A 72,089-nucleotide genomic window follows, 5' to 3' on the forward strand; every position below is an offset into this window, starting at 1 on the left:
TGGAAAAGGAAGGGGACTCCAACTAGGATTGGGAATCCTAGTTGGACTCCCCCTATAGGCGCGCCCCTCCTAGGCCGGCCTCCTCCTCCTCCCTCCTTTATATTAGTGGGCAAGGGGCACCCTATAGGCCCTCCAAGATTTGTCTTAGCCGTGTGCGGTGCCCCCTCCACAGTTACACACCTCGGTCATATCGTCGTAGTGCTTAGGAGAAGCCCAGTGCCGGTAACTTCATCATCACCGTCGCCACGCCGTTGTGCTGATGGAACTCTCCTTTGGCCTCAACTGGATCAAGAGCCTGAGGGACGTCATCGAGCTGAACGTGTGCTGAACGTGGAGGTGCCGTATGTTCGGTACTTGGATCGGTTGGATCGCGAAGATGTTCGACTACATCAACCGCGTTACTAGACGCTTTCGCTTTCGGTCGACGAGGATACGTGGACACACTCTCCCCGCTCGTTGCTATGCTTCTCCTATATAGATCTTGCGTGATAGTAGGAATTTTTTTGAAATACTACGTTCCCCAACAGTAGCATCAGAGACAGGTCTATGCGTAGATGTTATATGCATGAGTAGAACACAAAGGAGTTGTGGGCGTCGGTATATACATATTGCTTGTTGTCACTAGTTGTTTCTTGATTCGGCGGTATTGTTGGATGAAGTGGTCCGGACCGACATTGTTGGGGAACGTAGTAATTTCAAAAAAATTCCTACGCACACGCATGATCATGGTGATGCATAGCAACGAGAGGGGAGAGTCGTCCATGTACCCTCATAGACCGTTAAGCGGAAGCGTTATGACAACGTGGTTGATGTAGTCGTACGTCTTCACGATCGACCGATCCTCAATACCGAACGTACGGCACCTCCGCGTTTAGCACACGTTCAGCTCGGTGACGTCCCGCGAACTCACGATCCAGTAGAGCTCGAGGGAGATTTTCGTCAGCACGACGGCGTGGTGACGATGTTGATGAAGCTACCGTCGCAGGGCTTCACCTAAGCACCGCTATAGTCTGACTGAGGTGGATTATGGCGGAGGGGGGCACTGCACACGGCTGGGAGAGATCAATGATCAACTTGTGTGTTCTAGGGTGCCCCCTGCCCCCGTATATAAAGGAGCAAGGGGGGAGGCCGGCCGGCCCTATAGGGCGCGCCAGGAGGAGGAGTCCTCCTCCTGGTAGGAGTAGGACTCCCCTCTTTCCTACTCCTACTAGGAGGAGGAAAGGAAAGGGGGAGAAGGAGAAGGAAAGGGGGGCGCCTCCCCCCCTTCCTAGTCCAATCCGGACAAGAGGGGAGGGGGCGTGCGGCCTGCCCTGGCCAGCCCCTCTCTCTCTCTCCACTAGGGCCCAACAAGGCCCATTAACCCCCGGGGGGTCCGGTAACCCCTCCGGCACTCCGGTAAAAACCCGATTTCACCCGGAACTCTTCCGATGTACAAACGTAGGCTTCCAATATATCAATCTTTATGTATCGACCATTTAGAGACTCCTCGTCATGTCCGTGATCATATCCGGGACTCCGAACCACCTTCGGTACATCAAAACATATAAATTCATAATACCGATCGTCAAAGAACTTTAAGCGTGCGGACCCTACGGGTTCGAGAACTATGTAGACATCACCGAGACACGTCTCCGGTCAATAACCAATAGCGGAACCTGGATGCTCATATTGGTTCCTACATATTCTACGAAGATCTTTATCGGTCAAACCGCAAAACAACATACGTTGTTCCCTTTGTCATCGGTATGTTACTTGCCCGAGATTCGGTCATCGGTATCTCAATACCTAGTTCAATATCGTTACCGGCAAGTATCTTTACTCGTTTTGTAATGCATCATCCCGCAACTAGCTCATTAGTTGCATTGCTAGCAAGGCTTATAGGGATGTGCATTACCGAGAGGGCCCAGAGATACCTCTCCGACAATTGGAGTGACAAATCCTATTCTTGATCTATGCCAACTCCACGAATACCATCGGAGACACATGTAGAGCACCTTTATAATCACCCAGTTACGTTGTGACATTTGGTAGCACACAAAGTGTTCCTCCGGCAATCGGGAGTTGCATAATCTCATAGTCATAGGAACATGTATAAGTCATGAAGAAAGCAATAGCAGTAAACTAAAACGATCAAATGCTAAGCTAATGAAATGGGTTATGTCAATCACATCATTCTCTTAATGATGTGATCCCGTTTATAAAATGACAACTCATGTATATGGTTAGGAAACTTAACCATCTTTGATTAACGAGCTAGTCAAGTAGAGGCATACTAGTGACACTATGTTTGTCTATGTATTCACACATGTATTATGTTTCCGGTTAATACAATTCTAGCATGAATAATAAACATTTATCATGATATGAGGAAATAAATAATAAGTTTATTATTGCCTCTAGGGCATATTTCCTTTAGTCTCCCACTTGCACTAGAGTCAATAATCTAGATTACACAGTAATGATTCTAACACCCATGGAGTCTTGGTGTTGATCATGTTTTGCTCGTGGAAGAGGCTTAGTCAGCGGGTCTGCAACATTCAGATCCGTATGTATTTTGCATATCTCTATGTCTCCCACCTGGACTTGATCCCGGATGGAATTGGAGTGTATCTTGATGTGCTTGGTTCTCTTGTGAAATCTGGATTCCTTTGCCAAGGCAATTGCACCAGTATTGTCACAAAAGATTTTCATTGGACCCGATGCACTAGGTATGACACCTAGATCGGATATGAACTCCTTCATCCAGACTCCTTCATTTGCTACTTCCGAAGCAGCTTTGTACTCTGCTTCACACGTAGATCCCGCCATGACACTTTGTTTAGAACTGCTCCAACTTATAGCTCCACCATTCAATATAAACACGTATCCAGTTTGTGATTTAGAATCGCCCCAATCAGTGTAAAAGCTTGCATCGACGTAACCATTTACGACGAGCTCTTTGTCACCTCCATAAACGAGAAACATATCCTTAGTCCTTTTCAGGTATTTTAGGATGTTCTTGACCGCTGTCCAGTGATCCACTCCTGGATTACTTTGGTACCTCCCTGTTAAACTAATAGCAAGGCACACATCAGGTCTGGTACACAGCATTGCATACATGATAGAGCCTATGGCTGAAGCATAGGGAACACTTTTCATTTTTCTCTATCTTCTGCAGTGGTCGGGCATTGAGTCTTACTCAACTTCACACCTTGTAACACAGGAAAGAACCCTTTCTTTGCTTGATCCATTTTGAACCTTTTCAAAACTTTATCAAGGTATGTGCTTTGTGAAAGTCCAATTAAGCGTCTTGATCTATCTCTATAGATCTTGATGCCCAATATATAAGCAGCTTCTCCGAGGTCTTTCATTGAAAACCTCTTATTCAAGTATCCTTTTATGCTATCCAGAAATTCTATGTTATTTCCAATCAGCAATATGTCATCCCCATATAATATTAGAAATGCTACAAAGCTCCCACTCACTTTCTTGTAAATACAGGCTTCTCCAAAATTCTGTATAAAACCATATGCTTTGATCACACTATCAAAATGTTTATTCCAACTCCGAGAGGCTTGCACTAGTCCATAAAAGGATCGCTGGAGCTTGCACACTTTGTTAGCTCCCTTTGGATCGACAAAACCTTCTGGTTGCATCATATACAACTCTTCTTCCAGAATTCCATTCAGGAATGTAGTTTTGACATCCATTTTCCAAATTTCTTTATCATAAAATGCGGTAATTGCTAACATGATTCGAACAGACTTAAGCATCGCTACGGGTGAGAAAGTCTCATCATAGTCAACTCATTGAACTTGTCGTAAACCTTTCGTAACAAGTCGAGCTTTGTAGACAGTAACATTACTGTCAGCGCCAGTCTTCTTCTTGAAGATCCATTTATTCTCGATGGCTTGCCGATCATCGGGCAAGTCAACCAAAGTCCATACTTTGTTCTCATACATGGATCCCATCTCAGATTTCATGGCCTCAAGCCATTTTGCGAAATCTGGGATCACCATTGCTTCTTCATAGTTTGTAGGTTCATCATGGTCAAGTAACATGACTTCTAGAACAGGACTATTGTACCACTCAGGTGCGGATCTTACTCTTGTTGACGTACAAGGTTCGGTAGTAACTTGATTTGAAGTTTCATGATCATTATCATTAGCTTCCTCACTAATTGGTGTAGGTGTCACAGGAACCGGTTTCTGTGATGAACTACTTTCCAATAAGGGAGCAGGTACATTTACCTCATCAAGTTCTACTTTCCTCGCACTCACTTCTTTCGAGAGAAACTCCTTCTCTAGAAAGGATCCATTCTTAGCAACGAATGTCTTGCCTTCGGATATGTGATTTAAGGTGTACCTAACAGTCTCCTTTGGGTATCCTATGAAGACACATTTCTCCGATTTGGGTTCGAGCTTATCAGGTTGAAGCTTTTTCACATAAGCATCGCAGCCCCAAACTTCAAGAAATGACAACTTTGGTTTCTTGCCAAACCACAGTTCATAAGGCATTATCTCAACGGATTTCGATGGTGCCCTATTTAACGTGAATGCGGCTGTCTCTAAAGCATAACCCCAAAATGATAGCGGTAAATCAGTAAGAGACATCATAGATCGCACCATATCTAGTAAAGTACGATTACGACGTTCGGATACACCATTACGTTGTGGTGTTCCGGGTGGCGTGAGTTGTGAAACTATTCCGCATTGTTTCAAATGTAGACCAAACTCGTAACTCAAATATTCTCCTCCACGATCAGATCGTAGAAACTTCATTTACTTGTTACGATGATTTTCCACTTCACTTTGAAATTCTTTGAACTTTTCAAATGTTTTAGATTTATGCATCATTAAGTAGATATACCCATATTTGCTTAAATCATCTGTGAAGGTGAGAAAATAACGATACCCGCCACGAGCCTCAATATTCATCGGACCACATACATCAGTATGTATGATTTCCAATAATCTGTTGCTCGCTCCATTGTTCCGGAGAATGGTGTTTTAGTCATCTTGCCCATGAGGCATGGTTCGCAAGTACCAAGTGATTCATAATCAAGTGATTCCAGAATTCCATCAGTATGGAGTTTCTTCATGTGCTTTACACCAATATGACCTAAACGGCAGTGCCACAAATAAGTTGCACTATCATTATCAACTCTACATCTTTTGGCTTCAACATTATGAATATGTGTATCATTACTATTGATATTCAACACAAATAGACCACTCTTCAAGGGTGCATGACCATGAAAGATATTACTCATATAAATAGAACAACCATTATTCTTAGATTTAAATGAATAACCGTCTCGCATCAAACAAGATCCAGATATAATGTTCATGCTCAACGCTGGCACCAAATAACAATTATTCAGGTCTAAAATTAATCCCAAAGGTAGATGTAGAGGTAGCATGACGACGGCGATCACATCGACTTTGGAACCATTTCCCACGCGCATCGTCACCTCATCCTTAGCCAGTCTTCGCTTAATCCGTAGTCCCTGTTTTGAGTTGCAAATATTAGCAACAGAACCAGTATCAAATACCCAGGTGCTACTGCAAGCTCTAGTAAGGTACACATCAATAACATGTATATCACATATGCCTTTGTTCACCTTGCCATCCTTCTTATCCGCCAAATACTTGGGGCAGTTCCGCTTCTAGTGACCAGTCTGTTTGCAGTAGAAGCACTCAGTCTCAGGCTTAGGTCCAGACTTGGGTTTCTTCTCTTGAGCAGCAACTTGTTTGCCGTTCTTCTTGAAGTTCCCTTTCTTCTTCCCTTTACCCTTTTTTCTTGAAACTGGTGGTCTTGTTGACCATCAACACTTGATGCTCCTTCTTGATTTCTACCTCCGCAGCTTTTAGCATTGCGAAGAGCTCGGGAATTGTCTTATCCATCCCTTGCATATTATAGTTCATCACGAAGCTCTTGTAGCTTGGTGGCAGTGATTGAAGAACTCTGTCAATGACACTATCAATAGGAAGATTAACTCCCAGTTGAGTCAAGTGGTTATGGTACCCAGACATTCTGAGTATATGTTCACTGATAGAACTATTCTCCTCCATCTTGCAGCTATAGAACTTATTGGAGACTTCATATCTCTCAATCAGGGCATTTGCTTGAAATATTAACTTCAACTCCTGGAACATCTCATATGCTCCATGACGTATAAAACGTCGTTGAAGTCCCGGTTCTAAGCCGTAAAGCATGGCACACTGAACTATCGAGTAGTCATCAGCTTTACTCTGCCAGGCGTTCTTAACGTCATCAGCAGCATCTGCAGCAGGCCTGGCACCTAGCGGTGCTTCCAGGACGTAATTCTTCTATGCAGCAATGAGGATAATCCTCAAGTTACGGACCCAGTCTATGTAATTGCTACCATCATCTTTCAACTTTGCTTTCTCAAGGAACGCATTAAAATTCAACGGAACAATAGCACGGGCCATCTATCTACAATAACATAGTCAAGCAAAATACTATCAGGTACTAAGTTCATGATAAATTTAAGTTCAATTAATCATATTACTTAAGAACTCCCACTTAGATAGATATACCTCTAATCATCTAAGTGATCATGTGATCCACATCAACTAAACCATAACCGATCATCACATGAAATGGAGTAGTTTTCAATGGTGAACATCATTATGTTGATCATATCTACTATATGATGCACGCTCGACCTTTCGGTCTCAGTGTTCCGAGGCCATATCTGCATATGCTAGGCTCGTCAAGTTTAAGCCGAGTATTCTGCGTGTGCAAAACTGTCTTACACCCATTGTAGATGAACGTTGAGCTTATCACACCCGATCATCACATGGTGTCTCGGCACGACGAACTTTGGCATCGGTGCATACTCAGGGAGAACACTTTTACCTTGAAATTTAGTGAGAGATCATCTTATAATGCTACCGTCAAACAAAGCAAAATAAGATGCATAAAGGATAAACATCACATGCAATCAATATAAGTGATATGGTATGGCCATCATCATCTTGTGCCTTTGATCTCCATCTCCAAAGCACCGTCATGATCACCATCGTCACCGGCGCGACACCTTGATCTTTATCGTAGCATTATTGTTGTCTCACCATCTATTTCTTCTACAACTATCGCTACCGCTCAATGATAAAGTAAAGCAATTACAGGGCAATTGCATTGCATATAATAAAGCGACAACCATATGGCTCCTGCCAGTTGCCGATAACTCCGTTACAAAACATGATCATCTCATACAATAAATATAGCATCATGTCTTGACCATATCACATCACAACAAGCCCTACAAAAACAAGTTAGACGTCCTCTACTTTGTTGTTGCAAGTTTTACGTGGCTGCTACGGGCTGAGCAAGAACGTTCTTACCTACGCATCAAAAGCACAACGATAGTTTGTCAAGTTAGTGATGTTTTAACCTTCTCAAGGACCGGGCGTAGCCACACTCGGTTCAACTAAAGTTGGAGAAACTGACACCCGCCAACCACCTGTGTGCAAAGCACGTCGGTAGAACCAGTCTCGCATAAGCGTACGCGTAATGTCGGTCCGGGCCGCTTCATCCAACAATACCGCCGAACAAAAGTATGACATGCTGGTAAGCAGTATGACTTGTATCGCCCACAACTCACTTGTGTTCTACTCGTGCATATAACATCTACGCATAAACCTGGCTCGGATGCCATTGTTGGGGAACATAGTAATTTCAAAAAAATTCCTACGCACACGCAAGATCATGGTGATGCATAGCAATGAGAGGGGAGAGTCGTCCACGTACCCTCGTAGACCGTTAAGCGGAAGCGTTATGAAAACGCCGTTGATGTAGTCGTACGTCTTCATGATCGACTGATCCTCAGTACCGAACGTACGGCACCTCCGCGTTCAACACACGTTCAGCTTGGTGACGTCCCGCGAACTCACGATCCAGTAGAGCTCAAGGGAGAGTTTCGTCAACACGACGGTGTGGTGACGATGTTGATGAAGCTACCGTCGCAGGGCTTCACCTAAGCACTGCTACAGTATGACCGAGGTGGATTATGGTGGTGGGGGGCACCGCACACGGCTGGGAGAGATCAGTGATCAACTTGTGTGTTCTAGGGTGCCCCCTACCCCCGTATATAAAGGAGCAAGGGGGAGGCCGGCCGGCCTTGTAGGGCGCGCCAGGAGGAGGAGTCCTCCTCCTAGTAGGAGTAGGACCTACTAGGAGGAGGAAAGGAAGGGGGAGAAGGAGAAGGAAAGGGGGGGCGCCGCCCCCCCCCCTTTCTAGTCTAATTCGGACCAGAGGGGAGGGGCGCACGGCCTGCCCTGGACGGCCCCTCTCTCTCTCCACTAGGGCCCAACAAGGCCCATTAACCCCCGGGAGGTTCCGGTAACCCCTCCGGCACTCCGGTAAAATCCTGATTTCACCCGGAACTCTTCCGATGGCCAAATGTAGGCTTCCAATATATCAATCTTTATGTCTCAACCATTTTGAGACTCCTCGTCATGTCCGTGATCATATCCAGGACTCCAAACCACCTTCGGTACATCAAAACATATAAACTCGTAATACCGATCGTCACAGAACTTTAAGCGTGCGGACCCTACGGGTTCGAGAACTATGTAGACATGACCGAGACACATCTCCGGTCAATAACCAATAGCGGAACCTAGATGCTCATATTGGTTCCAACATATTATACGAAGATCTTTATCGGTCAAACCGCATAACAACATGCGTTGTTCCCTTTGTCATCGGTATGTTACTTGCCCGAGATTCGATCGTCGGTATCTCAATACCTAGTTCAATCTCGTTAGCGGCAAGTCTCTTTACTCGTTCTGTAATGCATCATCCCGCAACTAGCTCATTAGTTGCATTGCTTGCAAGGCTTATAGTGATGTGCATTACCGAGTGGGCCTAGAGATACCTCTCCGACAATTGGAGTGACACATCCCATTCTTGATCTATGCCAACTCCACGAACACCATAGGAGACACCTGTAGAGCACCTTTATAATCACCCAGTTATGTTGTGATGTTTGGTAGCACACAAAGTGTTCCTCCGGCAATCGGGAGTTGCATAATCTCACAATCACATGTATAAGTCAGGAAGAAAGCAATAGCAGTAAACTAAAACGATCAAGTGCTACGCTAACGAAATGGGTCAAGTCAATCACATCATTCTCCTAATGATGTGATCCCGTTTATCAAATGACAACTCATGTCTATGGTTAGGAAACTTAACCATCTTTGATTAACGAGCTAGTCAAGTAGAGGCATACTAGTGACACTATGTTTGTCTATGTATTCACACATGTATTATGTTACCAGTTAATACAATTCTAGCATGAAAAATAAACATTTATCATGATATGAGGAAATAAATAATAACTTTATTATTGCTTCTAGGGCATATTTCCTTCAGTCTCCCACTTGCACTAGAGTCGATAATCTAGATTACACAGTAATGATTCTAACACCCATGGAGTCTTGGTGCTGATCATGTTTTGCTCGTGGAAGAGGCTTAGTCAGCGGGTCTGCAACATTCAGATCCGTATGTATTTTGCATATCTCTATGTCTCCCACCTGGACTTGATCCCGGATGGAATTGAAGTGTATCTTGATGTGCTTGGTTCTCTTGTGAAATCTGGATTACTTTGCCAAGGCAATTGCACCAGTATTGTCACAAAAGATTTTCATTGGACACGATGCACTAGGTATGACACCTAGATCGGATATGAACTCCTTCATCCAGACTCCTTCGTTTGCTGCTTCCGAAGCAGCTATGTACTCTGCTTCACACGTAGATCCCGCCATGACACTTTGTTTAGAACCGCTCCAACTTATAGCTCCACTGTTCAATATAAACACGTATCCGGTTTGCGATTTAGAATCGCCCCAATCAGTGTAAAAGCTTGCATCGACGTAACCATTTACGACGAGCTCTTTGTCACCTCCATAAACGAGAAACATATCCTTAGTCCTTCTCAGGTATTTTAGGATGTTCTTGACCACTGTCCAGTGATCCACTCCTGGATTACTTTGGTACCTCCCTGTTAAACTAATAGCAAGGCACACATCAGGTCTAGTACACAACATTGCATACATGATAGAGCCTATGGCTGAAGCATAGGGAACACTTTTCATTTTTCTCTATCTTCTGCAGTGGTCGGGCATTGAGTCTTACTCAACTTCACACCTTGTAACACAGGAAAGAACCCTTTCTTTGCTTGATCCATTTTGAACCTTTTCAAAACTTTATCAAGGTATGTGCTTTGTGAAAGTCCAATTAAGCGTCTTGATCTATCTCTATAGATCTTGATGCCCAATATATAAGCAGCTTCTCCGAGGTCTTTCATTGAAAAACTCTTATTCAAGTATCCTTTTATGCTATCCAGAAATTATATGTTATTTCCAATCAGCAATATGTCATCCACATATAATATTAGAAATGCTACAGAGCTCCCACTCACTTTCTTGTAAATATAGGCTTCTCCAAAATTCTGTATAAAACCATATGCTTTGATCACACTATCAAAATGTTTATTCCAACTCCGAGAGGCTTGCACTAGTCCATAAATGGATCGCTGGAGCTTGCACACTTTGTTAGCTCCCTTTGGATCGACAAAACCTTCTGGTTGCATCATATACAACTCTTCTTCCAGAAATCCATTCAGGAATGTAGTTTTGACATCCATTTGCCAAATTTCTTTATCATAAAATGCGGCAATTTCTAACATGATTCGGACAGATTTAAGCATCGCTACGGGTGAGAAAGTCTCATCGTAGTCAACTTATTGAACTTGTCGAAAACCTTTCGCAATAAGTCGAGCTTTGTAGACAGTAACATTACTGTCAGCGTCAGTCTTCTTCTTGAAAATCCATTTATTCTCGATGGCTTGCCGATCATCGGGCAAGTCAACCAAAGTCCATACTTCGTTCTCATACATGGATCCCATCCCAGATTTCATGGCCTCAAGCCATTTTGCGAAATCTGGGCTCACCATTGCTTCTTCATAGTTCATAGGTTCATCATGGTCAAGTAACATGACTTCCAGAATGGGATTATTATACCACTCAGGTGCGGATCTTACTCTTGTTGACGTACAAGGTTCGGTAGTAACTTGATCTGAAGTTTCATGATCATTATCATTAGCTTCCTCACTAATTGGTGTAGGTGTCACAGGAACCGGTTTCTGTGATGAACTACTTTCCAATAAGGGAGCAGGTACAGTTACCTCATCAAGTTCTACTTTCCTCCCACTCACTTCTTTCGAGAGAAACTTCTTCTCTAGAAAGGATCCATTCTTAGCAACGAATGTCTTGCCTTCGGATATGTGATTTAAGGTGTACCCAACAGTCTCCTTTGGGTATCCTATGAAGACACATTTCTCCGATTTGGGTTCGAGCTTATCAGGTTGAAGCTTTTTCACATAAGCATCGCAGCCCCAAACTTCAATGTAGCGACCAGACCTCAAACAGTCTGATCTCTGTGCTCCGGTGTCATCCCTGGATCAGTAATGCTGACACCACATAGTACTCAGAGGATTTATAGCAGAGTAGCAATCACACACTTATTACATCGAGTGTCTCAAAAGAGAACTTAAAACACTAAATATGGCTTAAGGCCATCTAATAACGATAACAGCGGAAGGCCTGGAAGATAAGTGAGTCCATCAACTCCAACGGCATCACTGAGTATAGAACCATGACCTAAAAGTCCTCAATCGTCGTCTGAAAAGTCTGCAACATTAACGTTGCAGCCCGAAAACGGGTCAGCACATGGAATATGCTGGCAAGATAACACATAGAGAGTAATGGAATGCAACAACTATACTATATGCATAACTGGCTGGTGGAAAGCTCTATGGTTATAGTTTTTGCATAAAGCCAATTTTTCCCTACTTCAAAGGAATAAATTTAATTACTATCATGGTGGTTGTGATACATTGAGAATGGTTGACAGCATCCTCAATCCCAATTAAGTAACATCATTAAAATCCCACAAAATTAATTTAGAGTAACATGTTGAGATTCACATGAAAATCCAGGTACTAGATACTCAAAACGTCCATAACCGGGGACACGACTAACCATGATTAGTTTGTTACACTCTGCAGAGGTTTGCGCACTTTTCCCCACAAGACTCGATCGCCTCCGTTTGGTTTCTCGCACTACAAGGTGTTTGAGAAACGGATGACCGAGACATAGTCTTTCAGAAGCGCTAGCACCTTACGACGTGATAGACCGTACCAACCTACATCCACATCTGCTAGTCCACCACTGTAAGAGTTCGCACAACTTAGTCAACTATGCCAGAGCCCATAATGGCTTGTGGCTGCACACGGAAGTTTCTAGTATGAAAAATCTCATGATCCCTTTGAGCCTGGGTGGTGGTCCAGAAAAAAAAACAGGCAAGTCCTGGTAACCCCAGGTGCCTCAATCCACCCAGATGTGTGTTAGGTTGCCACCTTAGATAAACCCTTAATTAACAATCTCACATCTGTCATGGATTCACTCACCCAATCCACGTCTACTAGCATAGCATGGCATAATAAGCAAACGTAGAAGTAACTCCCAAAGGTTTGATAATAAACAGGTAATAGGTACTACCTCATCTACTTCCCATCCCACAATTTAATTAGATCCTAATCATACAATGTGTGAAGATTGATCTAATGCAATAAAACTAGGTTGTAGAAAAGGTATGATCAAAGTGTTACTTGCCTTGCCGATGATCCGCGTAACCTAGAGATTCGAGGTAATAAGCGGCACACTCCGGGTATTCTATCGCAGACAAACAACAAGCATACAATAAGTACTCATCTAATGCACAGGTAAAACTCAAATAGAAGATCTAACCAGAAAGTTCAACTTAAGAACCCTGGTTGGCAAAAAGAATCAAATCGAACGAAGCGAAAGAAATCAAACGGCGAAAGAAAACAACTTCGTTCTAGTAATCTGGATCTAGGGAAAATTTTACATTAGCAAAAACTTGTTTAAGTTGATTATTTGGAAAGAGGGTTTCGAGACGAAACTCCAGGCGCTTGAATCGCCTGATTCCGATAAACGAGCAAAAAGTTATACTAAAATGAAAATCGGATCAGAAATCGCGATCTGAAAATAACCGCGGAAAATCCGACGAAAAAGAAAAACGACGAACATAATTTTTATTTCTAAAAAAACTGCACGGAAAATGAGGCGGCGGCGAACCTCGAAAGGCACGCGGCTCCGGCGGCGGCGGCTAAAGGCGGCGGGGCTAGGGCTAGGGTTAGGCGGCGGGGTGGGCTGGCTCTCTCGGCGGGCCTCGGGCGCTATTTAAAGGCGCCCCGGGCGGAGGTTTCCTGGCCGGGTACGGCCCGGAGTCGGTTCCGGTTTTTTTTAAAAAAATTCCGCTCGGAAGAAAAATAAAAAGAAATACTAAACGGACTCCAAAAATCACGAAATAAATTTTTGCCGGGTTCCTAAAATCAAGCCCGATAAAGTGAACATTTATCTGGGCCCAAACTACAACTTTGAAAAACGCGCATTTTTCCTTAATTCAAATAAAAATACCGAAAAACTCCGAAACAAAACTTATTTGATTTGTTTATTAAATCCTCAATATTTCTATATTTTGGGAAAGTCATTTTATTCCCTCTCTCATATTTTTGTAATAGAAATAATTGATGATAAAATAAATAAAATCAAATAATCCTGTTTACATAGTTTGAGAAAACTCAAATATGTAAATAACGAAATCCCCAACTCTCTCCATGGGTCCTTGAGTTGCTTAGGATTTTCTAGGATCAAAACCAAAAGAAAAATAAAATATGATATGCATGGTGACCTAATGTATAACATTCCAAATTGAAAATTTGGGATGTTACATTCAAGAAATGACAACTTTGGTTTCTTGCCAAACCACAGTTCATAAGGCGTCATCTCAACGGATTTCGATGGTGCCCTATTTAATGTGAATGCGGCTGTCTCTAAAGCATAACCCCAAAATGATAGCGGTAAATCAGTAAGAGACATCATAGATCGCACCATATCTAGTAAAGTACAATTACGACATTCGGATACACCATTACACTGTGGTGTTCCGGGTGGCGTGAGTTGTGAAACTATTCTGCATTGTTTCAAATGTAGACCAAACTCGTAACTCAAATATTCTCATCCACGATCAGATCGTAGAAACTTTATTTACTTATTACGATGATTTTCCAATTCACTCTGAAATTCTTTGAACTTTTCAAATGTTTCAGATTTATGCTTCATTAAGTAGATATACCCATATTTGCTTAAATCATCTGTGAAGGTGAGAAAATAACGATACCCGCCACGAGCCTCAATATTCATCGGACCACATACATCAGTATGTATGATTTCCAATAATCTGTTGCTCGCTCCATTGTTCCGGAGAACGTTGTTTTAGTCATCTTGCCCATGAGGCATGGTTCGCAAGTACCAAGTGATCCATAATCAAGTGATTCCAGAATTCCATCAGTATGGAGTTTCTTCATGCGCTTTACACCAATATGACCTAAACGGCTGTGCCACAAATAAGTTGCACTATCATTATCAACTCTACATATTTTGGCTTTAACATTATGAATATGTGTATCACTACTATCGATATTCAACACAAATAGACCACTCTTCAAGGGTGCATGACCATAAAAGATATTACTCATATAAATAGAAAAACCATTATTCTCAGATTTAAATGAATAACCATCTCGCATCAAACAAGATCCAGATATAATGTTCATGCTCAACGCTGGCACCAAATAACAATTATTCAGGTCTAAAATTAATCCCGAAGGTAGATGTAGAGGTAGAGTGCTGACGGCGATCACATCAACTTTGGAACAATTTCCCACGCGCATCGTCACCTCATTCTTGGCCAGTCTTCGCTTAATCCGTATACTCCCTGTTTTGAGTTGCAAATATTAGCAACAGAACCAGTATCAAATACCCAGGTGCTACTGCAAGCTCTAGTAAGGTACACATAAATAACATGTATATCACATGTACCTTTGTTCACCTTGCCATCCTTCTTATCCGCCAAATACTTGGGGCAGTTCCGCTTCCAATGACCAGTCTGTTTGCAGTAGAAGCGCTCAGTCTCAGGCTTAGGTCCAGACTTGGGTTTCTTCTCTTGAGCAGCAACTTTTTTGCCGTTCTTCTTGAAGTTCCCTTTCTTCTTCCCTTTACCCTTTTTCTTGAAACTGGTGGTCTTGTTGACCATCAACACTTGATGCTCCTTCTTGATTTCTACCTCCGCAGCTTTTAGCATTGCGAAGAGCTTGGGAATTGTCTTATCCATCCCTTGCATATTATAGTTCATCAAGAAGCTCTTGTAGCTTGGTGGTAGTGATTGAAGAACTCTGTCAATGACACTATCAACAGGAAGATTAACTCCTAGTTGAGTCAAGTGGTTATGGTACCCAGACATTCTGAGTATATGTTCACTGACAGAACTATTCTCCTCCATCTTGCAGCTATAGAACTTATTGGAGACTTCATATCTCTTAATCAGGGCATTTGCTTGAAATATTAACTTCAACTCCTGGAACATCTCAAGTTACGGACCAAGTCCGTGTAATTGCTACCATCATCTCATACAATAAATATAGCATCATGTCTTGACCATATCACATCACAACAAGCCCTACAAAAACAAGTTAGACGTCCTCTACTTTGTTGTTGCAAGTTTTACGTGGCTGCTACGGGCTGAGCAAGAATCGTTCTTACCTACGCATCAAAAGCACAACGATAGTTTGTCAAGTTAGTGATGTTTTAACCTTCTCAAGGACCGGGCGTAGCCACACTCGGTTCAACTAAAGTTGGAGAAACTGACACCCGCCAACCACCTGTGTGCAAAGCACGTCGGTAGAACCAGTCTCGCATAAGCGTACGCGTAATGTCGGTCCGGGCCGCTTCATCCAACAATACCGCCGAACAAAAGTATGACATGCTGGTAAGCAGTATGACTTGTATCGCCCACAACTCACTTGTGTTCTACTCGTGCATATAACATCTACGCATAAACCTGGCTCGGATGCCATTGTTGGGGAACGTAGTAATTTCAAAAAAATTCCTACGCACACGCAAGATCATGGTGATGCATAGCAATGAGAGGGGAGAGTCGTCCACGTACCCTCATAGACCGTTAAGCGAAAGCGTTATGAAAACGCCGTTGATGTAGTCGTACGTCTTCATGATCGACTGATCCTCAGTACCGAACGTACGGCACCTCCGCGTTCAACACACGTTCAGCTTGGTGACGTCCCGCGAACTCACGATCCAGTAGAGCTCAAGGGAGAGTTTCATCAACACGACGGTGTGGTGACGATGTTGATGAAGCTACCGTCGCAGGGCTTCACCTAAGCACTGCTACAGTATGACCGAGGTGGATTATGGTGGGGGGGGCACCGCACACGGCTGGGAGAGATCAGTGATCAACTTGTGTGTTCTAGGGTGCCCCCTACCCCCGTATATAAAGGAGCAAGGGGGAGGCCGGCCGGCCTTGTAGGGCGCGCCAGGAGGAGGAGTCCTCCTCCTAGTAGGAGTAGGACCTACTAGGAGGAGGAAAGGAAGGGGGAGAAGGAGAAGGAAAGGGGGGGCGCCGCCCCCCCCCCTTTCTAGTCCAATTCGGACCAGAGGGGAGGGGCGCACGGCCTGCCCTGGCCGGCCCCTCTCCCTCTCCACTAGGGCCCAACAAGGCCCATTAACCCCCGGGAGGTTCCGGTAACCCCTCCGGCACTCCGGTAAAATCCCGATTTCACCCGGAACTCTTCCGATGGCCAAATGTAGGCTTCCAATATATCAATCTTTATGTCTCAACCATTTTGAGACTCCTCGTCATGTCCGTGCTCATATCCGGGACTCCAAACCACCTTCGATACATTAAAACATATAAACTCATAATACCGATCGTCACAGAACTTTAAGCGTGCGGACCCTACGGGTTCAAGAACTATGTAGACATGACCGAGACACGTCTCCGGTCAATAACCAATAGCGGAACCTAGATACTCATATTGGTTCCAACATATTATACGAAGATCTTTATCGGTCAAACCGCATAACAACATGCATTGTTCCCTTTGTCATTGGTATGTTACTTGCCCGAGATTCGATCGTCGGTATCTCAATACCTAGTTCAATCTCGTTAGCGGCAAGTCTCTTTACTCGTTCTGTAATGCATCATCCTGCAACTAGCTCATTAGTTGCATTGCTTGCAAGGCTTATAGTGATGTGCATTACCGAGAGGACCTAGAGTTTCTATCGAAAGAGTGAGTGGGAGGAAAGTAGAACTTGATGAGGTAATTGTACCTGCTCCCTTGTTGGAAAGTGTTCATCACAGAAACCTGTTCCAGTGATTCTTACACCAATTAGTAAGGAAGCTAATGATGATGATCATGAAAACTTCTGATCAAGTTACTACCAAACCTTGTAGGTCAACCAGAGTAAGATCCGCACCAGAGTGGTACGGCAATCCTGTTCTGGAGGTCATGTTACTTGACCATGACGAACCTACGAACTATGAGGAAGCGATGATGAGCCCAGATTCCACAAAATGGCTTGAGGCCATGTATGATCGGCAAGCCATTAATAATAAATGGATCTTCAAGAGGAAGAGGGACGATGATAGTAGTGTTACTATCTACAAAGCTCGAATTGTCGAAAATAGTTTTTGACAAGTTCAAGGTGTTGACTATGATGAGATTTTCTCACTCGTAGCGATGCTTAAGTCTGTCTGAATCATGTTAACAATTGCCACATTTTATGAAATCTGGCAAATGGATGTCAAAACTGCATTCCTTAATGGATTTCTTAAAGAAGAGTTGTATATGATACAACAAGAAAGTTTTGTCAATCCTAAAGGTGCTAACAAAGTGTGCAAGCTCCAGCGATCCATCTATGGACTGGTGCAAACATCTCTGAGTTGGAATATACGCTTTGATGAGTTGATCAAAGCATATAGTTTTATATAGACTTGCGGTGAAGCCTATATTTACAAGAAAGTGAGTGGGAGCACTACAACATTTTTGATAAGTATATGTGAATGACATATTGTTGATCGGAAATAATGTAGAATTTTCTGGAAAGCATAAAGGAGTGTTTGAAAGGAGTTTTTCAAAGAAAGACCTTGGTGAAGCTGCTTACATATTGAGCATCAAGATCTATAGAGATAGAACAAGACGCTTGATAAATTTTTTCAATGAGTACATACCTTGACAAGTTTTTGAAGTAGTTCAAAATGGAACAGTAAAAGAAGGAGTTCTTGCCTGTGTTGCAAGGTGTGAAATTGAGTAAAGACTCAAAACCCGACCACAGTAGAAAATAGAAAGAGAATGAAAAGTCATTCCCTATGCCTCAGTCATAGGTTCTATAAAGTATGTTATGCTGTGTACCAGACCTATTGTGTACCTCACCATGAGTTGGGCAAGAGGGTACAATAGTGATCCAGGAGTGGATCACTAAACAGCGGTCAACATTATCCTTAGTGGAATAAGGAAATGTTTCTCGGTTATGGAGGTGACAAAGAGTTCGTCGTAAGGAGTTACGTTGATGCAAGCTTTGACACCGATCTGGATGACTCTAAGTCTCGATCTAGATACATATTGAAAGTGGGAGCGATTAGCTAGAGTAGCTGCGTGTAGAGCATTGTAGACATAGAAAATTTGCAAAATACATACGGCTCTGAATGTGGCAGACCGGTTGACTAAACTTCTCACACAAGCAAAACATGATCACTCTTTGGGTGTTAATCACATAGCGATGTGAACTAGATTATTGACTCTAGTAAACCCTTTGGGTATTAGTCACATGGAGATGTGAACTAATCACATAAAGATGTGAACTATTGGTGTTAAATCACATGGCGATGTGAACTAGATTATTGACTCTAGTGCAAGTGGGAGACTGAAGGAAATATGCCCTAGAGGCAATAATAAAGTTGTTGTTTATATTTCCTTATATCATGATAAATTTTTATTATTCATGCTAGAATTGTATTAACCGGAAACTTAGTACATGTGTGAATACATAGACAAAACAGAGTGTCCCTGGTATGCCTCTACTTGACTAGCTCATTAATCAAAGATGGTTAAGTTTCTTGACCATAGACATGTGTTGTCATTTGATGAACAGGATCACATCATTAGAAAATGATGTGATGGACAAGACCCATCCGTTAGCTTAGCATAAATGATCATTTAGTTTTATTGCAATTGCTTTCATCATGAATACATGTTCCTCTGACTATGAGATTATGCAACTCCCGAATACCGGAGGAACACCTTGTGTGCTATCAAACATCACAATGTAACTGGGTGATTATAAAGATGCTCTACAGGTGTCTCCGATGGTGTTTGTTGAGTTGGCATATGTCGAGACTAGGATTTGTCACTCCGACTGTCGGAGAGGTACCTCTGGGCCCTCTCGGTAATGCACATCACTATAAGCCTTGCAAGCAATGTGACTAATGAGTTAGTTGCAGGATGTTGCATTACAGAACGAGTAAAGGGACTTGCCAGTAACGAGATTGAACTAGGTATGATGATACTGACGATCGAATCTCGGGCAAGTAACATACTGATGACAAAGGGAACAACGTATGTTGTTATGCGGTTTGACCGATAAAGATCTTCGTAGAATATGTAGGAGCCAATATGAGCATCCAGGTTCCGTTATTGGTTATTGATCGGAGATGTGTCTCGGTCATGTCTACATAGTTCTCGAACCCGTAGGGTCCGCACGCTTAACGTTGGATGATGATTTGTATTATGAGTTATGTGATTTGATGTACCGAAGGTTGTTCGGAGTCCCGGATGAGATCACGGACATGACGAGGAGTCTCGAAATGGTCGAGACGTAGAGATCGATATATTGGAAGGCTATATTCGGACATCGGAAAGGTTCCGAGTGATTCGGGTATTTTTCGGAGTACCGGAGAGTTACGGGAATTCGCCGGGGGAAGTAGTGGGCCTTAATGGGCCATACGGGAAAGGAGATAAGGGCCTCAAGGGTTGGCCGCCGCCCTCCCATGGCAAGTCCAAATTGGACTAGGGAGGGGGCGGCCCCCCTCTCTTTCCTTCTCCCTCTCCTACTCCTTCCCTCTCTCCCCTCTTGGAAAAGGAAGGGGACTCCAACTAGGATTGGGAATCCTAGTTGGACTCCCCCTATAGGCGCGCCCCTCCTAGACCGGCCTCCTCCTCCTCCCTCCTTTATATAAGTGGGCAAGGGGCACCCCATAGGCACTCCAAGATTTGTCTTAGCCGTGTGCGGTGCCCCCCTCCACAGTTACACACCGCGGTCATATCGTCGTAGTGCTTAGGCCAAGCCCCGCCATGCCGTCGTGCTGACAGAACTCTCCTTCGGCCTCAACTAGATCAAGAGCCCGAGGGACATCATCGATCTGAACATGTGCTGAATGCGGAGGTGCCGTACGTTCGGTACTTGGATCGGTTGGATCGCAAAGACGTTCGACTACATCAACTGCGTTACTAAACGTTTGCACTTTTGGTCTACGAGGGTACGTGGACACACTCTCCCCGCTCATTGCTATGCTTCTCCTAGATAGATCTTGCGTGATTGTAGGATTTTTTTTGAAATACTATGTTCCCCAACATGATTTTGTAGGGATAACTTTCTTTGGCCATGATATTTTGAGAAGACATGATTGCTTTATTAGTATGCTTGAAGTATTTCTGTTTTTATGTCAATATTAAATTTTTGTTTTGAATCTTATGGATCTGAATATTCTTGCCAGAATAAATAAGATTACATTGATAAATATGCTAGGTAGCATTCACACTTCATAAATTCTTTCTTTTATCATTTACCTACTCGAGGACGAGTAGGAATTAAGCTTGGGGATGCTGATACGTCTCCAATGTATCTATAATTTATGAAGTATTCATGCCATGTTTACAACAATTTTATATGGTTTTGGTATGATTTTATTAGAACTAACCCGGACTGACGTTGTTTTTAGTAGAACTACCGTGGTGTTTTTTGTGCAGAAATAAATGTTCTCGGAATGGGCTGAAAATTTACAATGATGACCAAAAGAGACCCCTGAAGCACCGGAGCTGGACCAGAAGAGTCTCGAGGAGTCCACAAGCCAGGGGGCGCGCCCTACCCTCCCGGGCGCGCCTTGAGGGCTTGTGGGCCCCTCGGGTACCTCCTTGACTTGTTTGCAACGCCAAAAATTCTTATAAATATAGAGACCTCCGAAAAGAACCCTAGATCGTAAGTTCCGCCACCGAAAGCCTCTATAGCCACGAAAAACCAATCGAGAGCCTGTTCCGGCACCCTGCTAGAGGGGGAAACCATCACCGGAGGCCATCTTCATCATCCCGGCAGTGTCCATGATGAGGAGGGAGTAGTTCACCCTCAGGGCTGAGGGCATGTACCAGTAGCTATGTGTTTGATCTCTCTCTCTCTCTCATGTTCTTGATTTGGCACGATCTTGATGTACCGCAAGCTTTGTTATTATAGTTGTATCATATGGTGTTTCTCCCCCTCTATCTTCTTGTCATGAATTGAGTCTTGCCCTTTGAGGTTTCGTTATGTTGGATTGAGTATTGGATTTGAGAACACTTGATGTATGTCTTGTAATGGGATATCTGTGGTGACAATGGGATGTTCTATTGATTCACTTGATGTATGTTTTGGCACTCAACTCGTGGACTCCTGAGGTGACATTGGGGTAATCTATGCATAGGGGTCGATGCACGTTTTCCTCCTACGTTCTCCGTTAGAAACTTTGGAGTGATTCTTTGTTACATGTCGAGGGATTGTCATATGATTTAATTACGTTATCATTGTTGAGAGACTTTGCACTAGTGAAAGTATGAACCATAGGCCTTGTTTTCAAGCATTGCAATGCCGTTTTTACTCACTTTTATTACTAGTTACCTTGCTGTTTTTATATTTCCAGATTACAAAAACCTATATCTACCATCCATATTACAGTTGTATCCCCATCTCTTCGCCGAACTAGTGCACCTATACAATTTACCATTGTATTGGGTGTGTTTGGGACACAAGAGACTCTTTGTTATTTGGTTGCAGGGTTGTTTGAGAGAGACCATCTTCATCCTATGCCTCCCACGGATTGATAAACCTTAGGTCATCCACTTGAGGGAAATTTGCTACTGTCCTACAAAACTCTGCACTTGAAGGCCCAACAACGTCTACAAGGATAAAGTTGCGTAGTAGACATCAGGGGGCCATAGGTTTCACTAAAGGCTTCTCTCTTGAAAGAAAACATACGGTGGGTGAACAAATTACTGTCGAGCAATTGATAGAAAATTGCAAAGTTATGACGATATCCAAGGCAATCGATCTTCTTGGAGTTCTATCCGATGTAATCTTATTTTGCGATGTGTTTGTTGGGATCCGATGAATTGTGGTTTATGATCAAATTATTCACTGAAAGTAATTGAGTCTTTTCTAAACTTTATTATGCATGATTGTTATAGCTTTGTATTTCTCTTTGATCTATTCGTTTGGTTGGACCAACTAGATCGATTTATCTTCAGTGGGAGAGGTGCTTCATAATGGGTTCAATCTTGCGGTGTCCTCACCCAGTGACATAAGGTGTAGCGAGACACACATTGTATCGTTTCTATTAAGAGTCAAACGATGGGGTTTAATCATTTTGCTTGAGTTTACTTTGTCTACATCATGTCATCTTGCTTAAGGCGTTACTCTATTTGTCATTAACTTAATACCATATGTGCATGTTGGATAGCGGTCGATTGGTGGAGTAATAGTAGTAGATGCAGGGAGGAGTCGGTCTACTTGTCACGGAATTGATGCCTATATACATGATCATGGTCATGAATACGTCATAACTATGTGCTTTTTCTATCAATTGCTCAATAGTAATTTGTTTACCCACCGTATTGTTGGGGAACGTAGTAATTTCAAAAAAAATTCCTACGCACACGCAAGATCATGGTGATGCATAGCAACGAGAGGGGAGAGTGTGTCCACGTACCCTCGTAGACCGAAAGCGGGAGCATTAGCATAACGCGGTTGATGTAGTCGTACGTCTTCACGATCCGACCGATCCAAGTACCGAACGCACGGCACCTTCGAGTTCTGCACACGTTCAACTCGATGACGTCTTGCGAACTTCGATCCAGCAAAGCTTTACAGGAGAGTTTCGTCAGCACGACGGCGTGGTGACGGTGATGATGATGCTACCGACGTAGGGCTTTGCCTAAGCACCGCTACGATATGATCGAGGTGGATTATGGTGGAGGGGGGCACCGCACATGGCTAAGAGATCAATGATCAATTGTTGTGTATCCAAGGGGTGCCTCCCTCCCCGTATATAAACGAGTGGAGGAGGAGGAGAGGGTCGGCCCCTATGGCGCGCCCTGGAGGAGTCCTACTCCCACCGGGAGTAGGATTCCTCCCCTTTCCAAGTAGTAGGAGTAGGGGACAAGGAAAGGGAAAAGAGAAGAGAAGGAAGGAGGGGGCGCCGCCCCTCCCCCTAGTCCAATTCGGACTAGGCCTTGGGGGGCGCGCAACCTCTCCTCTCTCTTTCCCCTAAAGCCCAATAAGGACCATCTACTCCCCGGCGAATTCCCGTAACTCTCCGGTACTCCGAAAATACCCGAATCACTTGAAACCTTTCCGATGTCTGAATATAGTCGTCCAATATATCGATCTTTATGTCTCGACCATTTTGAGACTCCTCGTCATGTCCCCGACCTCATCCGGGACTCCGAACTACCTTCGGTACATCAAAACACACAAACTCATAATATAACCGTCATCGAACTTTAAGCGTGCGGTCCCTACGGGTTCGAGAACTATGTAGACATGACCAAGACACGTCTCTGGTCAATAACCAATAGCGGAACCTGTATGCTCATATTGGCTCCTACATATTCTATGAAGATCTTTATCGGTCAAACCGCATAACAACATACGTAGTTCCCTTTGTCATCGGTATGTTACTTGCCCGAGATTCGATCGTCGGTATCTCAATACCTAGTTCAATCTCGTTACCGGCAAGTCTCTTTACTCGTTCTGTAGTACATCATCCCGCAACTAACTCATTAGTTGCAATGCTTGCAAGGCTTAAGTGACGTGTATTACCGAGTGGGCCCAGAGATACCTCTCCGACAATCGGAGTGACAAATCCTAATCTCGAAATACGCCAACCCAACAAGTACCTTCGGAGACACCTGTAGAGCACCTTTATAATCACCCAGTTACGTTGTGACGTTTGGTAGCACACAAAGTGTTCCTTCGGTAAACGGGAGTTACATAATCTCATAGTCATAGGAACATGTATAATTCATGAAGAAAGCAATAGCAACAAACTAAACGATCAAGTGCTAAGCTAACGGAATGGGTCAAGTCAATCACATCATTCTCCTAATGATGTGACCCCGTTAATCAAATGACAACTCTTTGTCTCTGGCTAGGAAACATAACCATCTTGAACGAGCTAGTCAAGTAGAGGCATACTAGTGATACTTTGTTTGTCTATGTATTCACACATGTATCATGTTTCCGGTTAATACAATTCTAGCATGAATAATAAACATTTACCATGATATAGGGAAATAAATAATAACTTTATTATTGCCTCCAGGGCATATTTCCTTCAGTCTCCCACTTGCACTAGAGTCAATAATCTAGTTCACATCTTTATGTGATTAGTTCACATCTCCATGTGACTAATACCCAAAGGGTTTACTAGAGTCTGTAATCTAGTTCACATCGCTATGTGATTAACACCCAAAGAGTGATCATGTTTTCCTTGTGAGATAAGTTTAGTCTACGGGTCTGCAACATTCAGATCCGTATGTATTTCGCAAATTTCTATGTCTACAATGCTCTGCACGGAGCTACACTAGCTAATTGCTCCCTCTTTCAATATGTATCCAGATTGAGACTTAGAGTCATCTAGATCGATGTAAAAAGCTTGCATCGACGTAACTCTTTACGACGAACTCTTTTATCACCTCCATAACCGAGAAATATTTCCTTAGTCCTCTAAGGATAATTTTGACCGATGTCCAGTGATCTACTCCTATATCACTATTGTACTCCCTTGCCAGAAAGATGCTAAGGTATACAATAGGACTAGTAAACAGCATAGCATACTTTATAGAACCTATGACTCAGGCATAGGGAATGGCTTATCATTCTCTTTCTATTTTCTGCTGTGGTCGGGTTTTGAGTCTTTACTCAACTTCACACCTTGCAACACAGGCAAGAACTCCTTCTTTGACTGTTCCATTTTGAACTACTTCAAAATCTTGTCAAGGTATGTACTCATTGAAATAACTTATCAAGCGTCTTGATCTATCTCTATAGATCTTGATGCTCAATGTGTAAGCAGCTTCATTGAGGTCTTTGTTTGAAAAACTCCTTTCAAATACTCCTTTATGCTTTCCGGAAAATTCTACATTCTTTCCGATCAACAATATGTCATTCACATATACTTATCAGAAATGTTGTAGTGCTCCCGGTCACTTTCTTGTAAATACAGGCTTCACCACAAGTCTGTACAAAACCATATACTTTGATCACTTTATCAAAGCATATATTCCAACTCCGAGATGCTTGCACCAGTCCATAGATGGATCGCTGGAGCTTGCTCACTTTGTTAGCACCTTTAGGGTCGACAAAACCTTCTGGTTGCATCATATACAACTCTTCTTTTTAAGAAATCCATGAAGGAATACAGTTTTGACATCCATTTGCCAGATTTCATAAAATGCGGCAACTGCTAACATGATTCAGACAGACTCTTAAGCATCGATACGAGTGAGAAAATCTCATCGTAGTCAACACCTTGAACTTGTCGAAAACACTTTGCGACAATTCGAGCTTTGTAGATAGTAACACTACTATCAGCGTTCGTCTTCCTCTTTGAAGATCCATTTATTCTTAATGACTCAACGATCAACGGGCAAGTCAATCAAAGTCCATACCTTGTTCTCATACATGGATCCAATCTCAGATTTCATGGCATCAAGCCATTTCGCGGAATCTGGGCTCATCATCGCTTCCTCATAGTTTGTAGGTTCGTCATGGTCAATTAACATGACCTCTAGAACAGGATTACCGTAGCACTCTGGTGCGGATCTCACTCTGGTTGACCTACGAGGTTCGGTAGTAACTTGATCTGAAGTTACATGATCATCATCATTTTCTTCCTCACTAATTGGTGTAGGAGTCACAGAAACAGATTTCTGTGATGATCTACTTTCCAATAAGGGAACGGGTACAGTTACCTCATCAAGTTCTACTTTCCTCCCACTCACTTCTTTCGAGAGAAGCTCCTTCTCTAGAAAAGATCCATTCTAATGTCTTGCCTTCGGATCTGTGATAAAGGTGTACCCAACTGTCTCCTTTGGGTATCCTATGAAGACACATTTCTCCGATTTGGGTTTGAGCTTATCAGGATGAAACTTTTTCACATAAGCATCGCAACCCCAAATTTAAGAAACGACAACTTTGGTTTCTTGCCAAACCACGGTTCATACGGTGTCGTCTCAACGGATTTAGATGGTGCCCTTTTTTAACGTGAATGCAGCTGTCTCTAATGCATAACCCCAAAATGGTAGTGGTAAATCGGTAAGAGACATCATAGATCGCACCATATCTAATAAAGTATGGTTACGACGTTTGGACACACCATTACGTTGTGGTGTTCTAGGTGGCATGAGTTTTGTGAAACTATTCCACATTGTTTTAGTTGAAGGCCAAACTCGTAACTCAAATATTCGCCTCTGCGATCAGATCGTAGAAACTTTATTTTCTTGTTATGATGATTTTCCACTTCACTCTGAAATTCTTTGAACTTTTCAAATGTTTCAGACTTATGTTTCATCAAGTAGATATACCCATATCTGCTCAAATCATCTGTGAAGGTCAGAAAATAACGATACCCGCCGCGAGCCTCAACACTCATTGGACTGCATACATCAGTATGTATTATTTCCAACAAGTTTGTTGCTTGCTCCATTGTTCCGGAGAACGGAGTCTTAGTCATCTTGCCCATGAGGCATGGTTCGCAAGCATCAACTGATTCATAATCAAGTGATTCCAAAAGCCCATCAACATGGAGTTTTTTCATGCGCTTTATACCAATATGACCCAAACGACAGTGCCATAAATAAGTTGCACTATCATTATTAACTTTGCATCTTTTGGCTTCAATATCATGAATATGTGTATCACTATGATCGAGATCCAACAAACCAATTTCATTGGGTGTATAACGAAAGAAGGTTTTATCCATGTAAATAGAACAACAATTATTCTCTAATTTTAAATGAATAACCGTATTGCAATAAACATGATCAAATCATATTCATGCTCAACGCAAACGCCAAATAACATTTATTTAGGTTTAACACTAATCCCGAAAGTATAGGGAGTGTACGATGATGATCATATCAATCTTGGAACCACTTCCAACACACATCGTTACTTCACCCTTAACTAGTCTCTATTTATTCTGTAACTCCTGTTTCGAGTTACTAATTTTTAGCAACTGAACAAGTATCAAATACCCAGGGGCTACTATAAATACTAGTAAGGTACACATCAATAACCTGTATATCAAATATACCCTTGTTCACTTTGCCATCCTTTTTATCCACTAAATATTCAGGGCATTTCCACTTCCAATGACCAGTCCCTTTGCAGTAGAAGCACTTAGTCTAATGCTTAGGTCCAGACTTGGGCTTCTTCACTTGAGCAGCAACTTGCTTGTTGTTTCTTCTTCAAGTTCCCTTTCTTTCCTGTTGCCCTTTTCTTGAAACTAGTGGTCTTGTTAATCATCAACACTTGATGCTCTTTCTTGATTTCTACCTTCATCATTTCATCATAATGAAAAGTTCGGGAATCGTTTTCGTCATCCCTTGCATACTATAGTTCATCACGAAGTTCTACTAACTTGGTGATTGTGACTAGAGAATTCTGTCAATTACTATTTTATCTGGAAGATTAACTCCCACTTGATTCAAGCGATTGTAGTACCCAGACAATCTGAGCACATGCTCACTGCTTGAGCTATTCTCCTCCATCTTTTAGCTATAGAACCTGTTGGAGACTTCATATCTCTCAACTCGGGTATTTTCTTGAAATATTAACTTCAACTCTTGGAACATCTCATATGGTCCATGACATTCAAAATGTCTTTGAAGTCCCGATTCTAAGCCGTTTAAGAATGGTGCACTGAACTATCAAGTAGTCATCATATTGAGCTAGCCAAACGTTCATAACATATACATCTGCTCCTGTAATAGGTTTGTCACCTAGCGGTGCATCAAGGACATAATTCTTCTGTGTAGCAATGAGGATAAACCTCAGATCACGGATCCAATCCGCATCATTGCTACTAACATCTTTCAACTTAGTTTTCTCTAGGAACATATCAAAAATAAAACAGGGGAGCTAAACGCGAGCTATTGATCTACAACATAGATATGCTAATACTACTAGGACTAAGTCCATGATAAATTAAGGTTCAATTAATCATATTACTTAAGAACTCCCACTTAGATAGACATCCCTCTAATCATCTAAGTGATCACGTGATCCAAATCAACTAAACCATAACCGATCATCACGTGAAATGGAGTAGTTTTCAATGGTGAACATCACTATGTTGATCATATCTACTATATGATTCACGCTCGACCTTTCGGTCTCAGTGTTCCGAGGCCATATCTGCATATGCTAGGCTCGTCAAGTTTAACCCGAGTATTTCTGCGTGTGCAAAACTGGCTTGCACCCATTGTAGATGGACGTAGAGCTTATCACACCCGATCATCACGTGGTGTCTGGGCACGATGAACTTTGGCAACGGTGCATACTCAGGGAGAACACTTTTATCTTGAAATTTAGTGAGAGATCATCTTATAATGCTATCGTCATAACTAAGCAAAGTAAGATGTATAAAAGATAAACATCACATGCAATCAAAATATGTGACATGATATGGTCATCATCATCTTGTGCCTTTGATCTCTATCTCCAAAGCATCGTCATGATCTCCATCGTCACCGACATGACACCATGATCTCCATCATCTTGATCTATATAAATGTGTCGTAACATGGTCGTCTCGCCAACTATTGCTCTTTCAACTATTGCTATCGCATAGCGATAAAGTAAAGCAATTATTTGGCACTTGCATCTTATGCAATAAAGAGACAACCATAAGGCTTCTGCCAATTGCTGATAACTTCAACAAAACATGATCATCTCATACAATAACTTATATCTCATCACGTCTTGACCATATCACATCACAACATGCCCTGCAAAAACAAGTTAGACGCCCTCTACTTTGTTGTTGCAAGTTTTACGTGGCTGCTACGGGCTGAGCAAGAACCGTTCTTACCTACACATCAAAACCACAATGATAGTTCGTCAAGTTAGTGCTATTTTAACCTTCGCAAGGACCGGGCGTAGCCACACTTGGTTCAACTAAAGTTGGAGAAACTGACACCCGCCAGCCACCTGTGTGCAAAGCACGTCGGTAGAACCAGTCTCGCGTAAGCGTACGCGTAATGTCGGTCCGGGCCGCTTCATCCAACAATACCGCCGAACCAAAGTATGACATGCTGGTAAGCAGTATGACTTATATCGCCCACAACTCACTTGTGTTCTACTCGTGCATATAACATCTACGCATAAAACCTGGCTCTGATGCCACTGTTGGGGAACATAGTAATTTTAAAAAAATCCTACGCACACGCAAGATCATGGTGACGCATAGCAACGAGAGGGGAGAGTGTGTCCACATACCCTCGTAGACCGAAAGCGGAAGCGTTAGCACAACGCGGTTGATGTAGTCGTACGTCTTCACGATCCGACCGATCCAAGTACCGAACGCACGGCACCTCCGAGTTCTGCACATGTTCAACTCGATGACGTCCTGCGAGCTTCGATCCAGCAAAGCTTTACAGGAGAGTTTCGTCAGCACAACGGCGTGGGTGACGGTGATGATGATGCTACCGACGCAGGGCTTTGCCTAAGCACCGCTACGATATGATCGAGGTGGATTATGGTGGAGGGGGGCACCGCACATGGCTACGAGATCAATGATCAATTGTTGTGTCTCCAAGGGGTGCCTCCCTCCCCGTATATAAAGAAGTGGATAAGGAGGAGAGGGCCGGACCCTATGGCGCGCCCTGGAGGAGTCCTACTCCCACCGGGAGTAGGATTCCTCCCCTTTCCAAGTAGTAGGAGTAGGGGACAAGGAAAGGAAAAAGAGAAGAGAAGGAAGGAGGGGGCGCCGCCCCTCCCCCTAGTCCAATTCGTACTAGGCCTTGGGGGGCGCGCAGCCTCTCCTCTCTCTTTCCCCTAAAGCCCAATAGGGCCCATCTACTCCCAGGCGAATTCCCGTAACTCTCCGGTACTCCGAAAAATACCCGAATGACTTGGAACCTTTTCGATGTCCGAATATAGTCGTCCAATATATCGGTCTTTACGTCTCGACCATTTCGAGACTCCTCGTCATGTCCCTGATCTCATCCGGGACTCCGAACTACCTTTGGTACATCAAAACACATAAACTCATAATATAACCGTCATCGAACTTTAAGCGTGCGGACCCTACGGGTTCGAGAACTATGTAGACATGACTGAGACACGTCTCCGGTCAATAACCAATAGCGGAACCTGGATGCTCATATTGGCTCCTACATATTCTACGAAGATCTTTATCGGTCAAACCGCATAACAACATACGTAGTTCCCTTTGTCATCGGTATGTTACTTGCCCGAGATTCGATCGTCGGTATCTCAATACCTAGTTCAATCTCGTTACCGGCAAGTCTCTTTACTCGTTCCGTAGTACATCATCCCGCAACTAACTCATTAGTTGCAATGCTTGCAAGGCTTAAGTGATGTGTATTACCGAGTGGGCCCAGAGATACCTCTCCGACAACCGGAATGACAAATCCTAATCTCGAAATACGCCAACCCAACAAGTACCTTCGGAGACACCTGTAGAGCACCTTTATAATCACCCAGTTACGTTGTGATGTTTGGTAGCACACAAAGTGTTCCTCCGATAAACGGAAGTTGCATAATCTCATAGTCATAGGAACATGTATAAGTCATGAAGAAAGCAATAGCAACAAACTAAACGATCAAGTGCTAAGCTAACGGAATGGGTCAAGTCAATCACATCATTCTCCTAATGATGTGATCCCGTTAATCAAATGGCAACTCTTTGTCTATGGCTAGGAAACATAACCATCTTTGATCAACGAGCTAGTCACGTAGAGGCATACTAGTGACACTCTGTTTGTCTATGTATTCACACATGTATCATGTTTCCGGTTAATACAATTCTAGCATGAATAATAAACATTTATCATGATATAAGGAAATAAATAATAACTTTATTATTGCCTCTAGGGCATATTTCCTTCACGTATGCTATTGTTTCGAGAGAGAAGCCTCTAATGAAAACTATGGCCCATAGATCTACTTTAGTCATACGTAGACAACCGAAGACCAGATCCAAGCGGATGCACAAAAGACAAACGTCGAACGAATCCTACGAGATCCGTAGGAGATACACCTCTACACGCCCTTCGACGATTCTAGAAGAACCGTCGGGACGGGACTAGGCGGGGAGGACCTTATTCCACATTCACCCATCTCGTCAGCACGGGTCGGGATCCACCATGTCTCCATAGGAGACGAGGCGGACTGACGGCAAGAGGCAGGGAAAACCCTATCTAAGGGCCTTGAGTCCTACGAGCGAATGGGTATTGGGTTGGATAGGGTGTGAGTCTCTGATAGCTGGGAAATTAAATTTCCTATGACTACACTTACAGTTCTTACTAGAGTTGGATCTGACTAATGCCCTCGTGTGTTGGATAGTGGAGAAGGGATGCCAAATAAATCTAGAATGTTAAGATTTGAGAAAGCTGGGTTGAAGGTTATTGCTAAGTGGCTAAAACAAGCCTGACTTCGTAAAACACTACTCACTTTGTCCCATAATATAAGATGCTATTACAATAGATTTTTTTTTGAGGGGGTGCTATTACAATAGATGATGAGCAAGCTAGAGTTGGGTTGGTGAGGCAATTTCTAAGAGGTTGAGGTGCAAATAGACCAGTGCATAGAAGGCCCGGCCCGAAGGCTCGAGCCCAAAAGCCCGGCATCCGGGCTGGGCTTGGGCTCCACTTTCTCGCCCAAGGCCCGGCTCGAAGGCCCGAAATAAGTCCGAAATGATCACAAATAGATATTTTATTTGAAATATAGGTCTAATATATTGATTTAATACCTTGAATATGATTAATTTAAATTTTAGACAACATTGTTCATGTGCTTTGGGCCGGGGCTGGCCAGGCTCAGGCTTGGGATTTTGACTTCGGGCTTTGTCAAGCACGACCCGAACCCGTCCAAGCCCGATCAGGTTTAGGTGGAAATACCAATTGTGAAATCATGAAAACCTTTTTTTTATAACGTGAAATCAAGGCTGGTACTGCGTATGTACAATTTCAAGTTTGGTTATTGACAAAAGTTGTAAATCGCACGCAAAAAAAAAAAGAGAGACAGAAGTTGTAATTGTACACACGCAGTTTCCTCCATCGGCGGGCCCACAGCCAGCGTCGAATGGCGATAACAAACTGAGCGGCAGAGGCGGCCGTAGCCGCGAGCGAAAGCTTCTCTGTGTACAAATCGACTTCCATCGATGCCACTCGTCGGTAGCCCTCGCCACGGCCCGCCGCTGAAGCTCGCCGGCCGCGCCCAGCGCCGGCCTCCGCCCCGCGCCATTGCGCCCAAATGCGACATCTCCTCCCCTCCTCCGCGCCTAACCAGGAGAGCTGTTTCCGCCGCCTCCCTGCTCCTCACCGCCCTCCCTTTCCCCGCCTCGTCACCGCAACTCCCCGTGGCCTCCGCATCGGAAACGGAGGCAGAAGTCGGGGGAGGAGAAGGAGGCGCACCGGCGCTGGAGTTGGAGCGGTACACGGACCAGGACCAGGGGTTCACCCTCCTGAAGCCCGCCTCATGGCCCAAGGTACGAAGCTCTGTAGGATGCTTTGTGCGTTTCGACGCGTTTAGGTTTGTGGATTGGAGCTCTGAACTCTGTGGTGCCGTTGTGTAATTGGGGAAGGTGGAAAAGGCGGGCGCGACGGCGCTGTTTCAGCAAGAGGGGAAGGGGAGTAACAACATTGGGGTCGTCGTCAACCCTGTTCGCCTCTCCTCGCTGACGGATTTCGGCACACCGCAGTTCGTCGCGGACAGGCTTCTACAGGCAGAGAAGAAAAAGGTAAATGCCACAACACTCCCGTGGGCATTGCAATTTGCCAGCACCATGTTATATTTGCTACGTTTATTAATTTTACCATGTGTAGACATCCTACTTTACGCGGGCAACTTAGATGAACTCACATAGGATGTTCCTGGTTCATAACATTTCTCCACCTTATCTCTATGTGTTTATGGCAATTGCATCTAATGTGTCAACACAAATAGTTTATATTAAAGGTGAAAACTGAGCTCTTTCTGTTGTTGCTTATAATGAATGGTGATAAAGGTTAAGTGCCCACATTTTGGAAAAGTTCAGTGCTAGTATTGGCAGTTGGTTTGAAACCTTTCCATTGATTCAGGAAAGTACCAAATCCGCAGAGGTGATTTCTACCGGAGAGAGATCAGGTCGCGATGGCCTGACAGTATACGAAATCGAGTACTCATTGGATAGCACCAGGGGAGGGATGAAGCGGATCTTCTCGGCAGCGTTTGTTGCTTCTAGAAAGCTCTATCTGCTCAATGTAGCCTACTCTGATACTGAGGAGAAGCCCTTGGACAAGCAGACTAGACTTGTTTTGGAGGAAGTCCTTCATTCCTTTGATTCTGTATAGTTTCTTTCTCTTAACAAGAGATGTATCATGTGTGTCTCCCTGTCTTATTCCTACAAACTTCGACCCTAACATAAGCTTTTTTACATTGATTTGTAAAAAGAGTTATAAAAGGTTACAAATGTTCTTCTCCAACACAATTCGAAATGTTATTAGTTTCTTTCAGCATGCTGTACTATTATATGTTTTTAGTTTATCTAAGAATGCCACTTTACTTAGGAGCTGAAACTATGTTGTATAAAAGTCTACGGTTATTTGTTCCAGGGAACTTTATGCTTTCGCAGGTTGTGTCCACAGATCGTGTTTGGTTGGGTGCATATCCTTGCCCTCAGTTTCAGCATCCAGGTAATCCATCAATGAGTACCCTGCAACAATCAGTTACAGTAGAAACTTTAAGTTGTTAGAGATTGATAATACTTTAATAGTTTCTCACATGAAGCCTCATCTGCTAGAAATACATTATTTTCTGGTTAGCTCTTCACAACATGCTGGTCTTTTTTCGAACCATGCAGGGGAACTGCATGTGATTTCATTAGAAGAAGAAGAATTACAGATGACCAAGACAAGCCATCCGAAGTGACCCAATTACACGGCAACAGCGCCAACCAGCAACATAACCAAGTAACACCACAGCAACAGCTAAACCAGAAGCTAACCTCGGCCTTCAGCTGGTTGATAACCTGAAGGATCGGAGTGTGCTTTTTTTCCAGTCTTGCAGAACTTCAGTTACCTGCATGATGTGTTTTACAGGAGGTAGCATAGTTCTACTGGTGTCTAGTGCCAGGACTGGGTTTCCTTCTTTGGTGTGCTCTCAAACTGTTTTTAGTCCTGCAAGGATACCATAAGTAACGTACTAACATAGTGATTTTACTTCAGTTAGGAACATTTTAGTGTTTGAATCAACATTATTTCAAGGGGTACAGAGAACTGAACTACCGACCTGAATCCAGTATCACATGCCTATGACGTTTCACGTTCTAACAAAACGTCCGTCAGAATGGGAACTGCTACAGTTGCCATGTGTGTTAGATAAAGACTTCATAATAGTGGACTAATACTGAAGCCCCATATTATTCTAACTTGCACAAGTTGGAAGATTGCAGAAGTCAATGCAGAATCAGATGATCAAGTTTAAACCGGTAAGAAGATGATGCAAATCAATAATTGTGTGTCTGATTGTTTACCGATCTACTGTTGCTTATGCTTTTTCGCTGACATCCACGGATGGGACATAAAAGTTGCATCCATATGCTCCTTTCCTTAAATACAGGAAAGTTCCGTGTATACAGAAGTAATTTCTGGAAAAGGGAGACCTGGTAGCAGTAGCACTATTGGGTTGATGACAATGTTCTTCTGGCTTCCGTTTGTTGCTTGTAAAAATATTTGTGTACGCAGCATGCATGACCAGATAGTCCTCACGTGAAATGATCGGACAGTCAGACTTAAAGGACCGTTGGAACAAGTCTTCTGTCATCTGATTGTTCATTTCTGATCTCTTAGACATGAGAGGTATGCTCTTTCTTCTCAGCAGAGTTCCTATTAGTCATAAACTTCAATTGCACTGCTACTTGACTGGTTCTTTGCAAAAATAGTACTCTCTCTGTTCCTAAATATAAGCCCTTTTAGAGATTTCAATATGGACTACATACGGAGCAAAATGAGTGAATCTATACTCTAAAATATGTCTATACATCCGTATGTAGTCCATATTAAAATATCTAAAAAGCCTTATATTTAGAAATGGAGGGAGTAAAAGTAACGAGTCAAGTACTTCCTTTCCACCAATATTAATTATACAACTTCCTTCCTAATACACTATAAATTCTTTTAGTTCTGGATGCAACCAAAATATCTTGTAGTAAGTATATGATTGCAAGGAATTTTATTATCGGAAGGAGTAACTGGTTATATTTTCATTGCACATGCCCTGTTGAATGAGCAATAATTCAAATCAAGGTTTGTGACCAGAAACCTGCATGTCATAGCCTCATTGGTCATTATCCTTAATTGTGATAAATCTACTTCCCCCAAAAATGGATCTTTGGACTATCATATTCAGACCCTGACAAGCGGGTCAGACGCTGTAATATTCTTTATCAGAGGGAGATAATCACATGTGAATGTTTCCCAGCTGTGAAGTTGGGAAAAGGTCAAAAGAGGAAGACTTATCCTTTGCCTTCTCTTTTCAAAATGTTTACTTCCGTTGTCACTTTTGACGAAAAGATTGCATTAATAGGAGCTAACTTGTCCTGTAATCTTGCTGATATTATAACCTGGTTGGCACACTGCATGCCGACTGATTGGTGCACATGAATAGTGAGTTTTATAAGTTCTGCTTGCTCAAGTTGCAACTCAATTATGCATCCATGGTCACATAATTGTGTCAAGTGCAAGTTGGAACTGCATGAGGAATGGAAACCTGTACTATTTTAACTGATACGGGATTGCTTCTGATGTAGCAATTGCTTGCTGTTCTGATTCTCTGAACTGAAGTCAACGCATTATTTTCTTCCAGGGTGTGAATGGATTTGGAGACTTCCAGGCTGCAGAATGTGAACATGCCGGCATATTACCATTCATCAGCATTTCATGAAGTGAGGGCGACAACTGATCCTCTCTACAAATGGCTATTTATAATTTGTCTATTGCACGCTTCTGTCCGTTTGACTCGTTTACACCTGCGTATGCAATTACTGTTCAAGCTTCACTCTTCAGGTAATTTTCATTGTGAATCGCTCAGATAGTCATATGTGCACGCAGTTAAACACAGATCAGTTTGTCTAATTCACATCTAGATGTTTTTTAAGGATGTCACATCTAGCTCCCACAAATATATAATGCAGCAACAAGAAACAAAAAATAAACTAGGACAAAAAAATAGTCCACAAACAGAGTGGACATCAGCTTAGATGTGACATAGTTATGTCACATCCTATGTCACATCTAGATGTGTTCTAAACAGATTTACATCACTAGTTAGGAATATCTGACGAATCAGTGGTGTATATAGAATATAAATGGTTCAGTCATTTGCTTCTCGGTCATTAGGCTATGATAAGGAGAATGAAATTTGACCTAGTAGGCTAGTATGCAGTGCACCCCTGATCTGTATGTGGATCAGGTTACCTAACATACTGGATTTTACCGAGCTGGATGGCACAAGACATAAGAGGGCGGGCATCTTGGCTGCTGCCTGGAAACATTCCGGGAAACATGACTCGGTCATTGTTCTTGACCCCTCTTGAGAGAGTATGTGTGTGTAACACTACTTGTTTTTCTTATACTTCCTTTGTTGACTTCCAGAGTGCTTGGTTTGACTTGGTGTAGTCTCTAAATTTCTTTTGTATATTTTGTTCATGGTTACAAAATCAGTTCCCACGAAGCCAACATCATCAATTACAGGGAACGGGGAAGAGAGAACTTCAGTGAGTCTTCAAGGACGAACTCCGGCATGCAAACCGGAGAATCGAAACTCAGTGAACAATTTTATCACAACTACTCTTCACTCTGTTGAATCATGAAGTATGTTTGAGCCTTACATAGATCGATCACCAGCGAGTCAGTTAGATTGCGTGCTAATATTTCTTGAAGTTTATGCTGCGTTTGGACTTTGGAGGCCAAAGTGAGTAGACCCGCCAAGTTTAAGAACAAATGTTATTCTCCAAGTCCAAGGAGAAGGAGAATCCTTGGGCTGAAAGAGACATGCCCGATTTCCTTTGCTTGCGTATCGATCACCTGGACCTTTCAAAGGCAACTTCTGGACGTTTCTGCAGAGAACAGATGGCTAGGTCTAAATGCGAAGTTGCAGACGACCAGACGCTGCATGCCAAAACGAGGGAGAAAAGTAGTAGAGTATTTGCCGGAGAGGAGTATAAAGATACTCGAGAGCAATCCAAAGGATGCGGCCGGTCAACAGAACGGAACTGGCTCCCCAGCTGGCCCACCCTGTTTGAATCTCATGACAAAGCAAAAGTGTCGGCCTCATGCCCTCATGGCTAATATTAGTACCTAATCGTGTATCAACTGATTAGTCAATGAGCTTGCTCTACTAAGCAAGTTAGCATCATGCACCAACCCAAAACTCCCCTTGAAGGAGAGCATCATGCGTGCGTGCACCCAAGACCCAACAAAAATTCTAAAATACTCCATAGAGGAGTACGTATGATGTTACAGAAAAATAGCAGATGATCTTACTTCTATTTTTTGGCTACTAGTCATGAATGAAGAAACTTATTTGTTCACGTGGAGTACATGAGACAGAAAGACAACTTATAACGCACATAGAGGAGAAAACACGGTCCTTCACATATTCATTCATTATTTTTGATTGGGTGTGGCTAGGTCTCAGTTGACAACTTAATCAAGTTTCAGTCAAGTGACATAACATGTACTCTCCCCGTTTCTAAATATAAGTCTTTGTAGAGATTCTAGAAGGGACTACATACGAAGCAAAATGAATGAATATACACTCTAAAATATGTCTATATACATCCTATGTAATTCTTATTGGAATCTCTAGAAAGACTTATATTTAGGAACGGAGGGGGTAAGAAAAAAATAGAAAAATTCAAAGATTTTATTTTGCATGGATCTCAATGTAAAATCTCATGTATATAGCATCGACTGAGACAAAAGTCTCAGTCGACTGAGATTTAGCAAGATTGTTTTCGATTTTGGTTTAAAAAAAAGCACAACTAACAAAAAGAAAAAGAACCCTACTTTTTGTGGGGCAAGTGAAGATGTTGCCTGATCACATCCTTTTTCTAGGGAGATTGTTTGAACTGACAATAGCTTCCAAAGAGATGAATTGTGCACTGCAGCACCAAAACTAGGGATGGATGAAGGACATAGCTTGATGTTTGCCAATGATAGCAAATAACCCTAGCCACCACCCAAGATCTCCTCCATGTTAGAGCATCTCCAGCCATTGGCCCCCCCAGGAGGCATAAAAATCGCCGCCTGGGGGCGAGCCGGCGGTAGAATCGGCTCTGGGGGCGGTTGGGCATCTACCCGTCGCCCCCAGGCGCCGATATCGGCCCATTCCTGGCCGCTTTTCAGCCCACTATCGGCGAAATATGGCCCGATATCGATGAGAAACGGCCCATATCCGGCGTGGTTCGGCATTGAATTCTCAACATAAATAATTTTTTTATCACATAGTTCATCACAGAAAATCAAATAGTTCATCACAGAAAATCAAAGAGAGAAGTGCATATTTCAACCCTGAACTCTTGCCCTAGTCTATTTTACAACTCTGAACTTTAATACCGTCTAAATTATAACCCCCAAGTCTCAAAACCGGTCAGGATTCAACCCTCCCCTCCCTGATGACCGGTTTTGACCTGGGGTGACCAGTTTTGACTAGTCAACGGGTCCAATCAGCATGCCACGTCAGATTTTTTTCAAAATTTCAAGAAAAAGTAAATAAAAATCTATAAGATCAGGGAAAAAAATATAAAAAGGCAAAATTCTGAAAAAATTGTTCGCGAAAAAGCTAGGGAAAATAAAAATGATTTTTTTTTCTGGAATTTGAGTTTTTGGGTTTTTTCTGGATTTTTTTTGGAAATTCATTTTTTTATTTTCCGTGTTTTTCGGAAATTGGATTTCTTATTTCTTTTCCTGGATTTTCTTTGATTTTACAGGTTGTTTCCTTGGCAATTTTGCATTTTTTGCTGATGTGGCATGCTGACTGGACCTGTTGACTGGTCAAAACCGGTCAACCAGGTCAAAACCGGTCAACAGAGAGGGGAGGGTTGAATCCTGGCCGGTTTTGAGAGTTGGGGGTTGTAATTTAGATGGTATTGGAGTTCGGGGTTGTAAATTAGACTAGGACAAAAGTTGAGGGTTGAAATATGCACTTCTCTCAAAATCAAATAGTTCAACAAAATAGTGCAACAACAAATAGTTCAATACAAATTATATAGTTCAACAAATAAAAACTCATATTTCATCACACGTCGAGCTAGGCAGCGTCGCCCTTGATCCTCCATAGGTGCTCCACTAGATCCTGCTGAAGTTGATGATGCACCTGTGGGTCTCGAATCTCCTGACGCATACTAAGGTAGGCAGTCCAGGTTGCCGGTAGCTGGTGATCAACTTCGGCTAGAGGACCCTGCCTGTAGTATGGTTTAGTGTCAAACACTGGCTCTTCTTGCTTGCTCTCGATGATCATGTTGTGCAAGATGACACAGCAAGTCATGATCTATCACATTTGATCTTTCGACCAGGTTTGAGCAGGGTACCGGACAACAGCAAATCGAGATTGGAGCACACCAAATGCCCGCTCGACATCCTTCCTGCAAGCCTCCTGCACCTTGGCAAAGTGGGACTTCTTGCCTCCTGGCACAACGTTTGAGATAGTCTTCACAAATGTAGACCATCTCGGATATATGCCATCAGCTAGGTAGTACCCCTTGTTGTAGTGCCGCCCATTGACCTCGAAGTTCACCGGAGGAGAATGACCTTCAACAAGCTTGGCAAAGACAGGGGAGCACTGCAACACGTTGATGTCATTGTGAGTTCCTGGCATACCAAAGAAGGAGTGCCAAATCCAGAGGTCCTGTGTGGCCACAGCCTCAAGTACCACACTGCAATCGCCTTTGTATATCCCCTACTAAGCAAATGGGTAGTTCTTCCATTTCCAATGCATGCAATCGATACTTCCAAGCATCCCAGGAAATCCTCTTGCTGCATTCTATGCTAGGATCCGAGAAGTGTCTTCCGCATTGGGTGTTCGCAAGTATTGCGGTCCAAACACTGCCACCACTGGCCGACAGAACTTGTAGAAACACTCAATGGTGGTGGACCCAGCCATGCGCCCATAGTGGTCGAGTGAATCACCGGGAGCTCCGTATGCAAGCATCCTCATCGCTGTCGTGCACTTCTGGATTGAGGTGATTCCAAGTTTGCTGGTGCAATCCTTCTTGCACTTGAAGTAGCTGTCGAACTCCCGGATGGAATTCACAATCCTGAGGAAAAGCTTTCGGCTCATCCCATAACGGCGCCGAAATACTTTGTCGCCGTGCAGTGGAGCATCGGCGAAGTAGTCGGAGTAGAGCATACAATAGCCTTCGAGACGATGCTGGTTCTTCGCTTTCATCCGCCCCGGCGCTGAGCCACCTCGCCGCGGCTTTTCATTGCTCGCCAGCAGGGCGGCGAGAGCAGCGAGGACCATGAGATGTTCCTCTTCCTGGACGTCGGCCTCAGCTTCCTCCTCCAGCAGCGCCACGAGCGCTTCCTCGTCATCCGAGTCCATTGCCGAGGTAGGCAAATCATCAAACACCTTGCGGGCGCGGTGGGTGTGCACCCGCCGCTATACTGCCCCTCCGCGGCTGGAACGCCGGGAAAATAGCCCAACTGGTGCCGACGAGGCTGCCTCGGCGAAACATCTGCTCTTTTTCCAGCGGGGAATGGGCTATCTAGCGGTGGTCGGCACCGGGATCAGTCGGTTGCCGGCCGAGCGCGCGGGGTGTGGGAGGCGAATCTGGAAGATAGGCTTGACTTTTCGCCTGACGGTGTGGGCCAGACGTGCTTTTCCCTTGCGTCGGAGCCCCCGAGCGCCCCTAGTGCGCCGGGTTCGGCCTGTGATCGCCGGGCCGAGCCGGCGGATTTCGGCGTCCTGGGGGAGCGACTGGGCTGTTTTTTCGGCGCCAATGCGGAAAAAGTCGCCTGGGGGGCCTGTTGGGGGCGCGGCTGGAGATGCTCTTACTGCCTCAACTCCCATCCTTTGTCTCGTCCGACAACCTCATCGATGGCTAAAGGAGTGGGGTTCCGCCTATTTTGTTATCTTAGTTTTAGTAGCTTTTTTTTCTTTCCTTCCGATGGTATCGCCAAGGTGGTGACGATGATGACGCATTGGAATAAGGTCTGTCTGGCCTCACCCTACCTCGACGACGTCCTATCTCGTGCGGGCAAAGGCCCTACGAGGATGTGTTGTTAGATTTGTTGGCTCTCTTCTTATCTTGGTGGCTGGTGTGTCCACCAGGGGAAGCAATTGGCTGACTTTTTTATGGCGATTTCGACATCTTCTTCAGCAGTGTCCGGTTGCTCCAACCCGCTGGATTAAGGATTGCGAGCCCGCATTGCTGAAAGGACCACGATGTCGCGTAGAGGGGAGGGGTGGGGTGAATAGGTGTTTCAAAAACTTCTATAGATTTGGCTTAATCCTAATGCAAAAATAAGGTAAAAGGATACTTTTCAAGCACAAATCCTAAATATACTAGGCTCGACTAAGTGCACCAAGAATTTAATACGAACAAGATGACCACAACAACGATACTAACTAGCACAAGTAAGTTACACAAACTTACTTGAGCAATATCACAAGATATGGAAGTGTATGATACAAGTTAGTAATTCACACTAATCACAAGATATATCAATAGTGCCAAGTATGAATTGCGGAATATAAATTTAGGCCTAAATAATCCCTACAAGGAAATAACAAACACAATATAATGAGGATAACGAGATATAGTGAATGCAAGGTCAAAGGACCAAAGTAAACCACAAGTAAGGAGATAGGGTTAGGGATAACCGAAGTCACGGAGACGATGATGTATCCCGATGTTCACTTCCTTGGAGGGAAGCTAGTCACCGTTAGATAGGTGGACGTTAGCACGAAGGCACAACAGCGCCATGAAGGCTGACCCTATTCTCCTTGAGATATCACCACGAAGGTGATTCCCAACCACTAGTGGTAGACCTTGAGGTGTCCTCCAAACATGCACAAACTTTTTGGGGGACAAATCACAATTTGATTCCTCATCAGAGCACTCCTACTGCCTAGGAGTCTCCAACCTCCAAGAGTAACAAGATCAAGGGGGAAATGTTCAAGACTTGCTCAAATCACAAATTGCTTTGGTCAAAAGGGAGAGGAGTTGTGGATGTATGCTTGGGTGAAATCTCTCTCGAGAACTCTCACAAATCTCTCCAGGATCTAAGATTTGGTGTAGGAGAAAGGAGCGGGATTCACTTGGGTGTTCGTGGATTCCTTTGGATCAAGAGGTCAACATATGAACCCTAGATCTGTGGAATAGTTCCCCCCCCAAATGGATTGGAGTTTTGAGGATTGGGCAGGAGGAGAGAGCTCAAAAGAATGGGGAAATCTCGGATCCAAAAGATCTACCTCGATGGGGAAGAAGGGTACCGTATATAGTGCCCCCACCAAATCTGCCTGTTATGCACAGAAAAATGCAACCCGAAACTTCCAGGCACACCTTTGTCCAGATATGTGCAAACTTTTTGGTTAACCCAGAACTTGCCACGTAACCTGCCCAGAACTTCTGGCCCCTGGAACCTCCAGGAAGGCCTGGAACTTCCGGGCTCCCTTTGGGCCAGAATTTCGAAAACTTTCTATTTAGCCCAGAACTTCTGGGGGGTCAAGCACGGAACTTCTGGCCCTCCAAAGAACAACTAGCATACCAATAGTAAAACATGCTTAACTTTTACTCCCTCTATTTCTTTTTAATCCGCATATAAAATTTGGTCAAAGTCAAGCTTTGTAAAGTTTGACTAACTTTATATTAAAAAATATCAACCTTTGCAATATGAAGTCAATATTATCAGATGCACCATGAAATGTATTTCATACTATATAGTTTTAGTATTCTAAATGTTCGTATCTTTTGAAATAGTTTTGGTCAAACTTTGTGTTGTTTGACTTCAGCCAAATTTTATACGCAGAGTAAAAAGAAATGGAGGGAGTACATACGAACTCTGATTTTGATGATAAAAGCTCCATGTCCTCAGATAGAGAACAACCTGCTACCTCTTGAGCACTGCGTTGGATTTCCCCGAAGAGGAAGGGATGATGTAGCAAAGTAGCGTAAGTATTTCCCTCAGTTTTTGAGAACCAAGGTATCAATCTAGTAGGAGGCTACGCGCGAGTCCCTCGTACCTACACAAAAACAATAGCTCAACGCAACCAACGCGCTTAGGGGTTGTCAATCCCTTCACGGTCACTTACGAAAGTGAGATCTGATAGAGATGATAAATAATATTTTTGGTAATTTTGGTATAGAGATGCAAAGTAAAAAGTAAAAGCAAAGTAAAAGCAAAGCAATAATAAAGTGATGGAGATTGATATAATGAGAAAGAGACCCGGGGCCATAGGTTTCACTAGTGGCTTCTCTCAAGAGCATATGTATTCTACGCTGGGTGAACAAATTACTGTGGAGCAATTGACAGAATTAAGCATAGTTATGAGAATATCTAGGTATGATCATGTATATAGGCATCACGTCCGAGACAAGTAGACCGAAACGATTCTGCATCTACTACTATTACTCCACTCATCGACCGCTATCCAGCATGCATCTAGAGTATTAAGTTAAAAACAGAGTAACGCCTTAAGCAAGATGGCATGATGTAGAGGGATAGTTTCATGCAATATGATAAAAATCCCATCTTGTTATCCTCGATGGCAACGATACAATACGTGCCTTGCTGCCCCTTCTGTCACTGGGAAAGGACACCGCAAGATCAAACCCAAAGCTAAGCACTTCTCCCATGGCAAGAACAACCAATCTAGTAGGCCAAACCAAACTGATAATTCGAAGAGACTTGCAAAGATAACCAATCATACATAAAATAATTCAGAGAAGATTCAAATATTATTCATAGATAGACTTGACCATAAACCCATAATTCATCGGTCTCAACAAACACACCGCAAAAAGAAGATTACATCGAATAGATCTCCACGAGAGAGGGGGAGAACATTGTATTGAGATCCAAAAAGAGAGAAGAAGCCATCTATCTACTATCTATGGACCCGTAGGTTTGAAGTAAACTACTCACAATTCATCGGAGGGGCTTGGATGATGATGTAGAAGCCCTCCGTGATCGATGCCCCCTCCGGCGGAGCTCCGGAACAGGCCCCAAGATGGGATCTCGTGGATACAGAAAGTTGCGGTGGTGGAATTAGGTTTTTGGCTCCGTCCCCGATCGTTTGGGGGTACGTGGATATATATATAGGAGGAAGAAGTACGTCGGTGGAGCTTCGAGGGGCCCACAAGGCAGGGGGCGCGCCCTAGGGAGGGAGCGCCCTCCACCCTCGTGACCACCTCGTGGCTTTCTTGACGGAGGGTCCAAGTCTCCTGGATCTTATCTGATGAGAAAATCACGTTTCCGAAGGTTTCATTCCGTTTGGACTCTGTTTGATATTCCTTTTCTTCGAAACCCTAAAACAGGCAAAAAACAACAATTCTGGGCTAGGCCTCCGGTTAATAGGTTAGTCCCAAAAATAATATAAAAGTGGATAATAAAGCCCAATAATGTCTAAAACAGTAGATAATATAGCATGGAGTAATCAAAAATTATAGATACGTTGGAGACGTATCAAGCATCCCCAATCTTAATTCCTGCTCGTCCTCGAGTAGGTAAATGATAAAAACAAATTTTTTGATGCGGAGTGCTACTTGGCATAATTTTAATGTAATTCTTCTTAATTGTGGTATGAATATTCAGATCCAAAAGATTCAAGACAAAAGTTCATATTGACATAAAAATGATAATACTTCAAGCATACTAACTAAGTAATTATGTCTTCTCAAAATAACATGGCAAAGAAAGTTCATCCCTACAAAATCATATAGTTTAGTCATGTTTCATTTTCGTCACACAAGAATGCTCCCATCATGCACAACCCCGATGACAAGCCAAGCAATTGTTTCATACTTTAGTAATCTCAAACCTATAAACTTTCACGCAATATATGAGCACGAGCCATGGACATAGCACTATGGGTGGAATAGAATATAATGAGGGGGTTATGTGGAGAAGACAAAAAAGGAGAAAGTCTCACATCAACGAGGCTAATCAATGAGCTATGGAGATGCCCACCGATTGATGTTAATGCAAGGAGTAGGGATTGCCATGCAACGGATGCATTAGAGCTATAAATGTATGAAAGCTCAACAAAAGAAACTAGTGGGTGTGCATCCAACTTGCTTGCTCACGAAGACCTAGGGCACTTGAGGAGGCCCATTGTTGGAATATACAAGCCAAATTCTATAATGAAAAATTCCCACTAGTATATGAAAGTGATAACATGAGATACTCTTTATTATGAAGATCATGGTGCTACTTTGAAGCACAAGTGTGGTAAAAGGATAGTAACATTGTCCCTTCTCTCTTTTTCTCTCATTTTTTGGGCATTCTTTTTTTATGGCCTTTTTTGGGCCTTCTCTTTTTTATGGCCTTTCTCTTTTTTTATTCCTCACTTGGGACAATGCTCTAATAATGATGACCATCACACTTCTATTTATTTACAACTCAATGATTACAACTCGATACTAGAACAAAGATGACTCTATATGAATGCCTTCGGCGGTGTACCGGGATATGCAATGAACCAAGAGTGACATGTATGAAAGAATTATGAATGGTGGCTTTGCCACAAATACTATGTCAACTACATGATCCTGCTAAGCAATATGACAATGATGAATGTGTCATGATGAACGGAATGATGGAAAGTTGCATGGCAACATATCTCGGAATGGCTATGGAAATGCCATAATAGGTAGGTATGGTGGCTGTTTTGAGGAAGATATAAGGAGGATTATGTGTGAAAGAGCGTATCATATCACGGGGTTTGGATGCACCAGCGAAGTTTGCGCCAACTCTCAATGTGAGAAAGGGCAATGCACGATACCGAAGAGGCTAGCAAGGATGGAAGGGTGAGAGTGCGTGTAATCCATGGACTCAACATTAGTCATAAAGAACTCACATACTTATTGCAAAAATCTACAAGTGATCAAAAACCTCAGCACTACGCGCATGCTCCTAGGGGGATAGATTGGTAGGAAAAGACCATCGCTCGTCCCCGACCGCCACTCATAAGGAAGACAATCAAATAACACCTCATGCTTCAAATTTGTTGCATAACGTTTACCATACGTGCATGCTACGGGACTTGCAAACTTCAACACAAGTATTTCTCAATTTCACAACTACTCAACTAGCATGACTTTGATATTATTACCTCCATATCTCAAAACAATCATCAAGCATCAAACTTTTCTTAGTATTCATCACACTCATACGAAAGTTTTATTATTAATCTTTCATACCAAGCATATTAGGATTTTAAGAAAATTACCATGCTATTAAGACTCTCAAAATAATCTAAGTGAAGCATGAGAGGTCAATAGTTTCTATAAAACAAATCCACCACCATTCTCTAAAAGATATAAATGAAGCACTAGAGCAAAACTATAAAGCTCAAAAGATATAAGTGAAGCACATAGAGTATTCTATCAAATTCCAAATCATGTATGGCTCTCTCAAAAGGTGTGTACAGCAAGGATGATTGTGGTAGACTAACAAGCAAAGACTCAAATCATAAAAGACGCTCCAAGCAAAATACATATCATGTGGTGAATAAAAATATAGCTCCAAGTAAAGTTACCGATAGAAGTAGACAAAAGAGGGGATGCCTTCCGAGGCATCCCCAAGCTTTGGGTTTTAGGTGTCCTTAGATTATCTTGGGGTGCCATGGGCATCCCCAAGCTTAGGCTCTTGCCACTCCTTGTTCCATAGTCCATCAAATCTTTACCCAAAACTTGAAAACTTCACAACACAAAACTTAAAGTAGAAAATCTCGTGAGCTCCGTTAGCAAAAGAAAACAAAACACCACTTCAAGGTACTGTAATTAACTCATTATTTATTTATATTGGTGTTATACCTACTTTATTCCAACTTCTCTATGGATTATAAACTATTTTACTAGCCATAGATTCATCAAAATAAGCAAACAACACACGAAAAACAGAATCTGTCAAAAACAGAACAGTCTGTAGTAATCTGAAGCTAGCACAAGATATGGAACCCCCAAAATTCTAAAATAAATTTCTGGACGTGAGGAATTTATCTATTAATCATCTTCAAAAAGAATTAACTAAATATCACTTTCCAAATAAAAATGACAGCAGTTCTCGTGAGCGCTAAAGTTTCTGTTTTTTACAGCAAGTTCAACAAGACTTTCCCCAAGTCTTCCCAACGGTTCTACTTGGCACAAACACTAATTAAACACAAAAAACACAACCAAAAAAGAGGCTAAATAATTTATTTATTACTAAACAGGAGCAAAAATCAAGGAATAAAAATAAAATTGGGTGGCCTCCCAACAAGCGCTATCGTTTAACGCCCCTAGCTAGGCATAACAAGCAAGAATAGATCTAGGTATTGCCATCTTTGGTAGGCAATCCATAAGTGGCTCTCATGATAGATTCATATGGTAACTTTATTTTCTTTCTATGGAAGTGTTCCATGCCCTTTTTTAATGGAAATTGAAATCTAATATTCCCTTCCTTCATATCAATAATTGCACCAACCGTTCTAAGGAAAGGTCTACCAAGAATAATAGGGCAAGAAGGATTGCAATCTATATCAAGAATGATAAAATCTACGGGCACATAATTACTATTTGCAACAATAAGAACATAATTAATTCTTCCCATAGGTTTATTAATAGTGGAATCCGCAAGATGCAAGTTTAGAGAGCAATCATCAAAATCACGGAAATCTAACAAATCACACAAAGTTTTGGGAATAGTAGAGACACTAGCACCCAAATCACACAAAGCATAAAACTCATAATTTTTAATTTTAATTTTAATAGTAGGTTCCCACTCATCATAAATTTTTCTAGGGATAGAAACTTCCAATTCAAGTTTTTCTTCATAAGATTGCATCAAGGCATCAATGATATGTTTAGTGAACGCTTTATTTTGACTATAAGCGTGAGGAGATTTTAGCACGGATTGCAACAAGGAAATACAATCAATCAAAGAGCAATTTTCATAGTTAAATTACTTGAAATCCATAATAGTGGGTTTAGCAACATCTAGGGTTTTAATTTCTTCAATCCCACTTTTATCAAATTTAGCATCAAGATCAACAAATTCCGAGTTCTTAGGACGCCTTCTAGGTAAAGGTGGATCATATTCAGTCCCATCATTATTAAGATTCATATTGCAAAAAAAAGATTTAATAGGGGACACATCAATAACTTTTACATCTTCATCATTATTTTCATAGGAACTAGAAGAACACGCTTTTATAAAGGCATCTTTCTTAGCACGCATCCTAGCGGTTCTTTTTTTGCACTCGTCAATGGAAATTCCCATGGCTTTGAGAGACTCATTGATATCATGCTTAGGTGGAATAGATCTAACTTTCAAAGAATCAACATCAAGAGCAATTCTATCAACGTTCCTAGCCAAATCATCAATCTTAAGCATTTTTTCTTCAATCATAGCATTAAAATTCTTTTGCGAAGAAATAAATTCTTTAATATTAGATTCAAAATCAGAGGGCATCTTATTATAATTTCCATAAGAATTGTTGTAGGAATTACCATAATTATTAGAGGGATTACTAGGATAAGGCCTAGGATTGAAATTTCCTCTATACGCGTTGTTACCAAAATTGTTCCAACCAACAAAATTCACATCCATAGATTCATTATTATTCTCAATCAAAGTAGACAAGGGCATATAATTAGGATCAGAAGAGACACTCTTAGTAGCAAATAATTTCATAAGTTCATCCATCTTTCCACTCAAAACATTAATTTCTTCTATCGCATGCACCTTTTTATTAGTAGATCTTTCAGTGTGCCATTGAGAATAATTAACCATAATATTATCTAGGAGTTTAGTAGCATCTCCTAAAGTGATTTCCATAAAAGTGCCTCCCGCGGCCGAATCTAAAAGATTTCTAGAAGCAAAATTCAATCCGGCATAAAATTTTTGTATAATCATCCACAAATTCTAAAATAAGTTACTGGACGTGAGGAATTTATCTATTAATCATATGCAAAAAGAATTAATTAAATATCACTTTCCAAATAAAAATGACAGCAGTTCTCGTGAGCGCTAAAGTTTCTGTTTTTTACAGCAAGTTCAACAAGACTTTCCCCAAGTCTTCCCAACGGTTCTACTTGGCACAAACACTAATTAAACACAAAAAAACATAACCAAAACAGAGGCTAAATAATTTATTTATTACTAAGCAGGAGCAAAAAGCAAGGAATAAAAATAAAATTGGGTTGCCTCCCAACAAGCGCTATCGTTTAACGCCCCTAGCTAGGCATAACAAGCAAGAATAGATCTAGGTATTGCCATCTTTGGTAGGCAATCCATAAGTGGCTCTCATAATAGATTCATAAGGTAATATAATTTTATTTCTAGGAAAGTGTTCCATGCCTTTCCTTAACGGAAATTGGAATCTAATATTTCCTTCCTTCATATCAATAATAGCACCAATCGTTCTAAGGAAAGGTCTACCAAGAATAATAGGACATGAAGGATTGCAATCTATGTCAAGAACAATAAAATATACGGGCACATAATTCCTATTTGCAACAATAAGAACATCATTAATTCTTCCCATAGGTTTATTAATAGTGGAATCCGCAAGGTGCAAGTATAGAGAGCAATCATCAAAATCACGGAAACCTAACAAATCACACAAAGTCTTTGGAATCGTGGAAACACTAGCACCCAAATCACATAAAGTATAGCATTCATGATATTTAATTTTAATTTTAATAGTTGGTTCCCACTCATCATAAAGTTTTCTAGGTATAGAAACTTCCAATTCAAGTTTTTCTTCATAAGATTGCATCAAGGCATCAACGATGTGTTTAGTAAACGCTTTATTTTGACTATAAGCGCGAGCAGAATTTAGCACGGATTGCAACAAGGAAATACAATCAATCAAAGAGCAATTTTCATAGTTAAATTGCTTGAAGTCCATAATAGTGGGTTTAGCAACATCTAGGGTTTTAATTTCTTCAATCCCACTTTTATCAAATTTAGCATCAAGATCAAAAGATTCAGAATTCTTGGAACGCCTTCTAGGTAAAGGTGGATCATATTCAGTCCCATAATTATCAAGATTCATATTGCAAAACAAGATTTAATAGGGGACACATCAATAACTTTTAGATCTTCATCATTATTTTCATAGCAACTAGAAGAACACACTCTTATAACGGCATCTTTCTTAGCACGCATCCTAGCGGTTCTTTCTTTGCACTCATCAATGGAAATTCTCATGGATTTGAGAGACTCATTGATATCATGCTTAGGTGGAATAGATATAAGTTTCAAAGAATCAACATCAAGAGCAATTCTATCAACGTTCCTAGCCAAATCATCAATCTTAAGCAATTTTTCTTCAATCATAGCATTAAAATTCTTTTGTGAAGTAATACATTCTTTAATATTAGAATCAAAATCAGAGGGCATCTTATTATAATTTCCATAGGAATTGTTGTAGGAATTACCATAATTATTAGAGGGATTACTAGGATAAGGCCTAGGATTGAAATTTCCTCTATAAGCGTTGTTACCAAAATTGTTCCTACCAACAAAATTCACATCCATAGATTCATTATTATTCTCAATCAAAGTAGACAAGGGCATATCATTAGGATCAGAAGAAACACTCTTATTAGCAAATAATTTCATAAGCTCATCCATCTTTCCACTCAAAACATTAATTTCTTCTATCGCATGCACCTCTTTATTAGTAGATCTTTCAGTATGCCATTGAGAATAATTAACCATAATATTATCTAGGAATTTAGAAGCTTCTCCTAAGGTGATTCCCATAAAATTGCCTCCCACGGCCGAATCCAAAAGATTTCTAGAAGCAAAATTCAATCCGGCATAAAACATTTATATAATCATCCACAAATTTAAACCATGAGTAGGGCAATTACGTATCATTAATCTCATTCTCTCCCAAGCTTGTGCAACATGTTCATGATCAAGTTGTTTAAAATTCATAATATCGTTTCTGAGAGAGATGATCTTAGCGGGAGGAAAATACTTAGAGATAAAAGCATCTTTGCACTTGTTCCATGAATCAATACTATTTTTAGGCAAAGATGAAAACCAAGCTTTAGCACGATCTCTAAGCGAAAAAGGAAATAGATTCAATTTAACAATATCATTATCGACATCTTTCTTCTTTTGCATGTCACACAAATCAACGAAGCTATTAAGATGGGTAACGACATCTTCACTAGGAAGGCCGGAGAAAGGATCTTTCATGACAAGATTCAGTAAAGCAGTATTAATTTCACAAGATTCAGCATCGGTAATAGGAGCAATCGGAGTGCTAAGGAAATCATTATTGTTGGTATTGGTGAAGTCACACAATTTAGTATTATCTTGAGCCATCGCGACAAACAAGCAATCCAACACACGAGCAAACAAAAAGCAAACGGGCAAAAGAGGCAAATAGAGAGAGAGGGAGTGAGGATAGAGAGAGAGGGTGAATAAAACAGTAAGGGTGAAGTGGGGGAGAGGAAAACGAGAGGCAAATGGAAAATAATGTAATGCGGGAGATAGGCATTGTGATGGGTACTTGGTATGTTGACTTTTGCGCAGACTCCCCAGCAACGGCGCCAGAAATTCTTCTTGCTACCTCTTGAGCACTGCGTTGGATTTTCCCAAAGAGGAAGGGATGATGCAGCAAAGTAGCGTAAGTATTTCCCTCAGTTTTTGAGAACCAAGGTAGCAATCCAGTAGGAGGCTACGCGCGAGCCCCTCGTACCTACACAAAAATAAGAGCTCAACGCAACCAACACGCTTAGGGGTTGTCAATCCCTTCACGGTCACTTACGAAAGTGAGATCTGATAGAGATGACAAATAATATTTTTGGTATAGAGATGCAAAGTTGTTGGAAATATGCCCTAGAGGCAATAATAAAAGGATTATTATTATATTTCCTTGTTCATGATAATTGTCTTTTATTCATGCTATAATTGTGTTATCCGGAAATCGTAATACATGTGTGAATACATAGACACCAAACATGTCCCTAGTAAGCCTCTAGTTGCTAGCTCGTTGATCAACAGATAGTCATGGTTTCCTGACTATGGACATTGGATGTCATTGATAACGAGATCACATCATTAGGAGAATGATGTGATGGACAAGACCCGATCCTAAACATAGCACAAGATCGTATAGTTCGTTTGCTAGAGTTTTTCCAAATGTCAAGTATCTTTTCCTTAGACCATGAGATCGTGTAACTCCCGGATACCGTAGGAATACTTTGGGTGTACCAAACGTCACAACGTAACTGGGTGACTATAAAGGTATACTACGGGTATCTCCGAAAGTGTCTGTTGGGTTGACACGGATCAAGACTGGGATTTGTCACTCCGTATGACGGAGAGGTATCTCTGGGCCCACTCGGTAATGCATCATCATAATGAGCTCAAAGTGACCAAGTGTCTGGTCACGGGATCATGCATTACGGTACGAGTAAAGTGACTTGCCGGTAACGAGATTGAACGAGGTATTGGGATACCGACGATCGAATCTCGGGCAAGTAACATACCGATTGACAAAGGGAATTGTATACGGGGTTGCTTGAATCCTCGACATCGTGGTTCATCCGATGAGATCATCGAGGAGCATGTGGGAGCCAACATGGGTATCCAGATCCCGCTGTTGGTTATTGACCGGAGAGCCATCTCGGTCATGTCTACATGTCTCCCGAACCCGTAGGGTCTACACACTTAAGGTTCGGTGACGCTAGGGTTGTAGAGATATGAATATACAGTAACCCGAAAGTTGTTCGGAGTCCCGGATGAGATCCCGGACGTCACGAGGAGTTCCGGTATGGTCTGGAGGTGAAGAATTATATATAGGAAGTGCAGTTTCGGCCATCGGGAGAGTTTCGGGGGTCACCGGTATTGTACCAGGACCACCAGAAGGGTTCCGGGGGTCCACCGGGTGGGGCCACCTATCCCGGAGGGCCCCATGGGGTGAAGTGGGGAGGGGAACCAGCCCATAGTGGGCTGGTGCGCCCCCCTTGGCCCACCCCCTGCGCCTAGGGTTGGAAACCCTAGGGGGGGGGCGCCCCACTTGCCTTGGGGGCCACTTCACCCTTGGCCGCCGCCCCCCTAGGAGATCCCATCTCCTAGGGCCGCCCCCTAGGGGAGCCCATATAAAGGGGGGGAGGGAGGGAGGGGCAGCCGCACCCTTGAGTCTTGGCGCCTCCCTCTCCCCTGCTACACCTCTCCCTCTCGCAGAAGAACGACGAAGCCCTGCTGCGGTGACTGCTGCATCCACCACCACGCCGTCGTGCTGCTGGATCTTCATCAACCTCTCCTCCCCCCTTGCTGGATCAAGAAGGAGGAGACGTCACGCTGACCGTACGTGTGTTGAACGTGGAGGTGCCATCCGTTCGGCGCTAGGATCTCCGGTGATTTGGATCACGTCGAGTACGACTTCCTCATCCCCGTTCTTTGAACGCTTCCGCGCGTGATCTACAAAGGTATGTAGATGCAATCCGATCAATCGTTGCTAGATGAACTCATAGATGGATCTTGGTGAAACCGTAGGAAAATTTTGTTTTCTGCAACGTTCCCCAACAGTGGCATCATGAGCTAGGTCTATGCGTAGTTCTCTTTGCACGAGTAGAACACAATTTGTTGTGGGCGTAGATGTTGTCAACTTTCTTGCCGCTACTAGTCTTATTTTGCTTCAGCAGTATTGTGGGATGAAGCGGCCCGGACCAACCTTACACGTACGCTTACGTGAGACCGGTTCCACCGACTGACATGCACTAGTTGCATAAGGTGGCTAGCGGGTGTCTGTCTCTCCCACTTTAGTTGGAGAGGATTCGATGAAAAGGGTCCTTATGAAGGGTAAATAGAAGTTGACAAATCACGTTGTGGCTTTCACGTAGGTAAGAAAACGTTCTTGCTAGAACCCTATTGCAGCCACGTAAAACTTGCAACAACAATTAGAGGACGTCTAACTTGTTTTTGCAGCAAGTGTTTTGTGATGTGATATGGCCAAAGTTGTGATGAATGATGAATGATATATATGTGATGTATGAGATGTTCATGCTATGGTAATAGGAATCATGACTTGCATGTCGATGAGTATGACAACCGGCAGGAGCCATAGGAGTTGTCTTTATTTTTTTGTATGACCTGCGTGTCATTGAGAAACGCCATGTAAATTACTTTACTTTATTGCTAAATGTGTTAGCCATAGTAGTAGAAGTAATAGTTGGCGAGCAACTTCATGGAGACACGATGATGGAGATCATGATGATGGAGATCATGGTGTCATGCCGGTGACAAGATGATCATGGAGCCCCAAGATGGAGATCAAAGGAGCTATGTGATATTGGACATATCATGTCACTATTATTATTTGATTGCATGTGATGTTTATCATGTTTTTGCATCTTGTTTACTTAGAACGACGGTAGTAAATATGATGATCCCTCATAATAATTTCAAGAAAGTGTTCCCCCCTAACTGTGCACCGTTGCGACAGTTCGTTGTTTCGAAGCACCACGTGATGATCGGGTGTGATAGATTCCAACGTTCACATACAACGGGTGTAAGACAGATTTACACATGCAAACACTTAGGTTGACTTGACGAGCCTAGCATGTATAGACATGGCCTCGGAACATAGAAGACCGAAAGGTCGAGCATGATTCGTATAGAAGATACGATCAACATGAAGATGTTCACCGATGTTGGCTAGTCCGTCTCACGTGATGATCGGACACGGCCTAGTTAACTCGGATCATGTTATACTTAGATGACTGGAGGGATGTCTATCTGAGTGGGAGTTCATTGAATAATTTGATTTAGATGAACTTAATTATCATGAACTTAGTCTAAAATCTTTACAACATGTATTGTAGATCAAATGGCCAACGTTGTCCTCAACTTCAACGCGTTCCTAGAGAAAACCAAGCTGAAAGATGATGGCAGCAACTATACGGACTGGGTCCGGAACCTGAGGATCATCCTCATAGCTGCCAAGAAAGATTATGTCCTACAAGCACCGCTAGGTGAAGCACCTGTTCTCCCTGCAGAACAAGACGTTATGAACGCTTGGCAGACACGTACCGATGATTACTCCCTCGTTCAGTGCAGCATGCTTTACAGCTTAGAACCGGGGCTCCGAAAGCGTTTTGAGAGACACGGAGCATATGAGATGTTCGAAGAGCTGAAAATGGTTTTTCAAGATCATGCCCGGGTCGAGAGATATGAAGTCTCCGACAAGTTCTTCAGCTGTAAGATGGAGGAAAATAGTTCTGTCAGTGAGCACATACTCACTATGTCAGGGTTACATAACCGCTTGACTCAGCTAGGAGTTAATCTCCCGGATGACGCGGTCATTGACAGAATCTTTCAGTCGCTTCCACCGAGCTACAAGAGCTTTGTGATGAACTTCAATATGCAGGGGATGGAAAATACCATTCCTGAAGTATTTGCAATGCTGAAATCAGCAGAGGTAGAAGTCAAAAAGGAACATCAAGTTTTGATGGTGAATAAAACCACTAAGTTCAAAAAGGGTAAGGGTAAGAAGAACTTCAAGAAGGACGGCAAGGGAGTTGCCACGCCCGGTAAGCAAGCTGCCAGGAAGAAGCCAAAGAATGGACCCAAGCCCGAGACTGAGTGCTTTTATTGCAAGGGAAGTGGTCACTGGAAGCGGAACTGCCCCAAATACTTAGCGGACAAGAAGGCCGGCATCGCGAAAGGTATATGTGATATACATGTAATTGATGTGTACCTTACCGGTACTGAAAGATCGTGGATGTCGCCTAGAAGGGGGGTGAATAGGCGCTTTAAAATAATTACGGTTTAGGCTTGAACAAATGCGGAATAAACCTAACGGTTAATTTGTCAAGCACAAAACCTAAAACAACTAGGCTCACCTATGTGCACCAACAACTTATGCTAAGCAAGATAAACTACTTAGGTGATAGCAAGATATATGACAAGAAACAATATGGCTATCACAAAGTAAAGTGCATAAGTAAAGGGCTCGGGTAAGAGATAACCGAGGCACGCGGAGACGACGATGTATCCCGAAGTTCACACCCTTGCGGATGCTAATCTCAGTTTGGAGTGGTGTGGAGGCACAATGCTCCCCAAGAAGCCACTAGGGCCACCGTAATCTCCTCACGCCCTCGCACAATGCAAGATGCCATGATTCCACTAAGGGACCCTTGAGGGCGGTCACCGAACCCGTACAAATGGCAACCCTTGGGGGCGGTCACCGAACCCGTACACTTTGGCAACCCTTGGGGGCGGTCACCGGTACCCGTCAAATTTCTCGGGGCGATCTCCACAACCTAATTGGAGACCCCGAAGCTTGCCCGGAGCTTTACACCAAAATGATTGAGCTCTGAATACCACCAACCGTCTAGGGCGCCCAAGCACCCAAGAGGAACAAGCTCAAGGGTACCAAGCACCCAAGAGTAATAAGCTTCTCAACTTGTAACTTCCACGTATCACCGTGGAGAACTCAAACCGATGCACCAAATGCAATGGCAAGGGCACACGGAGTGCCCAAGTCCTTCTCTCTCAAATCCCACGGAAGCAACTAGTGATAGGGAGGAAAATGAGAGGAAGAACAAGAAGGAGAACACCAAGAACTCCAAGATCTAGATCCAAGGGGTTCCCCTCACAAAGAGGAGAAAGTGATTGGTGGAAACGTGGATCTAGATCTCCTCTCTCTTTTCCCTCAAGAACTAGCAAGAATCATTGGAGGGATTGAGAGTTAGAAAGCTCGAAGAAGGTCAACAATGGGGGAAGAACACGAGCTAAAAGGATAAGGTCCATTGGGGAAGAAGACCCCCTTTTATAGGTGGGGAAAAATCCAACCGTTACCCACCAACCAGCCCGCGGCCAGCGGTACTACCGCGCCTGGCCAGCGGTATTACCGCAAGGCCGCGCGGTACTACTGCTTGCAACCAAGCGGTACTACCGCACGGTTGTGCGGTACTACCGTACCGACCCACGGTACTGCCACAACCCCAGCACAGAACCGATAAACAGACGCACAGGAGCTGGGGGCGGAACTTCCGCACGCGTGGTACTACCGCGCCCCCCATGCGGTACTACCACGAGGCAAAAGTCCCAGCCAGGGGAAAAGGGAAACTTCCGTGCCTACTTCCGCAAAGAAACGGAAGTAGCAAAAACCCGACACAGTAGTACTGCCGAGGGGCGGTACTACTGCCTGACCGCATAGCGCGGTACTACCGCACGACGAAAGCGGTACTACCGCGGTAGGTGCGGATGTAAAAAATTACATCCGCTCCTACTACCGCAAAGGGGCGGCACTAGCCTGGTGGGCAGCGGTAGTGCGGCTCCAGGGGAGCGGTACTACCGTGGGCACCTGCGGTACTACCGTGCCACTGCACGGTACTACTGCTGATGCCTACGGTACTACCGCTTTCCTGGGAGCAGTACTACCACAACCAACAACGGCAGCCACACAAGGGAGGCAAGAAAATGGAGGAAGCTCCAAGGAAGAAGGAGGGGAAAAGAAGGAGACGTGTACGTGATGAATCCACCCAAACCTTTCCAACGCGGACCCTGACAAAACCACACTCAAGAGAACAAGAACTGCCATAACTTCTGCATATGAGCTCCGAATTGAGCAAACTCAAGCTTGTTGGAAACAAGACGACGAGTAGCATCAAAACAGCAACTGGTTATAGTAAGAAGAGGCAGGGGAGGTATGCCAACAAATAGAGGAGTGAAACCTCCAACCGAGAAGAACCGGCAAAACCTCCAACAACGAAAACATCATAGAGTATGCAAGCGAACTCCGTTTTCGATGAACTCAAGCTTGTCATCAAGATGACCAAAAGCTCTAAGACTCTCAAAGAGAACTAAACAAGAACCAAGAAAGATGATGCAAGGATGCAATGGTTTGAGCTCTCTACGAACGATACGATCAAGCTACTCATCGAGAGCCCCCCTTGATAGTACGGCAATCGATCCTATAACCCGGTCTCCCAACTACCATCATGAGACCGGTAAAATAGAAAACCTATCAAGGGCAAAGCTTTGCCTTGCACATGGTCCACTTGAGCTAGATGATGACAATCTTGACTCCCTCAAGTTGGACCACCTTTCTTGATTGTGTTGACTCGATGATGACTAGTTGATTGCTCCCCCATACTCCACTATGGGTGAGCCACTCTTCCGCACATCTTCACAAGTCCATTATCACCACAAAGGACGGCAAGCTTCAAGCATTTGATCTCTTCGTGATGCTCCACTTGAACTTGCACACCGCAACCTAACCCCACAAAGAACTCTCATGAAGACCATGGGTTAGTACACAAAGCGTAATTGACAATTCTTACCATACCATGGGATCACTTGATCCCTCTCGGTACATCTTCTGCGCTTTGTGAGTTGATCAACTTGATTCACTCTTGACTTAGTCTTGATCATCCTTGAACCTTTCCAATTCTCTTCATTTGAATGATGTCTTGAAGGTAGACATGAATGATCACACAATCTTCTTCTTCTTCAAGACATGCTTGCAATAAGCTCAACTCTCACATGACCAATCTTTGGATAATTCCTTGAATAACACCTTGGTCGACACAAACTCTCCTTGAAATCAACACATGCACTCGAAGAAAAGCCTATGGACAAAACCTTCAAATATAACTCAAGGAAACCATTAGCCCATAGAGATTGTCATCAATTACCAAAACCAAACATGGGGGCACCGCATGTTCTTTCAAGTACCCGTAGTAGCTCCTGGGTATTTGATACCGGTGCGGTTGCTCACATTTGTAACTCAAAGCAGGAGCTGCGGAATAAGCCGAGACTAGCGAAGGACGAGGTGACGATGCGCGTCGAGAATGGTTCCAAGGTCGATGTGATCGCCGTCGGCACGCTACCTCTACATTTACCTACAGGATTAGTTTTGAACCTCAATAATTGTTATTTACTTCCAAGTTTGAGCATGAACATTGTATCAGGATCTCGTTTAATACGAGATGGCTACTCATTTAAATCCGAGAATAATGGTTGTTCTATTTATATGAGAGATATGTTTTATGGTCATGCTCCGATGGTGAATGGTTTATTCTTAATGAATCTCGAGCGTAATGCTACGCATATTCATAGTGTGAGTACCAAAAGATGTAAGGTTGATAATGATAGTCCCACATACTTGTGGCACTGCCGCCTTGGTCACATAGGTGTCAAACGCATGAAGAAGCTCCATGCAGATGGACTTTTAGAGTCTCTTGATTACGAATCATTTGACACGTGCGAACCATGCCTCATGGGTAAAATGACCAAGACTCCGTTCTCAGGAACAATGGAGCGAGCAACCAACTTATTGGAAATCATACATACTGATGTGTGCGGTCCGATGAGTGTTGAGGCTCGCGGTGGCTATCGTTATGTTCTCACCCTCACTGATGACTTGAGTAGATATGGGTATGTCTACTTAATGAAACACAAGTCTGAGACCTTTGAAAAGTTCAAGGAATTTCAGAGTGAGGTTGAGAATCAACGTGACAGGAAAATCAAGTTCTTGCGATCAGATCGTGGGGGAGAATACTTGAGTCACGAATTTGGCACACACTTAAGAAAATGTGGAATAGTTTCACAACTCACGCCGCCTGGAACACCTCAGCGTAATGGTGTGTCCGAACGTCGTAATCGCACTCTATTAGATATGGTGCAATCTATGATGTCTCTTACCGATTTACCGCTATCATTTTGGGGCTATGCTTTAGAGACTGCCGCATTCACTTTAAATAGGGCTCCGTCAAAATCCGTTGAGACAACACCGTATGAATTATGGTTTGGGAAGAAACCTAAGCTGTCGTTTCTAAAAGTTTGGGGATGTGATGCTTATGTCAAGAAACTTCAACCTGAAAAGCTCGAACCCAAGTCAGAAAAATGCGTCTTCATAGGATACCCTAAAGAAACTATTGGGTATACCTTCTACCTCAGATCCGAAGGCAAGATCTTTGTTGCCAAGAATGGATCCTTTCTAGAGAAGGAGTTTCTCTCGAAAGAAGTAAGTGGGAGGAAAGTAGAACTTGATGAAGTATTACCTCTTGAACCGGAAAGTGGCGCAACTCAGGAAAATGTTCCTGTGGTGCCTGCACCAATTAGAGAGGAAGTTAATGATGATGATCAAGATACTTCTGATCAAGCTCCTACTGAAATTCGAAGGTCCACAAGGACACGTTCCGCACCAGAGTGGTACGGCAACCCTGTCTTGGAAATCATGTTGTTAGACAACGGTGAACCTTCAAACTATGAAGAAGCGATGGCGGGCCCGGATTCCGACAAATGGCTGGAAGCCATGAAATCTGAGATAGGATCCATGTATGAAAACGAAGTATGGACTTTGACTGACTTGTCCGTTGAGCGGCGAGCCATAGAAAATAAATGGATCTTTAAAAAGAAGACAAACGCGGATGGTAATGTGACCATCTATAAAGCTCGGCTTGTCGCTAAGGGTTATTGACAAGTTCAAGGGGTTGACTACGATGAGACTTTCTCACCGGTAGCAAAGCTGAAGTCCGTCCGAATTATGTTAGCAATTGCCGCATACTATGATTATGAGATATGGCAAATGGACGTCAAAACGGCATTCCTTAATGGTTTCCTTAAGGAAGAATTGTATATGATGCAGCCGGAAGGTTTTGTCGACCCTAAGAATGCTAACAAGGTATGCAAGCTCCAGCGATCCGTTTATGGGCTGGTGCAAGCATCTCGGAGTTGGAATATTCGCTTTGATAAGATGATCAAAGAGTTTGGGTTTATGCAGACTTATGGAGAAGCCTGCGTTTACAAGAAAGTGAGTGGGAGCTCTGTAGCATTTCTCATATTATATGTGGATGACATACTTTTGATGGGAAATGATATAGAGCTTTTGGACAGCATTAAGGCCTACTTGAATAAGAGTTTTTCAATGAAGGACCTTGGAGAAGCTGCTTATATATTAGGCATCAAGATCTATAGAGATAGATCAAGACGCCTCATAGGTCTTTCACAAAGCACATACCTTGATAAGATATTGAAGAAGTTCAATATGGATCAGTCTAAGAAGGGGTTCTTGCCTGTGTTGCAAGGTGTGAAATTGAGCTCAGCTCAATGTCCGACCATGGCAGAAGATATAGAAGATATGAGTGTCATCCCCTATGCCTCAGCCATAGGTTCTATTATGTATGCCATGCTGTGTACCAGACCTGATGTAAACCTTGCCGTAAGTTTGGTAGGTAGGTACCAAAGTAATCCCGGCAAGGAACACTGGACAACGGTCAAGAATATCCTGAAGTACCTGAAAAGGACTAAGGAAATATTTCTCGTTTATGGAGGTGACGAAGAGCTCGTTGTAAAGGGTTACGTCGATGCTAGCTTCGACACAGATCTGGATGACTCTAAGTCACAAACCGGATACGTGTATATTTTGAATGGTGGGGCAGTAAGCTGGTGCAGTTGCAAGAAGAGCGTCGTGGCGGGATCTACATGTGAAGCGGAGTACATGGCGGCCTCGGAGGCAGCGCATGAAGCAATTTGGGTGAAGGAGTTCATCACCGACCTAGGAGTCATACCCAATGCGTCGGGGCCGATCAAGCTCTTCTGTGACAACACTGGAGCTATTGCACTTGCCAAGAGCCCAGGTTTCACAAGAAGACCAGGCACATCAAGCGTCGCTTCAACTCCATTCGTGAAAATGTTCAAGATGGAGACATAGATATTTGTAAAGTACATACGGACCTGAATGTAGCAGATCCGTTGACTAAACCTCTCCCTAGAGCAAAACATGATCAACACCAGAATTCCATGGGTGTTCGATTCATCACAATGTAACTAGATTATTGACTCTAGTGCAAGTGGGAGACTGTTGGAAATATGCCCTAGAGGCAATAATAAAAGGGTTATTATTATATTTCCTTGTTCATGATAATTGTCTTTTATTCATGCTATAATTGTGTTATCCGGAAATCGTAATACATGTGTGAATACATAGACACCAACATGTCCCTAGTAAGCCTCTAGTTAACTAGCTCGTTGATCAACAGATAGTCATGGTTTCCTGACTATGGACATTGGATGTCATTGATAACGATATCACATCATTAGGAGAATGATGTGATGGACAAGACCCGATCCTAAACATAGCACAAGATCGTATAGTTCGTTTGCTAGAGTTTTTCCAAATGTCAAGTATCTTTTCCTTAGACCATGAGATCGTGTAACTCCCGGATACCGTAGGAATACTTTGGGTGTACCAAACGTCACAACGTAACTGGGTGACTATAAAGGTATACTACGGGTATCTCCGAAAGTGTCTGTTGGGTTGACACGGATCAAGACTGGGATTTGTCACTCCGTATGATGGAGAGGTATCTCTGGGACCACTCGGTAATGCATCATCATAATGAGCTCAAAGTGACCAAGTGTCTGGTCACGGGATCATGCATTACGATACGAGTAAAGTGACTTGCCGGTAATGAGATTGAACGAGGTATTGGGATACCAACGATCGAATCTCGGGCAAGTAACATACCGATTGACAAAGGGAATTGTATACGGGGTTGCTTGAATCCTCGACATCGTGGTTCATCCGATGAGATCATCGAGGAGCATGTGGGAGCCAACATGGGTATCCAGATCCCGCTGTTGGTTATTGACCGGAGAGCCATCTCGGTCATGTCTACATGTCTCCCGAACCCGTAGGGTCTACACACTTAAGGTTCGGTGACGCTAGGGTTGTAGAGATATGAATATGCAGTAACCCGAAAGTTGTTCAGAGTCCCGGATGAGATCCCGGACGTCACGAGGAGTTCCGGTATGGTCTGGAGGTGAAGAATTATATATAGGAAGTGCAGTTTCGGCCATCGGGAGAGTTTCGGGGGTCACCGGTATTGTACCAGGACCACTGGAAGGGTTCCGGGGGTCCACCGGGTGGGGCCACCCATCCCGGAGGGCCCCATGGGCTGAAGTGGGGAGGGGAACCAGCCCATAGTGGGCTGGTGCGCCCCCCTTGGCCCACCCCCTGCGCCTAGGGTTGGAAACCCTAGGGAGGGCGCCCCACTTGCCTTGGGGGCCACTCCACCCTTGGCCGCCGCCCCCCTAGGAGATCCCATCTCCTAGGGCCGGCGCCCCCCCTAGGGGAGCCTATATAAAGGGGGGGAGGGAGGGGCAGCCGTACCCTTGAGTCTTGGCGCCTCCCTCTCCCCTGCTACACCTCTCCCTCTCGCAGAAGAACGGCGAAGCCCTGCTGCGGTGACTGCTGCATCCACCACCATGCCGTCGTGCTGCTGGATCTTCATCAACCTCTCCTCCCCCCTTGTTGGATCAAGAAGGAGGAGATGTCACGCTGACCGTACGTGTGTTGAACGCGGAGGTGCCGTCCGTTCGGCGCTAGGATCTCCAGTGATTTGGATCACGTCGAGTACGACTTCCTCATCCCCGTTCTTTGAACGCTTCCGCGTGTGATCTACAAAGGTATGTAGATGCAATCCAATCACTCGTTGCTAGATGAACTCATAGATGGATCTTGGTGAAACCGTAGGAAAATTTTGTTTTCTGCAACGTTCCCCAACAAAGTAAGAATTAAAAGCAAAGTAAAATCAAAGCAATAATAAAGTGATGGAGATTGATATAATGAGAAAGAGACCCGGGGGCCATAGGTTTCACTAGTGGCTTCTCTCAAGAGCATAGGTATTCTACAGTGGGTGAACAAATTACTGTTGAGCAATTGACAGAATTAAGTATAGTTATGAGAATATCTAGGTACGATCATGTATATAGGCATCATGTCCGTGACAAGTAGACCAAAACGATTCTGCATCTACTACTATTACTCCACTCATCGACCGCTATCCAGCATGCATCTAGAGTATTAAGTTAAAAACAGAGTAACGCCTTAAGCAGGATGACATGATGTAGAGGGATAGTTTCATGCAATATGATAAAAAAACCATCTTGTTATCCTCGATGGCAACGATACAATACGTGCCTTGCTGCCCCTTCTGTCACTGGGAAAGGACACCGCAAGATCAAACCCAAAGCTAAGCACTTCTCCCATGGCAAGAACAACCAATCTAGTAGGCCAAACCAAACTGATAATTCGAAGAGACTTACAAAGATAACCAATCATACATAAAATAATTCAGAGAAGATTCAAATATTATTCATAGATAGACTTGATCATAAACCCACAATTCATCGGTCTCAACAAACACACCGCAAAAAGAAGATTACATCGAATAGATCTCCACGAGAGAGGGGGAGAACATTGTATTGAGATCCAAAAAAAGAGAAGAAGCCATCTAGCTACTAACTATGGACCCGTAGGTCTGAAGTAAACTACTCACAATTCATCGGAGGGGCTTGGATGATGATGTAGAAGCCCTCCGGCGGAGCTCCGGAACAGGCCCCAAGATTCGTGGATACAGAAAGTTGCGGCGGCGGAATTAGGTTTTTGGCTCCGTCCCCGATCGTTTGGGGGTACGTGGATATATATAGGAGGAAGAAGTACGTCGGTGGAGCTTCGAGGGGCCCACGAGGCAGGGGGCGCGCCCTAGGGGGGGCCGCCCTCCACCCTCGTGACCACCTCGTGGCTTTCTTGACGGAGGGTCCAAGTCTCCTGGATCTTATCTGATGAGAAAATCACGTTTCCGAAGGTTTCATTCCGTTTGGACTCCGTTTGATATTCCTTTTCTTCCAAACCCTAAAACAGTCAAAAACAACAATTCTGGGCTGGGCCTCCGGTTAATAGGTTAGTCCCAAAAATAATATAAAAGTGGATAATAAAGCCCAATAATGTCTAAAACAGTAGATAATATAGCATGGAGTAATCAAAAATTATAGATATGTTGGAGACGTATCACCACCCAACATAAAAAAGGATGATGCAATCAAGGAAAATGTTTGAGCATAGGATTTAGGATTTTACTTTCGAATGTATGGTAGGAATGGAATTGTGTATAAAAGATGTTGACTTGAGAAAATCCGTCAAAAACCCCCATTGATCCCCTTTTAATAGTGCGGGGTCCCTATAACTCAAGAAACATAAAAGGGCTACACCTAGATAACTCTCAGAAATCCATTCTTGGGCATATACCTTTTTCGATGGTCGTTGACCCATCCAACTACAACCAACGGAACTAATACCTTTTTTTGCGGGGAACAGAACTAATACCTTTGACTTGAGCATTCCATTTGATCTTGATTTTGACATTTATTCTTGGCTCAAGATGGAAGCATAAGTTTGATAACAACATTTGGCGAAGACTACAGATAACTCCCCCATAAGCCATGCAAGGAGCATTTCATTGCATTCCATCTTCACATGTCCATCATGTGATCATCAACAAACTTCAAGCATGTAATCCTTTAGGATGCTTATCTTGAACTTGCCCTTGTCAACCATGATCACCATTACTTGATGTTATCCTCTCACGGACACTAGGAATCTTTCTCTTGACGCAAGCCCATGAGAATCACCTAACCCACATAGATATAGAAAACACATAGTATGGGTTAGTACACAAAGCGTAATTGACAATTACTTACCAAACCACAAAATCCCATGTGGAACATCATTTTCTCTTGTGTGTTGACCATATTTGGATTTAATCTTCGATCTTCATCTAGGTTACATTTATCTTTGCTTCATGATTAATATTGATGCCTTAAAGGCCATATTGAACTCTTGAGAGGTACAATGAATTATTCACTTGAATTATTGGCTTCAAGATATAATCGTACACGACTCAACATATGAGAGCATCATGATTCTAATCTTCAAGCCATATGGGAATTCTTCTCTTTAATCATTCCCACAAGAACTTGATCCATCATTATTCAATCACTGACCTCAATCTCGACGAACAACTTTATGTAGATGGCCAGCCATTGTTTCTTCGTAGGAATTGACATTCATTATCAAGTCTCAATGCATATGTTTGTGTTGATGGATTACATCCTTCAATTCATCCAATATTCTTCATGCTTTGCCAATGAGACTTTCAAAAATGTATATCTCAATGCAAACATTAGTCCATAAGGATTGTCATTAATTTCCAAAACCAAACATGGGGACTATGTACTTTCAGCTGCTTGATTTTCTTTCGTGAACAGATCTTCCTACGGTAGTTATGGATCTTGCTACTAGCGGCATGTGACTATTGTGGTATTCACCTTCAGTGTCTTTTCACAAAAGAAGAAAATATGGATGGATGATTTTTGTCTAGCTTGGCTCAGTTCTAGCTTGTGCACTCATATTAGCATTTATTTACAAATCAAACTTCCTATACTTTTTGCAGAAATGTTTGTTATATTTTTTTGAGAATTTTTAAGACACTTTGTGATGATAGAACTTGTTTTTCTACATGGTAATACATGTCCCATTCATATAATAAATATCAAGTTACAAGTCAGGTAAACATTGACTTGACAAAACTGTAAAGACAATCAAACTCTAACCTTTGCACAAAGGACCACCAACCAAGAAAGCAAAACACAATCAAGACCAAAGAGTAGCATGTCACCTGCCTCCGGTACCACCCCAACAAACACCAAAAGAAAAATGTGCCAAATCACCTCTTCACCGAGCTCGATGCGGCTCCATCGCTGATATGCACCTTTTTGGATCTCCAAAGTAGCTTACCAAAGACGAAACCATTATTGTCAAAAGAATCTGACAGGGGTAGCAAACCAAACACGCCATCGAACTCTAGATTTGGCGCCCTTCTTGACGGTGATGTCGGAGGGGAAAACCATATATGCCAGCCACGAACCACAACCCCAATATTCTAGTTGCCATTGACGTAGACCACTGTATGCATCCGCTTCTGTACTACCTTTCAAGCTCCATGCCGACACTGGAGCAAACATCGCCCCAGCGGCGGAGCCTAAGGACACAAGTCTGGCATAAGGATGATGCCTCCGCCACACAATCCCCACTTGAACAAACTAGCAGTCAGATCCATTACCCACCGATGGGCAGAACGTCATGTCGTGAAGCTTTATTACTTGGCACCGCCGTCGCCCTTGCCTAAGCTATGGTGTCGAATGGCAAAAAACCCTATGCTACTAAGAAGTAAAACCTAAAGCTACACGGTCTGAATGCGTGGGATCCGACGACCCCCCTCACTACTAACGATCGAGAGATTGTCGGCGGATGGAAGCCGCCGGAGGACGGCGTCGAAAGATGGTCTCCGTCAAAACCCTAGTCGCCTTAGCCGCCGCCACATGTTTTAGGGTTTCAGGAAAAAATTGTTCAAGCCTGATGATACGATCCTATCAACGGCTAATATCGCTGTCACCTCAATTAAGCGTGTGGGGGTAGTATAGACTTCACACCTCTGCAGATAAAGACCTAAAAAGGAAAATTAATATAGCGACATTAAAGCAGAAAATTATGGAAGGAAAGTTTTACAATGTTAACTAATACAGAAAATTATAGGAGCATATGCACCTTCCAGTTTTCTTTTTCTAACAGACTGGCACCAGAATTATTTTTATAATTGCTAGCACTTTTTTTTGAGCATCGGTACAGACACAAGCGCTCATATACATGCGCATATCATCTTGAGATTTACGAAGTCACTGTAGGCGCCTCGTCGTCGACGGGAACGTCTCCTCCCACTGAAAGCGCATCGCCGGAAATCCTGAAATAAATCCAGAAATAATGCGAGCACCAGGATTTGAACCCTGGTGGGTTGGGGATACCACTGTCCACCTAACCAACTCAACCATAAGTTGATTCGCTAATTGCTAGCACTTGACACCTACGTATACGCTAGTAGAGCATATATGGAGTGAAATATGCGCCGTTTGTTAGAAATACACGTACAACGTATATTTACACATGTTTTAAGAGCAAAATCCCTTTTTTTTTTGCAGTGAACTTAGAGACAAACAATACCAGTGTGGTGCGCATGCCATTTTCCCGGTATACACAGGAGGGAGAGTCAGAGAGGATAGCTGCCTCTGACTCCGAGAATCCCGTTAGTAGTCAACTGAAGGAGTTTGATCGAGTCGGCAAACAGCCCGAAACCCTATAAACAAACCAAGCCAAGGCAAGGAATTCATCAGCGCAGCACACGGATCATATAAACGAACGCGAACGCGCCGCAAACGAACCACCAAGCCAACGAACGCCGCGCGGCCTACGCTCCTCTCTTCCCCAGCACACGAGAGGGAGAGGGAAGGGAGCTTTGTCACGAGAGGACCGACTTCTGCCGCTCCGCCGCAAAGCCTATATAGATAGGCTCCCTTCACCCCCTCCCTCCCTCCCTGCTCCGCCGCACCCTTCCCGAGGCAGGCATCACCGTGGACGCGCGCGCGCTGGTCAAATCGAGGAGGGCTCGGGAAACCTTGGAGAAGGGCGGCGGGGACGGTAGGTACTCGCCATGGCCGGGGCGGAGGTGGTGGACTCCGGCGAGAAGCGCCTCAATGAGCTCGGCTACAAGCAGGAGCTCCGGAGGGAGATGGTACGTACTGTACGGCCCCTCATCATTTCCTTCCATTTTCTCTACCCTGCAAAATGGGTCTGTATCGGCTCTCTACGTATCTGCGGCAAAGATGGACTCGCCGGCGACGGCGAGGAGGATTCGCCGCCCTACGGCTTGCAACCACCTGTGTTTTCCGATGAGATGAGACGCTGGTTACATCGCGTGTTTCGGTAAAACTGTGGCGGCCGCGTTGGCTAATTTTCTTCGTCCGTGCCGTAGAGGCGTGATGTGATCTTTCATGACCGGCTTGCGAATTGCGTCTCGTTTTGTCGGCCTCTATTTTTCCTGGTTTCTCAAGAGATGGAGATGTTTCTTTGCATGTGTTGTTGGTGCAGACGCTGTTCAAGACGCTGGCCATCTCTTTCTCGACGATGACGCTCTTCACGGGGATCACGCCGCTGTACGGCAGCAGCCTCCAGTACGCCGGGCCGGCCAGCCTCGTGTGGGGCTGGGTCGTCGTCTCCTTCTTCACCTGGTTCGTCGGCATCGCCATGGCCGAGATCTGCTCCTCCTTCCCCGTAAGCACACCTACACCTTCCCGGAACTTCCCTGCACTCCATGCCGCCGTTCCCAGATTCTCGAATCAGGCCTATCTGTGATTATAATTTTGGTGCTCTGTTTCTGCTCTGCTTGTAGCATTCTGAATGTACTGTTTTACTGTACTTGTGCCGTATGACTTGTGCCATATTCATTAGGAGTATTATTCAGGGTAAAAGACTCGTTGATTCTGATCACGGCTGACGTGCTCTGCTTTGAACTTGTTTTTTTGAGAGTTTTTTTTCTTTCTTGTTTGACAACAGACAACTGGCTCCCTCTATTTCTGGGCTGCTCATCTCGCTGGCCCGGTGTGGGGTCCATTGGCATCCTGGTGCTGCGCTTGGCTGGAGGCCATAGGCCTCATTGCCGGAATTGGTACTCAGGTATGCCCTTCTGTCAGTTGCTTCATCATATATATAGTTTGATTTCATGCTAACTTGGGAGTCATAACTGAAAGTCTGAAGCCTGTCTGCTCGTTCTTGTTCATTTCTCTTGCATTTGGTTGAACCATATAGTAAATCTATTGTCCGGTGTGTCAATTTTGCGTCTCCATTGTTGCAGGCCTATGCAGGATCCCAGGTGCTGCAGAGCATAATCCTGCTCTGCACCGGCACCAACAAAGGCGGCGGCTACCTGGCCCCTCGCTGGCTGTTCCTCGTCATGTACCTCGGGTTAACCTTCATCTGGGCCGTGTTCAACACTTTCGCCTTGGAAGTCATCGCCTTCCTCGACGTCATCTCCATGTGGTGGCAGGTCACAATGCTTTCCTTTGAGTCATCAAAACTGAAAGAGGCACACTGCAGAAAAATTGACAGTGTCGTTGATGCTGTGGTGCAGGTGGTCGGCGGCACGGTCATAGTGATCATGCTGCCGCTGGTGGCGAAGACGACGCAGCCGGCGTCGTACGTGTTCACGCATTTCGAGACGACGCCGGAGGTGACCGGGATCAGCAGCGGCGCCTACGCGGTGGTCCTGTCCCTCCTGGTGAGCCAGTACTCGCTGTACGGCTACGACGCGGCGGCGCACCTGACGGAGGAGACCAAGGGCGCCGACAAGAACGGCCCCATCGCCATCCTCTCCAGCATCGGCATCATCACCGTCTTCGGCTGGGTCTACATCCTCGCCCTCACCTTCAGCATCCAGGACTTCAGCTACCTGTACGACCCGGCCAACGAGACCGCCGGCACCTTCGTCCCGGCGCAGATACTCTACGACGCGTTCCACGGCCGGTACGGCAGCTCGACGGGCGCCATCGTGCTGCTCTTCATCATCTGGGGCTCATTCTTCTTCGGCGGCCTCTCCATCACCACCAGCGCCGCCCGGGTGGTGTACGCGCTGTCGCGGGACCGCGGCGTCCCCTTCTCCAGCGTGTGGCGCAAGATCCACCCCACGCGCAAGGTGCCCGGGAACGCGGTGTGGCTGTGCGCCGCCGTGTGCGCGCTGCTGGGCCTGCCCATCCTGTGGATCAACGTGGTGTTCACGGCCATCACCTCCATCGCCACCATCGGCTGGGTGGGGGGCTACGCGGTGCCCATCTTCGCCCGGATGGTGATGCGGGAGGAGGACTTCCGCCCGGGGCCGTTCTACCTCCGGGGAGCCAGCCGGCCCGTCTGCCTGGTGGCGTTCCTGTGGATCTGCTACACCTGCTCCGTCTTCCTGCTCCCCACCGTGTACCCAATCAAAATGGACACCTTCAACTACGCGCCCATCGCGCTCGGCGTCGTCCTGGGGCTCATCATGCTCTGGTGGGTGGTCGACGCCAGGAAGTGGTTCACGGGACCCGTCAGGAACATCGACGAGCAGGCCGACCACAACGCCGGCAGCGACGGCAATGGCAATGTCAAGGTCTGAGAGCCAAGTAGCGATGCTCGATCAAGTCATGTGTTGTCATTCTTTTTCGTCGGGCTCTGCGTGTGTGTGTTGTGTTAGCCTATATAGGTTGAGACCTGACGAAATCAAACATTTTCAAGAACGAACAGAGCCATGAATCGTGAAGCTGTCTTTTGTTCTTCCGATCGAAAACGCCGTGAGCTGAAATGAATAGAAAGGAGTACCAAAGATATTTTTTTTGCGAGAAAACTTTTGATTTATTCATCTTCAATCATGACAATAAAACGAACATCAGAAATAATAAAAATTACATGTAGATCCGTAGACCACCTAGCGACGACTACAAGAACTGAAGCGAGCCGAAGGCGCGTCGCAGTCATCGCCCCTCCCTCGTTGGAGTCGGGCATAACTTGTTGTAGTAGACAGTCGGAAAGTCGTCGTGCTAAGGTCCCATGGGACCAACGCACCAGAGCAGCAACCGCCGCTAATGAAGAATAAAGGGCGCGTTTGGTTACCTGCATCGTTTTTTGCCCTTTTGCATACTTGTCTCAGTTGGGCCTGGCTGAGCA

General features: G+C 43.7%; 2 protein-coding genes across 2 annotated transcripts; both read left to right on the forward strand.

Annotated features, from left to right (window-relative positions):
* Positions 1-32,587: 32,587 nt before the first annotated feature.
* Positions 32,588-33,997, forward strand: LOC125538324 (psbP domain-containing protein 2, chloroplastic). The gene is made up of 3 exons (XM_048701585.1): positions 32,588-32,991; positions 33,088-33,243; positions 33,584-33,997. Exons 1-3 carry the CDS (start codon positions 32,665-32,667, stop codon positions 33,833-33,835), a joined length of 735 nt encoding a protein of 244 aa, XP_048557542.1. The 5' UTR covers positions 32,588-32,664; the 3' UTR covers positions 33,836-33,997.
* A 34,732-nt stretch (positions 33,998-68,729) lies between these two features.
* LOC125538325 (amino-acid permease BAT1-like) lies at positions 68,730-71,698 on the forward strand. The gene is made up of 5 exons (XM_048701586.1): positions 68,730-69,132; positions 69,489-69,671; positions 69,954-70,073; positions 70,252-70,443; positions 70,528-71,698. The coding sequence occupies exons 1-5, from the start codon at positions 69,052-69,054 to the stop codon at positions 71,539-71,541; spliced, it is 1,590 nt and encodes a 529-aa protein (XP_048557543.1). The 5' UTR covers positions 68,730-69,051; the 3' UTR covers positions 71,542-71,698.
* The last annotated feature ends 391 nt before the right edge of the window (positions 71,699-72,089 follow it).

This window comes from Triticum urartu, chromosome 2 (assembly GCF_003073215.2).
Source record: "Triticum urartu cultivar G1812 chromosome 2, Tu2.1, whole genome shotgun sequence".
Taxonomy (NCBI): Eukaryota; Viridiplantae; Streptophyta; class Magnoliopsida; order Poales; family Poaceae; genus Triticum; species Triticum urartu.

What these genes read in the sequence shown, in the direction of transcription:
- LOC125538324 (XM_048701585.1), top strand. Translation starts at nt 32,665, where the DNA reads ATGCCACTCGTCGGTAGCCCTCGCCACGGCCCGCCGCTGAAGCTCGCC. An exon ending in AGCCCGCCTCATGGCCCAAG is followed by an intron (nt 32,992 to 33,087) that starts GTACGAAGCTCT and finishes TAATTGGGGAAG; the next exon opens with GTGGAAAAGGCGGGCGCGAC. An exon ending in TACAGGCAGAGAAGAAAAAG is followed by an intron (nt 33,244 to 33,583) that starts GTAAATGCCACA and finishes CCATTGATTCAG; the next exon opens with GAAAGTACCAAATCCGCAGA.
- LOC125538325 (XM_048701586.1), top strand. Translation starts at nt 69,052, where the DNA reads ATGGCCGGGGCGGAGGTGGTGGACTCCGGCGAGAAGCGCCTCAATGAG. An exon ending in AGATCTGCTCCTCCTTCCCC is followed by an intron (nt 69,672 to 69,953) that starts GTAAGCACACCT and finishes GTTTGACAACAG; the next exon opens with ACAACTGGCTCCCTCTATTT. An exon ending in TCATCTCCATGTGGTGGCAG is followed by an intron (nt 70,444 to 70,527) that starts GTCACAATGCTT and finishes GCTGTGGTGCAG; the next exon opens with GTGGTCGGCGGCACGGTCAT.